General features: G+C 49.7%; 4 protein-coding genes and 1 long non-coding RNA gene across 8 annotated transcripts; 3 read left to right on the plus strand and 2 right to left on the minus strand.

Annotated features, from left to right (window-relative positions):
• Positions 1-2,142: 2,142 nt before the first annotated feature.
• PLEKHJ1 (pleckstrin homology domain containing J1) lies at positions 2,143-14,094 on the minus strand. 2 transcript variants are annotated; one of them, XM_084614187.1, is made up of 6 exons: positions 13,859-14,094; positions 12,627-12,694; positions 10,283-10,349; positions 7,565-7,655; positions 6,944-7,007; positions 2,143-5,849 (listed from the first exon to the last, which is right to left on the minus strand). In XM_084614187.1, exons 1-6 carry the CDS (start codon positions 13,950-13,952, stop codon positions 5,784-5,786), a joined length of 450 nt encoding a protein of 149 aa, XP_084470313.1. In that variant the 5' UTR covers positions 13,953-14,094; the 3' UTR covers positions 2,143-5,783. The 2 variants fall into 2 exon arrangements, with proteins under 2 accessions (XP_084470313.1, XP_084470314.1); XM_084614188.1 differs by lacking the exon at positions 13,859-14,094 and adding an exon at positions 12,931-13,295.
• An 82-nt stretch (positions 14,095-14,176) lies between these two features.
• Positions 14,177-25,391, plus strand: SF3A2 (splicing factor 3a subunit 2). The gene is made up of 9 exons (XM_084614186.1): positions 14,177-14,283; positions 16,664-16,834; positions 18,447-18,518; positions 20,011-20,057; positions 21,448-21,557; positions 22,513-22,562; positions 23,049-23,189; positions 23,786-23,854; positions 24,904-25,391. Exons 2-9 carry the CDS (start codon positions 16,709-16,711, stop codon positions 25,237-25,239), a joined length of 951 nt encoding a protein of 316 aa, XP_084470312.1. The 5' UTR covers positions 14,177-14,283; positions 16,664-16,708; the 3' UTR covers positions 25,240-25,391.
• A 1,791-nt stretch (positions 25,392-27,182) lies between these two features.
• Positions 27,183-38,873, plus strand: AMH (anti-Mullerian hormone). The gene is made up of 5 exons (XM_084614744.1): positions 27,183-28,000; positions 31,472-31,650; positions 34,677-34,800; positions 35,211-35,394; positions 36,408-38,873. The coding sequence occupies exons 1-5, from the start codon at positions 27,373-27,375 to the stop codon at positions 37,324-37,326; spliced, it is 2,034 nt and encodes a 677-aa protein (XP_084470870.1). The 5' UTR covers positions 27,183-27,372; the 3' UTR covers positions 37,327-38,873.
• Positions 38,874-39,010: 137 nt separating this feature from the next.
• JSRP1 (junctional sarcoplasmic reticulum protein 1) lies at positions 39,011-57,093 on the minus strand. 3 transcript variants are annotated; one of them, XM_084614747.1, is made up of 7 exons: positions 56,952-57,093; positions 52,717-52,854; positions 48,896-48,942; positions 44,158-44,308; positions 43,275-43,427; positions 41,622-41,716; positions 39,011-40,631 (listed from the first exon to the last, which is right to left on the minus strand). In XM_084614747.1, the coding sequence occupies exons 2-7, from the start codon at positions 52,832-52,834 to the stop codon at positions 40,065-40,067; spliced, it is 1,131 nt and encodes a 376-aa protein (XP_084470873.1). In that variant the 5' UTR covers positions 52,835-52,854; positions 56,952-57,093; the 3' UTR covers positions 39,011-40,064. The 3 variants fall into 3 exon arrangements, with proteins under 3 accessions (XP_084470873.1, XP_084470872.1, XP_084470871.1); XM_084614746.1 differs by lacking the exon at positions 56,952-57,093 and adding an exon at positions 55,427-55,586; XM_084614745.1 differs by lacking the exon at positions 56,952-57,093 and adding an exon at positions 55,301-55,434.
• On the plus strand, positions 45,050-51,463 carry LOC311513118. The gene is made up of 3 exons (XR_014709658.1): positions 45,050-45,492; positions 47,383-47,484; positions 51,175-51,463. It is a non-coding gene; the product is annotated as an uncharacterized lncRNA (long non-coding RNA).
• Positions 57,094-68,929: the final 11,836 nt, after the last annotated feature.

Here is a 68,929-nt window from a genome sequence, read left to right on the forward strand (position 1 = left end):
AGTCAGTATAAAAGTATCTGATTTTTTTGTGTTAATTCAAATTCCCTTCCCCCGGTCCCCTGAACAATTCCATAGATGACCTTTGTTTTTCACGAATGAGTTGGATTTACCTTTTTATTAAATTTTGTTCCATATTTTATTTATCCTTTTATGCATTATAAATATCTGTTTAGACTGAATATTGCAATACCAGATGCTGTTGTTGTGGAACTTCAGGGCATAAACCCAATACTAAAATGGAAAATATCCCTCCTGTCTATTTAGTGCTTGTGACTGTCTCAAAGTCTCTTTAGTTTTCATGCTTTAATTTCAATATTAAAGATGACCTAACCACTTCCTAAAGGTTTGAAGATGTTAAGCTGAAGTTCTCTCAAGTTTGACCCTGTGATTCTAAGGTACATCTGGTTGCTTCTCTGGTGCAGTGGAATTGTCCTTTGGAAAGGTGATATTTCTGGTGTTAATAAAGAGAAGGCAGAATGGACTAATCCAGCCTGCTTGGCTCCACCCTCCTGCCCCCCAATATAAATTCTTGAAGTGGTCAGTTTTAAATTAAAAACCAATTCTTTAGGTCTCTGTTCTTTTTAAGAAAGCATTTTAGGAGTGGGAGTCTGCCCTTGCTGGGTGGGACTGGACAGAGGAATGCAAATGAAGTTGCTGTTGCTCAGGAATTGATTAGTAAAACTTTTAACTACTAATAAAAATCCATTTTTCAATGGATTTAAAACAAAAAATACCCATTTTCTTGCTTAAACATGTGATATGGGATGTTTCCTAGTGAATAGGAATTAGTTTATACATTTTAGCCTATGAAATTGAATTATTTAAAATTCAAACTTCCCCTAATTTATCTTTATTTGGTTTTTTTTATACTGGTATGTTGCCCTGTCATTCTTCCATAGAACTAGTGTGAATTCTTCTGGTGTGTATATATGTATGTAATATTATATATATATATATTATATATATATTTTCCACCCACCCTTCTAATTTCCACAATGCAAGAATTAGTTTTTTTCCTCCCCTCCCTTCCACTTTAATTTCTTGTCTTTTACCTTGATTTGTAATTGAAACAATGCTTTGAAGTTTTGTCTTTATATTAAAATGTATGTATTTTAATACATTGTACTGTGGTGGTGCTTCAGTACTTTAGCAGACGGGTTTTTTGCTTTCTTTACATTTCAGCTGAGGATCGCATTCTGTATCCTCTACAGCACGAGTGCAGAGATCCCCTTCAATACTCTCCAGTTGCTGGAGCAGTGGACCTGCAAGGCTCCTGTCACTGAGTGTAACTGGGCAATTGACTTGACTCTAGCTGTAACAGTAGAATATTCACTTTGAGCCTCCATTCCCCTATAAAGCACTACATGATCTTCTGAGGAGCTAGCAACTGAAAATCACAGTACAAAAAGCTTTCCTCTGACTCTTGCTAAGTGACTTGGTTGCTCAACTTAGTTTAGCTTTCCTTAAACTCTCCTGCCTGGAGCAGAAGTGATGGTTTAAAAACATTTCCTCAATGGGTATCTTGCAGTGGAGACAAAAGGCCTCACTATTCAAAGCATTCACATGCTCCACTGAATAGGGATGGATTTAAGGCTGGGCTTATGTGAAGAACTTACAGGGTCACAGCAACACACTGAACAGGTGCTCCATGCTTAGACACACATTTTCTGGAGTCCTTCCTTTGCAAGGCTTCCCTACAGTGAGTCAGGCCCCAGTAGAGGAAAGCATGTCAGGAGAGAATTCAGTAGCCTTTGACCTGTAGAGGGGATAATATTGGCTGGCCCATTGGGCTTATTTGGTGCTCCTGCTATGGGATCTCTGCTGTTACACTCCCACTAGGAATCTCCTACTTCACTGCCCTACTCCTGGCAGCTGCTGTTGATTTTCATTTGCCATACCCATTTCAGCCCCATTGCTGCAGCCAACCATTCTGGCTCAGACATGGGTAACAAGGGTGATGCTTTCAGCTATAGTAGTCTTTCTATTGACTCTACGACAGTTACACCTCTGGTCTGCTGTTTGCTTCCTTCCTGTCCAAAGGGTCATATCATTTTGAGGGTAGGTGTTTCCAAAGCCCATAAGTTAAGAGCACAAATCCCACTGAAAGTCAAGGGAGCTTAGGTATGAATGAAAATCCAACCCTTACTGATTGCAACGTTTATTCCCCTTTCAACCTTTCTTTTTGAAGAAAATGCACATGGGATTCTTACACAGCAGCTGCAATTTACGCCCAGGTTAAAACCATGACAGGTGTTTGTTTAAAACATTGATTGTACAGCCGATGAACAGCACCCATATATAATGCTTTTGTTAGAGCAACTAACCACAAAAAGGAACCTGAGCAGATGAGAAACTCTTGCATATAAATGACCAGTAATAACAGATTCCTAAACCTGTTTCCCCTTAATCCTGAACCGTAAAGCTAGTTTTAGTGAGTTACTGGGCACCCATGCTCAGATAACTGTTCACAGCATCTGTCTTCATACATTCAATCAAGTAATGAAAGTGAAATTTACGTACCTCCTAATCTAAGCAAATAGCTGGAGCTGTTCCTTGCTCACCTAATGTACCTCCCCCAACCCGAATAAAATGCCCATTTCTGTACAGTGTGCAATGGTAACTGTAAGCTTAAGGTCTGCCCTTTGAAAGGGTAACAAGAAAAAGCTAGTGTTTTTGTACAAGGAAGGCAGAAGAGGGAATATTTATACAGTAGTTTGAGTGGTCTAAATAACCAGTTCTCCAGTTCTGAAATCTTAGCTGTCATGAGCTATGTTCACATGGCCACCTGCCAGGATTTTAAATATTGTCAATGATTTCTCAAGCAAGGTGACCATAGGGCACGAAGGGACAGTCCAGTAACACAAGTATTGAGAATTGAGTCAGCCAGCATACTAAGCAACGCTGATTCTAAAGGCAAGTGCCCAAAAGCAAGCTGGCTGAACAATCAAACAAGGTTTGAACATGAGAGAGAAATACTGGGTGTAATCTTTTCCCTAATTCAGTTTATTCTGTATGAAACTACTGCATTTCCCAGCTTCCTCCTAGCTAAAAAAAGGCTCCAGCTTCTGTAATGGGATGTACCAATGTTACGGAGTTAATAAAGAGCCTGCTCCTGGCTTAGGCTGAGTTGTCTTAGCTGACTTAAAGGAGATGAGACACTGGGAATACAATTCTTGCTATCTAGCTGCTGACAGGGGGGATGGGAATGTAACCGTCACAACAGAGTTCAAAGCACCCTCTTAAACACCATTTCCTAGGTCAGTTGCTATGGAGCCTTTGCCTCAGCTTTGGTGAAAGTGGGTAAAGACTTTAACTGCAGCAAGAAGACAGCTGCTAGAACTGAGCCTCCTTTAGTAACCTTGGAAACTTTAGCAGCCCCCAGATAGCAAGAGCCATATTTAAACAAACCTTGTCGCTACTCTCAAAGGGGAGTGCTGGGCTCAGTACCAAAACCATGGATCTGTGTTCTGCTCTACCTCTGGGTAACAGCAAAGGCTAAGAAAAGGGCTGCTTGCAAATGCAATATAGAGGCAGCTGAGGTCATGTTCTCTAAAGCACAAGCTCTAGTGTGCTCTTGCCTAATCCTCTCGCTGCTTTCCAGGGCAATGAAGAGGAAGGCATAGCTGGACTCCCGAGGTCTTCCAGAGCCTCCCCCACTCTTACCAGCCAGAGGTTCACCACTGAGCAGCCTCAGAATGAGTCACAAAGTGGAGGAACAACTTCCACCCATCACCCAGCCTGCAGGCTGCTCTCCAGTAGCATTCCGTGTGGACAGGACAAATGATCAGTTCAACTCATGTACTACATCCTCTTTCCCACACTGTACAGGGCTCATCCGCTGAGTCCTAGAGCTGCATGTAGAAGCTACTAGCAACAGCCTCCATCGAACACATGTGGTCCTGGTGCAGAGGTGGGCAGGGCCCCCATCTCCCACCTCTACTGGAGATAGTAAAATGTTGCAGCTGATGTCTTGTACTAAAACAATGAGCCTCAACTAATGTTCTAAACCTGAATTATTTCCTCCTTGGGAGTCTCCTAAGAGCAGTACATGCCTGAAGCACTTTAAGAAAAAATTAGGTCAGGTCTCCCAGCCCTCCAGAAATCACTGGATTGCTTTGGTCTTTTCTGCTCAAGCTCCTGAGGATGAGGGAAGCTGCAGAAACAGATGAGGGGTGTTGTATATGGAATAAAGCCTGAAGTAGCCCTGTACAGCTATTCTTCGTGCTGTGGGACCCTGTCTCCCAGCCCAGCATGGACAAGATGTGGTTCTACACCCCACACAGTTCTACCTCTCACACTGCCTCCAGTAAAGGGGACTACAGCAGCATCCACCCAGCTGTTTTCACTAGCCCCACAGCAGGCGGCCTGCTCTGGGAAGCCAATGACTGCACAGCACCCCCCTCCCCCCAGGCAAGGGAACAATGCCACTAAGAACCACAGCTTGCTCTCAAGGTCAGGGGGAGGAGTTTGGTTTAGACTGCCTCACAGCAGGTGTCTTTCAAACCCTTGATTTGCTCACTCCTGGGTACTGGTGAGAAAGCCACAACCCCACACTGTGTGGGAAGTTGGAAGTGCATTTTAAAGATGCTGTAGGGTGGCTCGTGGTAGCTGGATTCATCTGCATTAGTTCAAAATTAGACCTTAGTAACGGTGTTGAGCTGAGACAGGCCCCAGTAACCCTGTGTGCATGTCACAATGCAATCGCTGCTGCTGTAGGTTTGTGTAAAGAAATGAAGACACTGCCCCCTACAGCTACACTGTCAGCCGGAGCAGCAACAGCTAGGGAGGGGGGCAGGAGCACCAGCAGTCACATAAGTTAACCCTGTTTAGAGTAAGGGCCAGTTCCTCCTCCCTCCATTTGGGGGTAGCAATCCATAACAGAGGAGGGCTTCCCTTACCTGAAACAGCTGCTCCCTGCATCTAGCTTCAGTAGCTGAACAATGTCCAGTACAGATCTAGCAGCTAGAGTGGGCCCAACAGAGTTAAGTGCGGGAGAGGGGTGAGTCTGGCATTTCAAGGCCGAGGACCCCACCGCTATGAGCAAAGGAATGCCATCGGCCAAAAAAAAAAAAAAAAAACCCCACACCCCCTTAACGAAAGACCCTCCTTCTCCCTTTGAGATTAGCCACTTTTGCAAAAGCCAGCAAAGCATCAGCCACCAGCTGGCTCAGGGCACCCAGATGACAAACTCCAGGCGTGCAACAGGCGGCCTGCAGAGCTGGATGGCCAAAGCCCTGAGGCCATTCCCAGCAGAAATGCATGTTTTTGGCCTAGAACAGACACCGGCCCTCTACCCCAGATCACCCCTGCCTTATAATAGCACCATATGCTGGAAGACCCCTGGGCTGCTCCCACCAGGACAAGTCCAGCCAGGTTTCCACATCAGCATCATAGCTGAAATCCCCTGGGACTCTGAATGAGGGCTTTCAGTGGCCCTAGGGGCTAGCATCTAGTGAGTAACGGGCAGCCCATAAGTCCCTCAGCCTAGCAGTTTTATGGTCCATCAAGTTAAAGCTGACACAGCAGTGGCCAGTTAAGACTCTTGCTGCGGGGAGATGGGAGCTCGGAGGGGCTGAAGACAAACAGGAAGGGGAGTGTGCAATGAATCCGTTAAAAAAAAAAAAAAAAAAAAGACATACAAGTTATCTGGCCCATAAGTAAGTCACTTGGTCCCAGGAGCTCCCCCCGACAGGGGGTTGGTGTTTTCACCCCCACCCCCCACCAGGAGGTGGCTGAATGCCAGTTAAGCCCCACTGGGCTGGGTGGGGACGGAGGCTGCCAGGTTACAGCTTGCGTGTTCCCAGCTGGAATCGGGCTTCCTCGGAGATTCCGTACTGCTCCAGGGGGTCCTGCAGCGAGAGCACATGCCCGTAAGTAAGGGGGAGCGAGGCACCCAGCCTGCCTTTCCCGCACAATTCAAGGGAGGTTTGCTCAGGCTGATCTCAGTGCCTCCCCTTATAGGACGGGGCCGCCTCACAGGGCTGCAGTACACTGGGACAAGCTGCAGCATATGAGATTATACAGCCAGAGCCATTCCTTTACTTAAGGCCTGGGCATCCGATTATGGTCAAATTAACTTCTAGACTGAGTGTTGATTCCTAGTCAAAGCAGGAAACACAGGGTGGCGGGATGGGGAGGTGTGGCAAAGATCAGTCCATCAGCCTTTCTGGAGGCTGTAAGACAGTCAGTTATGTGGGTTGGTTTTTAGCCATCCTAGTACAGAAGTGTGTGTGCTGGTGTCACACAGTCACCCTATGGCTTGCTAGTCTCTCCGTTAGAAAGCAGGAGCAGGGCAGAGGTGGGGGAAGCCCATGCCTGCACAGGCAGAAGGGTGCAGGGATGTTACATAGCCCTTGCCTGATTTTGCCAGGTTCAAACATTCATCAGTGTTAAATTAGTAAGAGCTCTGCCAGATGAGAACTGGGCATCAGGACAATTACACGCCTGCTTCACAGCAAGCCCCATAGAAGACATGGCACGACATGCTGTAAGCACTTGGCATTGCATAGGCAGGTACTTCACCTGAGTCCCAAGCCCCTGAAGGACAGAGTCCCAGCCACCCCCACACACCAGTGCCACTGCACCGAGCAGGATCTAACCTGACCTGCACTAGAGGTTCCCCAGCTGGAGGCATGAAGTTAAATGGGCCATTGCTGCCGCAGTCTGTACAGCAACCTTGGGTGCAGGCAGGTTCCTTAAAACCGATTGGAAGCTCTGACACCGATGGTTTCAAGAACTAAGTTATTAAGGGGTTGCTCTTTCCCAGGGGCTGCAACAAGCCCAAGGGGGGAAAAAACAACAACAACCTCACACAGTTCTGGTTGCTCCAATTCTCTCCTGGTATAAACCAGGCAGCAACCCCCCCACCTCTCCCTAGGGACTGACTATTCCTGGCCTTAATGGAAGGAAAGGGGCTAGCGGATGATAAATCAGAGACACTCACCTTCCCTGTCATCTTCTGAATCTCATTCCGATAGAAAATCAAACTTCTTCTCATGAACTCGTAGCTGTAAGACGAGGAGTGTCTAGCTGAATCGAGGGGATCTATTTCGCATGCTGCTCAGAGCCCTGTAGAAGGTCTCTGCTCTAGCACCGGTGAACATTCTTGCAGCAGTGCTCGTGGGGATGGGGCAGACTATGCTAGATGGCCAGTGGGCATTTCCCCCACGGGCCACGGCAAAGGACCGTTGGCTACAGCCACCGTCCCACCCTTGTCAACAGAGCGAATGCGCCTTGTGGCTTCCTATAGTCGTCTCTCCACAGAGCTCAGGCGCCAGTTTTCCTAGTGCAGTGCCAGAGGCCGTGATCAGGGAAGCCACCAAACAGCATGTGAAGGATCAGTCCAGGCCCAGGAACAATTCCCTATTCAGCGACCAAGATAATGACGTACAAGAGATGTCTCTACTGCACTGGGCAGAGAGCTCCTGGTGCTGCTTGCTGCCAAGCGAGCTCCCTCTTCTCCGCCCAAGTCCAGTGGGGCACACCCAGGGCTGAGCTGTGTTCTGCAGAACACGAGAACAGTGCAATGGTGGAGAAGCTCCCCCCGCCCAACCGGCTGCCCTACCTGGCTCTTCGGAGAGCCTCAATCCACTCCTGGCATTGCTCCTCAGTGTCACATTCAAAGGAGTATTTCCTGTCTGGCTCCTCAATGAAACCTGCCGGGGACAAGGAATGGATGGCTGAGAAATGCTCCCTCACCCACCAGCAGGTGTCACTACGAGTTCCTCAACACCAGTGACCCCTTCGCCTGTGTCAGGCCACAACTATCCTTTTATTTATTTAAAAAGGGCAGGAGATCCACTAGCAGAAATTAGTAGGACCAGGCCCCAGCCCCCTTTCTCTCCCCATCATCTCCTCACTCAAGCCCCTTGTATAGCATGGCCTCAGAAGCACTGCCCCACGGGACACACCCAGCCTCCCAGTCACACACTTTGCAGTGGGACTAAAGCTTTAGTCAGTTGCTTTCAAATCCTGACGGGGCAGTTTGAGGCAGAGCTGCTGTGAACCCCGCCCCCAGGAAAGCCAGCGGCTGCAGCACCCAGTAACATGGTTTGTCATGGGCACAGCCCAGTAACCCCCAGTCATTTTATTCTCTTGGAAAAGTTACACAGCAGCCAACTGGGGAAAGGTCACTGCCAGCAACTGTCCATCGAAAGTGGCACAGACCCAGTGAAAGGGACTCATCTCCCTCTTAATGCACATTTACAATGGCTCATGCTGAGAGGGACAGCTCAGTGGTTTGAGCGTTGGCCTGGTAAACCCAGGCTTGTGAGTTCAATCCTTGAGGGGGCCATTTAGGGATCTGGGCCAAAAATTGGGGATTGGTCCTGCTTTGAGCAGGGGGTTGGCCTAGATGACCTCCTGAGGTCCCTTCCAACCCTGAGATTCTATGATCTATTTGTACCTTTCATCCCAAAAGACACCCTACCACAGAGCTATATGAAGGATACACAAAGGAATCAGCTCATGCATCATTGCAATGCAGCCACCTCTGGGATGGAACAGGGCAGCTGTTTAAACCACACCAAATTTCAGGAGAGGCAGCAAAAAGCACCACATCTCAAAGCTTCAGCAGGGAACCTAACAAGGGAGAACATAGCTGAACAAGTTGGAATTAGGCTCAGTGTCCTGGTCAAACACTTCAGTTCTCAAAGAGGGCCACCTCTATGCGAAGCAGTGCAGGCAAACGTCTGAGGGAAGGAACCGCCACCTTGGTCTGCTTTGTTGCTGACCTGCAGTCTGTTGTGCTGCTGTGCAGAGCTTTGGGATAGCTGGAGTCTGTGACAGTCATTCCAGTGGGATGGCAGGGAAGGGCTGGATGGCTCAGTGGGGTGGCAATAGGCTGCAATAATCTGTCACTTTCAGAGCACCTGACAGACTCCGGCCCAGGACAGCAGTGAGAGCTGCTGGCTCATCATTAGTTCATGCGAAGGGAGCTTTGATGGGTCTCATGAGCGTGACCATCACAAAAGCCACCACTAATTGCCCCATTTTGTTGGTAGGCTGAGTAAACTCGCCTGTCGCCCTGGGAGGTGATCTTTCCGGAGCAGGAGACACCTTGTTGGGATGGCATGGGAAGCTAGCAGTGCCCTTGCTGTACCCATTCAAGGGATACAAGACTCCGGTCTCTCGGGCTGCCAAGCCAGCACCTTTTAGCAGAAAGCTCATGTCCCAAGGTTACTGCTCTGCTGAGGGGCCGGGAAGGCCCCAGAGCAGCAGGAATTCAGGCGGCAGGCTGGTGCCCAGGCAGCTCTCTGTAGGCACACTGTTTCAAGAAGGTCCAGCGGAGACCGTGGGAGTTTGCCTCCATTCCAGCAAGCAGGGACTGAAGGCTCCGCACATTGAAGCAGCTGCGCCGACAGCCAGGCCAACAGATATGGGGATGGCCTTGGAGGAAACATCCTGTTATTTTTGCCACATACCATTTGCACAATGATTGCTTGTTGGATGAAAGGCTGCTTACAAAGGACAACAGGCCACGAGCCAGCTGGAGCCACTGCTATCGACACAAGGCCAAACAGCATGGCGGGAGTACCGCGAATAGGACAGCCCTGACAAGTACTTTATCTGAGCCTCTTCATTTTATTTTTACCAGAAAGAAAGAGCCTAGATGCAGCAATGTGTCAATATCCAGTCTTCCCAGATGAGAATTTCTTCCACTGGTGTTTAACAATTCATACGCTTCCACTTCTCCTTTTATCCCACCAAGCTCTACAAACTGCACTCAGGGATCACTTCAGCCAGCAGTGAATGCAGCCACCTCTGGGACAGAGCACAGCAGCTACTTAGCACACAGCATCACTGTATCGCAGCTTAGGAGAGGGAGTGAAGAACTGAAAATTCTTACTGAAAAGCCTATTGATAATACAAGGGGGAGCCAAGAGACAAAATATATCATTTGTCCAGGGCACCAGAGCTAGCGTCCTGACTGACAAAACGTGAGACAGGGTCTTGGTTTTCACACCTCAGCCATGAGACCGCCTCTTCAGAAACGCAGTAATTATACCACAAAGTGGCAATGATGCAGTACAGAGAGGGAAGAGGGGCCTCTATTGAATCCCCAACACCACTTCCTACAACACCCAGGGTTTTCCTTAAGCGTCTCCCCTTTCAAGTACTGCCTCTGTCCCATTTGGGATCTGACATCCCCCCACAATACGGTACATAAGCTGACTCCAGAAATGTTTACACTTGCCCTTTCAACACTTGACTGAGAAGGAAAAAGTTACACACCACATTTTAAGGAGAGTGAAATTCATGAGAATCTTTATCCAAAACTCACTGATTGAAAAGACATTCTCCTCTTCTTTGGTGATTCTACAGTGTTCCAGCAGCAAAGCTCCAATTGGCTAGAAAGAAACCCAAAGAGAAGGTTTAAGACACCCCTCCCCATTGTTCAGCCAGTTCTATAAACATGCAAGACATCGTCTTGAGAAAGGGAACACTGAGAGTGATGTGGGGGATACAGTGACTGATTCGTGAGAGAAAGATATAACTGAAGAGATGCTAGTGCAGAAACTACATTTCCTAAGGTATTTTAGTTCTTTGGTACTAGCTAGATAGTCACAGTTCTTTCACGGTTTCCCATGTCTAGTTTGCTATAGCAGGGCTTTCACAGCAACTCAAGCAAGCAAAAATATTTTTAAAGATAGGAAGACACTGATAAACCACAAAAACTACTGAGGGATAGACTTCAGGGAAGGCATCGTAACCAGAATAGAACTGAGTGAGTTTAACGTGGAGTGTTCTTTAGGCAGCCAATTTCTTTATCTCTGCAGCCAGGCTGCACTGTATAAATATATTTTGTGCTGATTAGTATTTGTACAGTGCTTTGGGCATTTATATTTGCTCAGTATCATTTTGGTGCTTTAACAAACAGCTCAGTGATCTGCCCAAAGAGAGGTGAAGGTAAAAGTTTATTTCTAGTTCTCCAGAATCGAGTCTGCAGAGCAAGTTTGGCTGGAAGCTGCAGCAGGACAAACTGAAATCCAAATTTAGGTTTGGTAAAGAAAAAGCATGAGACTTTGCAGAAGACTAATGGAATGCGTCAGGGCATTCAAACAATTACATTTATTTTAAAACAGTTTATTTTAAACAAATGAATTTCACCTGCAAAATTTGCAACTTATATATTGGTGCATATATATATATATATATAGGGCATGAGCAACCAGAGAGCAAAGCTAAGTATAAACAAAAGTGAAACTGACTATTCTATTCTTTGTCCAGGCTGAATGAAATGCAAGAGACAAACAAACAGAAGAGAGAGCAAAGATTTTTTTTTAAAATCAACTCAGTTTTAATAAAAGGTGTTATTTGTATCATGGCTAAGTATCCCTTCAGCACACATTACTCTAAGCTTACAAACTATTTTTGGACCATTTTGGATCATCTACCCCTAAACACAAAGGGAAATATTTATAGTTTCTAATGGCCAGGACAATTAGCAGAAGCAGCCAAAATCACGTAAGCAGAGGTGGAGGGAAATCTGCTGCTGGCACTGGCCTCTAGTCTCAGGCAGTCAGAGCTCTAACACGATTTCACAATCACCCAAGCATGATTGTGAAGTGTGGCATCTTCTTGGCCAGATCCTGTGATTGTGACTCTCAGAGGAGATAGATAAGAAGGAGAGAATATCCTAAAGTGAGAGTGCAAGGATTCTTAGCCCTGGTCTACGCTGGGGGGGCCGGGAGGAAGGGAGAAAAATCAATCTAAGTTACGCAATGATAAATCGATCCCCGCTGGATCGATCGCTGTCTGCTGATCCAGCGGGTAGTGTAGACATACCCTTAGGGTCACATGTATTTGTGATTGGCACAAACTACAAAAACATCACCCCCAAAACCTTGTCTTCAAGATTGTTAAATGGCATAGAAACAACAATGCCACACTGCACTCATCATGCATCTTATATCCAAGCACTTTATAAAGTGGGTTTTATTACCACCAATGAGGAAACAAATGTAAAGATCGATCAAATGACTTGCTCAAGGACACGCATCAAGTCATTTGCAGGAACAGAACACAGGAGTCTTCAGCTCTCAATTCCTCTGCTCTAACAACCAGACTTATAAAGGTCCAAGTAAGGAATATTAATAAAACACAGCTATTACATTGCTTCAGGATTTTCTTTTTACTTTTACCAGGTCTGGCACATAGGCAATGATGCAGGCATTGTTTACAAAGGAATCCCAGTTCCATTGGTAGGGGATTAGTCTAAATTTAAAATCCACCTCACTAGTTTCACATACATGAATTGCAGTCCTGCACAAAAGCATGGCAATGATTGTGTTTCAGAGATCGTTTTTGGACCATAGCACGAGAAACACAGTGGCCAGGGTTGGGTAGCACAGTGGTTACTTATCAGACCTAGGCCAAGCAGAGGTTTCATAATGTTTGTCAAACACCAACAGCGAACATCACATCATGACTATTTCAATTGTACGTTCTTCAGGGCATGGGCCATCTATTACTCTGTGTTAGTACAGTGCCTAGCAAAATGGGATTTTACTCTTGGTTGGTTCTTAGACACTGGTGTAATAAACACATTAAATAATAAGGCAGGTTCCTGTGACACCAGCTCTAACCAGCACACGCAGCCAGTTTGCCGCAGGTTATTTCCATACCTCTGCTTCATCTGTTCGGAAGTAGAAGAGAAAGTTGACAACAAGCTTCACGAGGCGTTTTTTCAGCACTGCAAAGAAAAGAGAGCATTCAGAAGTGAAGTCTGAGAATTCAGAAGTGGAGGACGGAGAGCTGGAGCTGTTTGGGAAGGGAAGAGACAGGCCCATTCCACCCTCACTGCTACACAGCAATGTGCTGCTAGGCTGCATCTCTGCCTTGCAGATTAAATGAACCCTATGAGGCAGCTCCATTAGAATTTAAATCACCACTGCTTATTGTAAGCGGCTTCTGGCATTTAATTCTCACTTGAACAGCTCTTTGGTGACCACACCTCAAGCAATCTTGAGTCCATCCCGGACTCGCCAGCCTTGGCTAAGACGTCACTGATGAATTATAAAACTATAATCACGCATGCTTCCATAGCAGCTCCCAACTGGTAGGATCCTAATGCATGCCACCAGCTGTACGTGGCAGGCCACAGAAAGGCAGCCGCCTGCAGGGCGGAGGGAGGCAGCCCACCCACGTGCACCCCCTCCCCATGGGGAGCGAGGAGAAGAACTCAGGGGTGGAGATACCAGCACAAACGCCTCTCTTAGGGAAAGCACCCACACGGTCCCCGATATCCCCACAGGGATATGCACAGTGCAGGGGGCTCAACGGAGCGGCCCGGGGAGGAGGAAGGGTAAAGAGATGGCTTCAACTGTGTGTGTGTGTGTGTGGGGGGGGGTGTTTGCTAATAACGGTCTCCTGGGTGGGAGAAGTTGATCCCCACTCCCCACGAAAGAGCCCCCTTCCACCAGACATGGGCACCCCCTGCCTTCCCAACCCCTTCCCCCACCCTTATGGCTCACCCAACACCCCTCAGGCCCTGGCCCACCCCCGGGCTCTTCCCCCTCATGCCCCCCCCCACTTAATTCCCCACACCCCCCCCACCCCCACACACACCCCACACACCCCCCCACCCCCACCCCCCCCACACACCCCCCCACCCCCACACACCCCCCCACACACACCCCCCCCCCCCCACACACACACCCCCCACACACACACACACACCCCCCACACACACACACACCACACACACCCCCCCCACCACCCACACACACCCCCCCCCCACACACACCCCACCCCACACACACACACACACACACACTTTGGTCCTGGCTCTGCCCCACCGGTTATTCCCCCCAGCCCAGCCCCGCCCCGCCCCGCCCCGGCGGCTCCGCTCCCTCACCGCTCCCCTTCTTGGGCACCCGCATCAGGATCTCCGCCGCCTTCTCCGCCGGCTGCCGGGACAGGGACAGCAGCTCCCGCTCGCTGTAGCGCATCGCGAGGTCCCCGCCGCATCCCCCGGCCCCGGGCGCGCGCACCTGCGGGGGCCAAGCGAGCCGCTCCCCGCCCCCCCCCAACGCGGAAGCGCCTGGCCCCGCCCCGAACCCGGAAGCCTTTTGTCTCTCGTGACCCCCGTGGCGAACCGGATGCGCTTCCCCCGCAGCCGGAAGTGCCGTCTTCCCCGTCCGCTCGCGCAGGAGCAGGAGGAGGAGGAGGAGGAGGAGGAGGAGGGGGGGGTCTCTCGGGCGGACCTGAGAGGAGGCGCGAGCGGCGGCGGCGGCGGCGGGGGGCTGCGGCGAGGAAACATCGTAGGCCTCGGGGTGAAACGTGAGCTGCCCTCTGCGTCGCGGGGCGGAGTCTGGGGCCTTGTTGCCGGGGGGAGGTCTAGGGGCGAGTTGAGTTGGCGGGTCGCAGGGGGGGTTCCCGGGCCTGGCCGCGGGGGGAGCGGGGAGGAAGGGGGGCGTTCCTGGGCCTTTCCAGGGAGGGGGGGTCCCGGTCCCGGCCGGGGGGGGAAGCGGGGGGCGAGGAGGAGGGGGGTTTCCCGGTCCTGGCTGGGGGGGGAAGCGGGGAGGAGGGGGGGGGTTCCCGGTCCTGGCTGGGGCGGGGGGCGGGGAGGAGGGGGGGGGTTCCCGGTCCTGGCTGGGGGGGGAAGCGGGGGGCGGGGAGGAGGGGGGGGTTCCCGGTCCTGGCTGGGGGGGGAAGCGGGGGGCGGGGAGGAGGGGGGGGTTCCCGGTCCTGGCTGGGGGGGGGGAAGCGGGGGGCGGGGAGGAGGGGGGGTTCCCGGTCCTGGCTGGGGGGGGGGAAGCGGGGGGCGGGGAGGAGGGGGGGGTTCCCGGTCCTGGCCGGGGGCGGAGGCGGGGAGGAGGGGGGGGTTCCCGGTCCTGGCTGGGGGGGAAGCAGGGGGCGGGGAGGAGGGGGGGGTTCCCGGTCCTGGCCGGGGGGGGGGAAGCGGGGGGCGAGGAGGGGGGGTTCCCGGTCCTGAGCGGGGGGGAGGAAGGGGGGGTTCCCGGGTCTGGCCGGGAGGAGCGCGGGGGATGGAGGGGGTTCCCGGGCCTGGCCGGGGCGTTGTTCTGAGAGGCCGTTGAGTCTCTGCCGTGATGAAGCAGGATGGTGCTGGGACAGGAGAGCCCAGTCCTGTGTTGGGGCTGCGGGGCCTTGAGACCACATGGCAGGCGGACGGGCAGGACATTCATGGGAGGCTTGTTGTCCCCTCGCTGAACTCGAGAGGAATGGGGGCTGTATGGGATTTGGGGCAAAAGTCGGTCATTCCTTCTGAAAAGTAAAGGCCACGTTTTGCTTCTGGTTTTCAGGGGGAATGAGCAGCCCCTGCTCCAAATCCTACATGGCCCAGCAGGAGCTGTGGTCGCTCAGCAACTCTGACAGTCCAGCCTCTGTCTTCAAAATGACAGGTTTCAGAGTAACAGCCGTGTTAGTCTGTATTCGCAAAAAGAAAAGGAGGACTTGTGGCACCTTAGAGACTAACCAATTTATTTGAGCATAAGCTTTCATGAGCTACAGCTCACTTCCGATGAAGTGAGCTGTAGCTCATGAAAGCTTATGCTCAAATAAATTGGTTAGTCTCTAAGGTGCCACAAGTACTCGGTTTCTTTCTGTCTTCAAAATGCTGCTCAAGTCCAGTGGCTGTTCTCTAAAGCTGAGGCCGCACCTCCTGTAGCTTCCTGGCTTGCCTTCAGGAGCAGATCTGAGCCTCAGAGACTGTGTTTTGAAAATCCTAGATAACTCTGTGCTTTTAACATGTATGCTGTGGCCACTTATGCACCTCAAAAATAAGCATGTTCATTGGTGCAATGCTAACAGTCAACGTACTCACAGTAAACTGCTCTTAATGAGAATTATTATGTTCTTGTGCAGGCCCCACTCAGGACCAATCCTTTGACGCCTCCAGTAGCAGTGTACAAACACCTCTGCTGACATGGTGTCTGCCCCAATTTGCTTTTAGTTGATGTGCAGTATTTTTCTGCTTATTGTTTAGTTCTTGTATCGTTTGGTTCTTTTATGTATAAAATACTTGAAGTGGCAATGCAAGATACAGTACTTACTGCAAATAATCAATGATTTGTAGCCATGCTGAATTTCCAGTTGTGTTACGTGTCCAACTTTTACAACATAGATCTGAGCCAGTAGACATGCCCGCTCATTAACTAGTAGCTTTCAAACATTTTTGCCTGATTCGTGAGTCTATTAAATATCTCAGGCAAAAGTGCAGAATCTTGAAACGGAGAAAAATATGTAAAAGTAGCCAGGAAAATGAAATCACCCGTGAAACTGCCCAAGGCTCCCATCGAGCCATTGTATTAGGTGAGCTAGTGCTGTTTGAGGGTGCTGATTCTGATCCTGCATCACTGCCTATGGCGCATAGCAGCCAGCGGGCTTCTTATGAGAGTCGGTCTGTAGACATGGGGTTTATGCTGGAGAAATTAGGTTGGAAAACTTGGTGGGCAGGTTGGGTGGGAGAGAGCCTGCTAGCAGATCTTGGGGAATTTGGTAGCAGGAGAATTGGTTCCTACCTTATTCAAAGGCTGCTCTGGAATCTGGACTGAACATGGCAGGGGATGAAATTCAACCAGAGTCCCATCAACACTTGACTGCTTCCATTGGGCTTTCTGCAATCCAGCTGCCAATGAAGGAACATAGTGTAGCCTTTAAATAACGACTCACTGTGAATTGTACTCTTTATTTTTCCCAGACTCCTTTTCTCACCTAAGTCACTTGAAGTGCAAAAGCCCCAATCATGGATTTTCAACATCGCCCTGGAGGTAAAACTGGGAGTGGAGGCGTAGCCTCATCTTCGGAAAGTAACCGAGACCGCAGAGAGAGGCTTCGGCAGCTGGCTTTGGAAACTATTGACATCAACAAGGTGAACTTTGATCTCATTATGTACATAAAGAGAGGTAGACCTATTGACTCTCACCAAAGAGATGTTACAGGATTGCCATAAACTGAACAGGTGATCAAGAAACTATTTTAAAATAAAAATGGATTTCAACTTTTAAAGAAGTAATATATAAATGGTCACAGGGAATGAGTATTACACTGTGCCAAATTCCAGGACTTGCTATATTCAGGCCAAGGTCAGTACCAAAAAAGAACCCACTATTAGACTGAAGGATCAGTTGTAGTTTCATGTGTATTATCCTTCAGACTACTGGGGCTAAATATGACTCCTGTGTATCAATGGAAAGTTGAGGTGTTGGCCTTTCAGATTATGTGATAGTGGATCTTTAAAATTAGTGCCATGATTTTTTCTAATAATCCTCTTTTCTTTCTCACCCATACCCCAGCCCTCTCCTAGTTCTGATCTGATATGGTTGTTCAGTGGGTGTTACCTCACAAGCTTAGAGTTAGATCCAAAAACTGGGGTTCCCGTTTTCTGAAAAATATAAAACTAAAATCAAGTCAGTCTTGAAAGTGATATGAAATAATGCAAGACTGTAATCAGAATGATGTCATTGACTTTAAAGTCCAGTATGATGCAACTTAAAGATGCTAGATGTGATTTGTTCAGAGCTGTAAAACTCTGCCAGAGCCAACAATCTTTTTCTAAGTGGTGATCTTGGACCAGGAATTAGAGAGAGAGAATTCTGATCTTCTGACCTGTTGTGAAGGACAACTAAAATTTCAGAATTTTCCCCCAAAACCTTAAAAGATGGAGGCCCAGATTACACTCTTATTTTTTCCCTCACTGTATTCCCTGCAAAGACTTTCCGTCCTTGGTCTAGAGTAACCAAAATCAACATTTTAAAGCCATCTATTTTCTCCCACTTTTTCTGCTTCTACCCTTCCCTAAAATCTGGGAGGAGACCCTCTTTGACTGCTGTGTTTAATGAGTAAATAGCAAGAGCGAAAGAAGGTGCCTAACCTAAGAATTCTAGTGACTATCCCACTTACGAGCACTTGGTTATTAAGATTATTATAGTTTGCATTAAATCATTGCAGAGTGCTTATTTAGGCCCTAATTCTGCATGTTGTGATGTGCAGGTAGACTGTCCATGCAGCGCCCCATTGAAATCAGTGGAGCTCTGTTCATGTTCAGAGTCTACCCCCAGGAAGTAGCTTGTGGGGTCAGGGCCTTAGTGGAGAATTATGCATGGGAATGAAATACTTCTGGTGCCCTCCTCATTAGGAGGGATTTTAAAGATAGAACTGAAACACTGTCATTTGATCATATAAACAGTATATCTACTTTGATTGCAGACTTCTCTGGACAGGACCATACTTTCCCATTGCCATTTGTACAGCATGAAACATGCAGTTGATGCTTAACAAATACATTGTTTTTTAATCCTTTTGAAAGGAATGTTAGTCTCATAATTGAAATCAATGAGCCTAAGATTCCTCTCTCCAGTCCAGGAACGATCTTGCTGTATATATACTAATTACCTTTGTCTGAAAATTCAGTGTAGTGCAGATTGCTGATATTTGCATGTGACTTCTCTCATTCAGTTCTTGTTCTCTTATCCTCTCCTTAGGATCCTTATTTTATGAAAAATCACTTGGGTTCTTATGAATGCAAACTCTGCCTAACGCTGCACAACAATGAGGTGAGTTGAGCATCTGCCTGTTGATCTTAGTGGAAAACCACTGTTCTAGAGGTGCATCGGGTTCTGGCAACTTTGATTCAGAGCGTGTGGGGGCAGTGAGAGTAAAGCACATTTAAACTTATGCTGTAAATCGGGTGCTCTGGTTTTGTGCACGTTCTACACATTATTCAATGCAAATTCTTCTGCCATACAAAATATGGGGTTGACATTAAGGGGACCCTAAATATGAACATTATTAGGGAGCAGATCCAAGAATAGCACAGAAACTGGCATCCATCTTCAAAGCAATAAAATGTTAGCTACCTCTCAGGAATTTCCTAAATTGATATCTTTTCATATTATGCTGTCTCAGCGTTACTTGTTAATGTGAGCTCCGCTTCAGAGCAGTTCTGTTTAAAAGGACTTTCCTTTGAACTAATCCAAACTGTTCTTGTGTTGGGTGTGTATTTGAATAAACTTCCAGTGGGTCAAATTCAATCATTCATCAAGCTTGAATGAATGTCTTTAGGTCTTCTGTCTACTCTGCTGTTGAGTATAATAGACACACAGTTCTGCTGTCTTCAGATGTAACCCCTTAGAGATGGTCTGATTTCCAAGGGGATGACTCCTACAAACTGGCTATTTTTTGCTTTGTTTTGGAGGACATTGGATAGAACTTGTCCCTGAATTTCACTTTGTGACAAAAGATTCTTACAGTACCTAAGACCAGTAGAAATGTATCCATGAGTTAAAAATTAAAAAAACCAATGGTAAGGTTTGATTAGGCTGAAAAAACATAGACTGTGTTTGCAATGCGCCACAGCACAAAGCTAGTGCAGGAAAGCTAGAAAGTGGTTGCTGAGAAACTGAAACAAAATAAGTAAATTTGCCATTTCATATTATTTCACTTTTAATAATCTACCTAGTTTAAAAGTACCTTAAAGATGTCTTTTTATTTAAGAAAAAAAAAGAAAATTAACTTGACGGTTTCTTTGTAAGAGCTAGGAGAAGGAGCATAATTATATGAATTGAGGTTGGTTTTCATGGGGAGAGAGTAGTAGATCCAGACTCTTGTCTGAAGAAAGTACCACCCCACAGCCCCACTGTCAAAATCCCTCCACTACTCCCTGTGAGGTCTGTTACCCGACTGCCAGTTCCTGAACTGACCATTGGGTGTGTGGGAGTGGAAAATGGGCGAGACCTCCCAATGTGGGTTGAGAGGTAAGGAAGTGGAGGGTTGGGACATGTAAGAGAGGAAGGGATTGGTGGTTGAGAGTTGGGTTGGTGGAAGGGATGGATGAGGCCCTGAATAAAAAAATAGATTTTCCAGTTCCTCGGTGTAATTATGAGGAGGAATAAATTTTCCCTTTGTGCTGTAAGGGTTAAAATGTCAGTGTTTCTTAGAGCTTCCTTCACAGGACAGGTTAACTCCCAGTAGTATTTCATCTGTGACAGTTGGATACCTCTCAGCTTACTGTCATATTTAATTTTCTTATGTCTTGTTTTGTTGCAGGGAAGCTATTTAGCACACACCCAGGGGAAAAAGCATCAGACCAATTTGTAAGTTCTTAACTGCAGCATTTTCCAGTCTCTGGACATTTTAAAATACATAGTCACTCTTTAATATGTACTGGGTATAAGTTTTAACAAATACTTCATTCCCATTTGCAGTAGAAATCAGAGAGCAAAATTAGTTTTGCTGTATGCAGGAGGTGAAACAGTCCAGTTTGGTTTTTAAGCTTCCCTCTTTCCCTGGGTGCAGCCCAGTAAGTAGTTCTTATTCTCAGTCTCATGTCTTATTCTTATGTATTGAGTGATTAAAGTGGCTGAACACAAGGTGGCTGCTGCTGATGGTGAGGAATATCTGGGAAGCCATTACACAAAAACACATTGTACCTGACATCACTAAAATACAAATATATTGTAAGGAACAGCAGGCATGGAACGTTTGTGATCTATATGGTGTCTAATTCTATGACCTGACAAAGTAAGTTATGGGACTTCTGGAGTACAAAAATAACTTTCTTTAGGGCATTCTGAAAGTGAGCAAAAGCTCATGAGGGTGGGGGATTTGAACATAGAGTGTGAAAGTTTGATAAGCTGTTTGATGGACGTTTTAGAAGCTTACTTCCAAGGAGCTGAGCAATGCAGTGGCTTAGGGTGCTAGCCTAAGAAGAAGGGTGGCCCACTCGTTAAAGCATTAGCCCGGCATGTGGGAGAGCAGGTTTAATCCCCTGCCCTGCCACAGACTTCAGGTGTAACCTTGAGCAAGTGTCTGTGCCTCGGTTCTCCAACTCTGGGAGGAGAAATACAGTAATGTGGCGCCATACAGTCTCCCTTACTGTAGTGTCTAAATCCTTAGATAAATAGCGTTTCATGTTCAGAGCATTTAAATCCATGTGTCAAGACACCACATGCAGCTTAAGGTTATTCAGTGAGCCTCAGTTGACAGCCTTTGCTAAGGGGAAGCTGTGGGTCACAGTTGACCTTGATTGACGGAGTGGAGTACTGGGTCTAGACCATACTATCTCTTTAAAAATAAATAAGTAAATAAAATTTAGTGCAAATAAAGAGCTTGATGCAGAGGGGTTGGGGCTCCCCTCAGTATGTCCTTCTCAAGCCAGCGCTGGTGAGCCCTTAATTTCACAGGCACTAAATTCACCCACAGAATTAAATAACAAAAGTGCCCTTGATTCAGTTGGCAGGAGCCTCCAAGCTGGAGCAGCTTCATGTGCTAGGTGGAATGTGACGCACATGGGAGCTCTTGGTTCAGCATTGTTGCAGTGGTGGGTTCAAATTCAAAGCCTTATGGACTGTAGTTCTCTGCATCAGGGAAGGGGTTGGGAAGAGACGGATGGCAGGGTTTCAAGGCTGGAGAGAGTACTCTGAATTGAAAGGATGACGTTCCTACGTGTAGTTAGATGATGACCGTCTCCTGTCCTGATTTCAGGGCTCGCCGCGCTGCCAAGGAAGCTAAAGAAGCCCCTGCACAACCTGCACCAGAAAAAGTCAAAGTGGAAGTGAAAAAGTTTGTGAAAATTGGACGACCAGGTTATAAAGGTAGCTAGTGACTGGCATGTCTGTTACATCAGGGTACCTGGTGCTCTTTGGTGTTTGCTTGAAGTGCAATGCTGTGGGTATTAATTATAAATAAGCCTTTTAGCAGATCTGGTCACAAATTATAGGCCCTCGTCCCTCTCTCCTTGCATTGTTTTGTTTTCCCATAGAATGACTCTTTACAGCTGGCAGTCAAACAAGGATCTGTTCAGTAATATGTTGGTAGTCACGATCTTTCAGCTGTTACAGTATCAGCGGTGCAGGAGGTGGACAACATCAGATGTAGTCAGGCTCTCCTCGGAGTATAAGTCTCCCCCTTTCTTTCCACAAATGCTGAGGGTCACTAGTGAGATTTGTAGTATCAACTTTGCCCACCCGTTTTTATTAAAATAAATAAGAAAATTGCATGGCACTAAAAATGAGGCTTTGTCATTGTGTTCTTGGCCAAAACTTCCCTTCTCCTTCTTCCATTTTGTGTCCCCCTTGTGTCCCCCCCACCCCATGTTGTTTTGCAGTGTGGTGTGTGCCAGTTCTCTGCCTCTGCCCCAGAAGTGGCTGCACTTCACTGTTGCTATATGTATAGCTGAACACTTTGGGTTAAAAGCTATCAAATAACGTAGAGTATTAAAAACACTAAAAAACTCCAAATGCTCACGCAATTGTATTTCTCTGGAATGGTGCTATTTGCAATACTATCCGTTCCTAAAATAGGATTAGTGTCACTCCAGCCTCAATACTGTATTGCAATTTTCAATTTTTTTTTTTCATTTGTGCACCCCTAAAAATTTTGAATGGAGGTGCGGACCCCTTTTGAAAATCTTAGACGTAGTCTGTGGACCACAGGTTGAAAACCACCGTTCTATGGTAATGGCAACCTTTTGTGGACCTCTTAGACATAGTATGAGGACTCCAGGTTGAAACCACTGCTGTATTGAACTCATTCGTTATTCTCTTACAGTGACCAAACAGAGAGATCCAGAAATGGGACAACAGAGCCTCCTCTTCCAGGTAAGGTACTGTTTATGAGCATCTCTCAGAGGGATTCTAGGTTAAGGAATTACTCCGCTGGAAATTCCCAGGAGGATGCATTAGAAAAGAGAGACTGGCATTGTGGGTCTTGGCTCCATTCCTGCTAGACACGTTCCCACTCAATTAAAACCAGCCATCATCATATTCTTGACACGGGCTGAGGATTGAAGGGGTCCTGGAGATTGAACCACCCTCTTGTTCCTAGGGACGGTCTCTGTAGGACTGCGAATTGGCACATTGGCACCGGTGCTGGGGGAAACTTTCACTGCTAGTACTACTGATGATGCTGTAACTATCATTTGGGTGAATGGAGGAATCCGCGACCAGGGCTGTCAAGCTGGTTTCTTTCACCAGCAGTAAATGTACTAACTTCTCCATATGAAGGATATGTATTGGCCTTTCTTTATAGCTTGGGGTGTTTTGCTGAGGAGGGAGGAATGAGTATGCTACAATATCACCCCACAGATCGATTACCCAGAGATTGCTGAAACCATCATGCCTAGGCATCGGTTCATGTCTGCATATGAGCAAAGGATTGAGCCCCCAGACAGACGTTGGCAATACCTTTTGATGGCAGCAGAGCCCTATGAAACCATTGCTTTCAAGGTACAATTTAGGGACTTATTGGCTAATAGTGATTGGGAAGGTGTCTCATAGACTTTAAGGCCAGAAGAAACCACCATGATCACCTAGTCTGACCTTCTGCATGTTGGTCTCTCTGCCACCCCATGCACACTCTGCATTTGTTGAGCTCACAGTGGGAATAAAGAGCAGTGTAGACCTGTTCCATCGAGTGTATGTGGATGTGGGGGGCTTGGTTGGCAGTGTTGAAAGAGGGGGGGAAGCACAGACTCCTGGACCACCCTTTGGGATCAACAGCGGTGTGCGGCTGAGAGCATGGAAACCAGGGCATCTGAGCGGCCGAGGAATTGGCTGCCTCTAGCACAGAAAGGAGCCCTTTGGGCCTTGCTCCCGAGTCCTTTTTTGCAGGTGTTAAGAGGAGCTGTTTTCTGTCGATACACTTGCCCTTGGCAGATATGAAAGCAACTTAATTCCTCCCCTCTGTCTATTAAGGTCTGATATGAGCACATCTCACAAAAGCCTGGAATAGCTGTTTATCTTGCAGCTCTAGTGCTAAAAAAAAAGGGCCATGGAGCTAATCTGGTGGTGCTAATAATAGTTCTTTACTCCTTTTGTTACAGGTGCCAAGCAGAGAAATTGACAAAGCAGAAGGAAAGTTTTGGACCCACTGGAACAGAGAAACCAAACAGGTAGCTGGTGGCTCATTTTTCTCACTTCTTTGTGAGGGCGTGAAAAGATAATGGGGGTGGGATCGGGAAGGAGCATAGGCCAGTGGTTACTAGTACTGATACTTCATGTTCCTTCAGTGATGAGCCTCAGTGCTGGCCTGCTGAGCCTCTCGCAAGACCAGGTTCTGAGCTCCAATCTCCAGTGTGGGTTGAATGCTTGGTGATGGGTCTGGCTGATTGATTACATTTATCCAGTTTCCTAAGGATACTGGGCACAAAGACATTGTGTGCTCAAGTTCTTCTTTCCTTGATCCTGTGCTCAAAGTTCCGTTTTCTCTCTAACTTGTCTAACGTGTCCTTGGCACGTGACGTGGAACTTCCTTGGCTCATCTGAGTTACTAAAGGGGCAGGTGTTCACCACCCAAAAGCACAGTTTCAATAAGCCCCATTATTGGCATTCTCAGCAGGGAGATGGAGGTTTGAAGGGGTCATCAAGACTGAACTCCTCACCCATAGAAGAGGTCCCTCCAGGTTGAAGTGCATTTTGGGGAAGCTAGTCCAGGAGGCAGAACTTCTCACCGGGAATGCACTGACTTAGCAGCAGCACAGCCCAAGGGACCAATACATAGCAGCACCATGCACCGCCACTAACAGGCGCCAGCGGCCATATGGGTGATGTGCCCATGCAGTGTGTGTGTGTATATATAATTAATATATAAAATACATGAGACTGCTGGGCCCAGTAGAGCAGGGATGGGGTGATCTAAATAGAGATTGGATGTTAAATTGATCACTACTCGCTTAGTGATTACTCAGAACCCAAAGAGGGTGTTTTGGAGTATTTAGAATGAGAAGTGGGACTGTGTTTGGTCCAAGCCCAGGGGTTGTCTGTTGATGGAGAGGCTGAGTGTGATGTGATCTGACACCTAGGGCTGAAAGCATTAAGCATAATGTTTCGATGGTTAACAGTGTTTCTTGGGGTCCTGGGAGAGAACATGGCAGGACAGCCACCTCGTGAGGTTCCCAAGCTGTTTTGTTGATTGAATCTGTCTCTGGTTTTTTTGCCCTAGTTTTTCCTTCAGTTCCATTTCAAAATGGAGAAGCCCCCAGCTCCCCAGAGCATCCCTCCTGGACCCCCAGCTGTGAAGAGGCCTCCACCGCCCCCACTGATGAATGGCTTGCCCCCACGACCACCTCTCCCGGACTCCATGCCACCGCCACCACCACCTCCAGGAGGCATGACCTTGCCACCCATGCCTCCCTCTGGACCCGTACCACCCCCAGCACCACCTCAGCTGCCACCAGCTCCTGGGGTACATCCTCCTGCTCCTCTGCCCCCCATGATGAGACCACCTCTTCCCACAGAGGGGCCAGGAACTATTCCCCCCCCACCTCCTTCCAACTGAAAAGCTCCTCCTGGACTCTTTTCCCAGTGGACTCCTTTTGATTCGTGTTTAATTACAAACCGTTATTTGCTCAGAGGGAAATCTTTGTCCTTTTTTATATGCTAATAGCTTTGCCAGAATCCTGTAGGTTCATTAAAAAGCTTTCTACGTTGTTTTCTGTATCTACGTCTGTTTCTTTGGATTAAGAACGTTGTCTGTATTTTCCCATTAGTAGCGTTAAAGGGCTCAAGAAAATGGGTAGATAAGAAAACATTGTCTGCCTTGCTATCCTTAGTGGTATATATTCGAAGTTATAATCCAATCAATGGAAAAATAAGTAGAATTCCCATGAAATCTCAACTATATAACTGAAGTAACTATGAATTAAACCTACTTGAAGTAACATCAGCTCAGTCTCATGAGCTCCAACACAACGCTTCTCCTGGTGTTGTTTTTGCTTAGCAAGGGGGTCATAGCATTTAGGAAACTGTTCCATGCTCTATTGTCACTTAGGATACCTCCCCCCGCCCTAGGAAAACTTTTGTGGGATTCCATGACTGCTGACTTTCCCCTGCCTGTCTCACCCACTCCAGAATTTAATTTTGTACTGGCCTTCTGATGAGCATGCACAGAGTGCTCCAAATTCAGAGTTGCTCTGCGACAGTTCAGCTCCCATTGACTTGAGTACAGTTGCACTTGTTTTGCTAGGTTTGGATCTGGCCATATGTGTCTCAGCAGACTCTTGATAGAAGTGGATGTTTGCCCTGTGGGCTGTCTCTTGCTGCATCTTATAGACCCAGCGCAGAGGCTGTACAGTGATTCTGTCTGCAAACGTACGTGACTTGTGTCAGCTGTGGGCAAGGTCAGCGTAAAGTAGAATTTTGAAGTGGACAAATGTATTTTTAAAATGAAAATTGGCTAATGGAGCTATTTTAATTTTTTAAAACCTGTGGAACAATAGTGAGAGGGATTTCTCTTAAGATGAGCTGGTAGTCAGCTGGTACTCTGAAGCCTGCATCTTAATAGGCACAGATTCAAGCCACAAAGGCTATCAGGTTGAAATATCATGCCCTGAGATGGGCTGGAGGCTCTGTCACTTGTGAGTCTCACAGTAGAGGAGACCTCTGAGCAAACAAGCCCTTTGGTCTATTCCCAGACCGTGGTCTCCAGCACTGCTGCAGATTGAGAGTCCTTGAGCTGTGTCTAGCTCATGAGTATGGCACACAGGCCCTGTGAACCAACAGAAAGGTCTGGTTGTGTGTTGAACTTGGAGTTGAAGACCCAGTTACCTTTTAAACACCTGTGGGCATCAGATTTCCATGGAATAGATGTGGGGACCAGCCTTAGCCGTTTGGTACTGTTGGTATCAGAGAAGGTAAAAAAGGAGAAGTTCCAGTAGCTGTTATAGCCGAGTGGGGACAGGCTATTGTCGGATTGTTCCCTATGTTCTCTAATCCAGTCCAGTTCTTGCCTCAAGGTCTGAGGCTTCCATTTACTTCCCTTGGGCAACCCCTTCCTGATGCTCCTGCAGAATGAAATATTTTACGACCAGAGCACTGAGTTTTTTGGGAGGAGTTGGAACAGAATGCGAGTCTTTATGAGGTGACCTCTCTAAACTGTCTGCAGAATGGAAGAGCTGGTGCTCCCAATAATCAAGGGAAGCTTCTCCGTAGAGTCAGCTGGTCAGTCTAAACCTACCTTCTCTCAATTTCTTCCCATTACCCCTACTTATACCATTCCTTCCAGTCTAACCAATTCTGACCCCCTGGATGTTTCAAGTCCTAAGAGAAATGTCTACCAATCCCAGTGAAGATTCAAGCCAGACTGGCTTTTTTTTCTCCCCACCCTTCTTTAAAAACATCTTAAGTCAAGGACAAGCATCCCTACAAATAAGGTAAACAGCTTTAATTTTATAACATTTCCAAGCGCTAGATGTAACGCCAAAAATAAAACAGAAAAACTCCTTTGAATCGGCCCTCCCTCCTTTATAGCACATTGGCCTCTGAATTTTTCTCAAGGGAGGTGTGTTCTGCATTGTCAACCCAAGGTCACTTTGTTTGAACGGGAGATGCAGTCCTCCCCTTACATAAGTGTTTCGAGGGATGCACTCGAGTAACTCTAGCCTCGGAGTTTAGCGCTGCTCAGAGCTGGAACATGAGGCCCGTGCTTGGAGCGGCTTTGCTGTGCCTGCTGCTGCTCCTCCCCTCGGCTGCTCTGCCTAGAGAAGGAGGTGTTGGGGGAGGACTTTCACCTGTGGAAGACCTGGAAATAACCTTTTCAAAGGAGTTGGGACTTGGAGAGGAGCAGAGAGAAAAGGAAGACGAGCACGTATATGAAGGAGCAGAACCCAACTTAATGGCATTAACGTCCAAGGCCACAGCTGCTACTCATCTTCTGAAGAGTGACAAGCCAGGAGATGATGCCAAAGGAGCAAAATGCCGTCAGCTCATCCCTGAGGAGGCAGTTTTCCCAGTTCTAGGGTCAGATTCCAGCCTGCCCCCTTGGCCCATGGGTGGGCTGGAAGGGCCAGTGTGCATGGTGAAAATGGGCAGGAGGCACGGCTTGGGACAGAGTCACTTGGAAGTCGTGGGGGTCCTTACCAGCTACGAAAGTGATTTCCTCAAGGTGGTGAGACGTTCAAGCTGGGATCAAGGCCAGTTGGAGACCTTTGGGATCTGTCCTGCTGAGGAGACCCATTCTGCTCTCCTGTCTCTGAAACACATCAGTGCTCACTTGGCTGACCCAGGGGAGAACAGGTTCCTTGTGCTGCATCTTGAAGAAGGTATGTGCTAAGAGAACCCTGAACTGACCGACGGGTTGAGAGAGATGCTCAGATACCATGTTGATAAGTGTGGTATTACCCTGCAAATATTGCTTTGCACATGAAAGAGGGAGGTTGGTAGAGGATGAAGTGGAGGAGGGAAAGAGAGTTCCTCTCTGAGTAGAAATGACCTAATCAGTATACAGAGTAGCAGCCGTGTTAGTCTGTATTCGCAAAAAGAAAAGGAGTACTTGTGGCAACTTTGAGACTATGCTAAAATAAATTTGTTAGTCTCTAAGGTGCCACAAGTACTCCTTTTTTTTGCTAATTAGTATAATAAACTTCCCATTTGTCTTTAGCCACCATCTGAATTGTGGTGATCACCACGAGTGTGTCCCCATCCCTAACAACCTCCTATCCTCTGCTGTGACTTCCAGTGTTGCTGGGTTAATGGACTCCACCACTGTGCTTGTTCCTGGCCTTCAAGGGCTGTCTCACTGGTTCCTCCAATATTTACGGTAAAATCCAAAGGATCAGTTTAGACCATGTTCTCTTATTGGAGAAAAGAGGGGGAGAGAGGATATGTTCCTAAAGGTGGCAACAATGTTCTTGCCTGCTCTTAGCAGTGACCCAGTTCATAGAAGCTCTTCATACCCCAGCGGTGGACCGGGCATAAAATCTTAGAGAGAGCCGATTGCTGAGAACAATTCACTCTTGTTCTTTCCTCAGTAGTGTCGATCTCCTGTGTAATGTCTCCAATCCCGTTCTTGAAGCATATCTCAGTCCTTGCTGCCAGGGTGAGTTTGCCTGTGTAAAAACCCTGCAGTTCCTCCTTTGCAGTACATGGCACGAGGACTCTTAAGCAGGCAAATGTGAATGGATCTGTCCAGGTGTAGCCACCCTGCACACTTACCCTGGGGTGGGTGTGAGGAGAGGGCAACTTTGAGAGTCTCCTAAATCAGTCTTTGGCCCTGTTTGCCCTAGCAGCCAAGTCTGTGTCTGAGGGATCTCTTGCCAGCAGCGTTCTAGCATGGGCAGGGATTTGACCTGGCTGAGAACTGTGCTAGTTAAAAAGGGTGAACTTTCTTCCCACTCCCCTACATCCACCTGCCAGCCTACAGCATATTTAAATATATAACTCTTAGTGCTGGCTTGAGATGGTCAGATTAGATGATCTTAATGGGCCCTTCTGGTTTTGAAATCAGTTTAGTCATATGCAGCCACAATGTCAGTGTTCCCTCGCTTTGCTTCTCCAGGTCAGGGGTGGGATCATGTCCATGGAGGAAAAGGTAATTCAGTCTCCAAGGCACATCCATTTTTTTTGGCCTGTCTGCTCTGGAGCTGGGTTTTGTTCCATGGATGCCTGCCTGACATCCCTGAGCACCCAGCAGCTGTTGAAAACTCTGCTGACTTGGGCTGGGTTTGAACCAGCAACACAGAGCTGGATAGTGCTGGCCCTGGTCGGCAGTGCCCTGAGCTATCCAGTTCATCCTGAAGCATGACTTTGCATTACTGTTCTCGGACAGAAAGAAATCTTGGGCATACTTGGTGAGAGAAACCACGCGATAACTGCTCCCAGGACAGTTGTATTTCATGAGCATGGCTCTGAATAATCTGTTAGTTCTGGCTGGGGGAAGCTTCCCAGGGCCTGCAAAACAGCAGACCTCTTTTGCTGTTAACCATTTTTTGTACCTTTTTAGTGAAAACGAATTTGCCCCCCAAGTTAGCAAAATGGTGTCCCCTAAGCATTCAGCCATATTTTGCTGTAGTATCACTTGCATTTGCTAGTTAGCACTAGTCATGTAACTTAAGTAATGCAAAGTTGTTAAGGACGTTCTTGCAAAACCAGGTTTATGGAGGCTGCGTGGTTTGTTGGATTGAACAGAGGCCTGGGAGTCAGGACCTGTTCAATTTCATCTTGTCTCTGATGCCTTTTCTAATGCTCTGATCTCTCCAGGATCACCACACCCAGCACCACTGTAGTCAAGCTCCTGGCCGGACTCAACGGCACGAGTCACTTAGCCCAAGCTGGTACCCAGCAACTGAGGTGCCCCAAATCAGTGGCAGTTTCTAAACGTTTTTGGTCTTAAACTCCCTCTGAAGCATCTGGCACCGGCACTGCAGGGAGACAGGATACTGAGGTAGATGGACCATTGGTCTGACTCAGTCTGGCTGTTCAGATGTGGGCATCACTCCTCCCACTCCAGCCACCTGGTCCCTGCTTCTGAAGAGGCTGTAGCTTCTGATCCAGGATGTGCATTTTGCCAGGGCGGGTTATCGTTAGGATGAGCAATTCACCTTGCTCTGTGGCTTGGAGATCTTTGAATGACTTCCCCATTACTGCTTCTCCTGCTGCCTCCTTTCTAGGGACTTCCTAAATAAATCCGTGGTGAGCCCCACAGGAATCAATGGTAGGATCTTGGGCTCCTCTTAGAACAGCTTGTTACAGGACTAGCTTCTGCCAGAGAATGCATTTCTGATGTCCTCCAAGTGCCTTATCCCATCTCCTCGAAAGACCTCCTGCTGTGACTGATTTCAGGAGGCCACACACACACACTTATCCTGGATGCTGCTGTGGGTATGGAGAGCCATCAGCAGGAGGAGTGAGAGCCTGGAGAAACTAGACAGGTCAGAGTTTGAAAAGGGGGAAGGTTTCAGTCTTGTAATGAACTGGGTGCAGTGTGTGGGAGAGTCTTCTAAGGGGCAGGGTCTGGGCTTTCGAAGCAGGAAGATCTGGATTCTGTCCTCAGTGCTACTGAGAAGTGCAGGCTGGACATAGTGTCCAGCACAGTGACAGCCAGGATGTGCTCATTGGAGGGCATCCCACTGAGCCCAGAGACACACGGAAATTGCCCCTTGCTGCAATGTGTAGGTACAGCCAGGATTTGTTAAAGTGGCACCTGGCTTGATCTTGGCTTGGAACAAGGGCGGGGCAAAAATGTCCTGAAATTCCATGCTGTGGGCAGGGCAGCAGGAACAAATACCTTCTAATGCCTCCAGTGGACAAAGGGCTGGGGTAGATCCCTGTGGCAGCCCTGAAACGAAAGGAGCCTAGGAACTGGTAGTTCAGACAGGGATCTATTCTGCTCATTATCCTGGCTCCAGCGGTGGCCAGGGCCAGCACCAGCTGCTTCATAGGAAGCTGCAATAATCCCAGCAGTGGGTGGTGATAGAAAAACCTGCCTATAGGGAAACTTCTTCTTAATCCCTGGCAGTTACCGATTGTCTTATGCCCCACGACAGGAAGGTTTATAACTCTAATGGTTTTGTTTTCTAGCTAGTGCCAGTGTGGATTCCTCAGCCATTATCACAGTCTGCCTAATCCCTTTTTTTGTTTTTTTTCTGGGTGTTTTTGTGTGTGTTTGTCCCTTGAAATGCTTGGCCTCTGACATCTTATGTCCAGGAGTTCCACAGGTTACCTGCATGTTAAAGGTGTATTTCCATTTACCCAGTGAGAGAGTCATGCTGTTTGTGTTGGCTTTTCTCTGGCAGTGAAGTGGGATGCTGAGACAAAGCTCAGGTTTAAGCTGGCTTTTCAAGAGGACGTGGGGCGGTCACTTGGAGAGCTCCAGTCTGCCTTGCTGGTGTTTTATTCTGGAAGCAGGGAAAGGAAGGGCAGCAAAGCAAGAGAGAAGTTCCTGGCAGCAGGAGAAGGGCTGCACCAGAAGCAGGTAAGCAGCTGCCCATGGCTGGCTTTCTTTATCTGTGCCCAACTGCTATGCGCAGAGCAGTGGCAGGGCTTGCTCCCCCCCCCCACCAATATGCCTCGTCCTAGATCAGTAACAGGGCTCAGTCTCCACGACCCAGTCAATCCGTGGCCCTCTCTGCTGCTCGCAAGTAGCATCTGCCATGATGGGGTTTTTTGCAGCATAGATCCCCACACTAGAAGCTGGATTGGGACCTGGCACAGGCAACCAACCAAGTAAGCATGTTGCTTTAGGTTGCATAGGTCACCTTGAACCATAACTTTTATTTTATTTTGTGCCATGATTCTGGTGCCCACCCCTCCACCATCCCCTCCATGGATTCTCTTGGAGTCCCTGATGTAGTAGGTAGAGACTTGATGTGCCTCGGTGTTCCTGTAGGTGGCGCTCTTATCCCGTCCGCTAAACCGAGTGCTGTGGGAAAGAGAAGGGAACAGGGATCTCTGTGTGCAGCCAGAACTTCCCATGCTCCCTGGTGAGGAAGGCAGAGAGCTCTCAGCTTCCAGGGCGGGGGCGTTGCTTGCTATCAATTCATCACCCACTCACTGGCCAGCACTGCCATGCTCCAGCATCAGCGAACCAGGCTGTGTCCAGCAAGGAGAGGCAGGGGTTACTCCTGGCTGCGGCACCCCATGTAACCAGGCAGCCGGGGCAGATGCACCACCGCTGCTGCTCTGCCTCCACATGAATCCGCTGATAAAATGCCTCCAGTGGCCTGAGCTGCGAGTGGCTCTGCTCTGAAGGGCGACTGTAGAAACGGCCCCGTAGGGCTCTGTATTGGCTGTTGGGGATTCCAGCTCGAATGTGCTCACTTCTCATGGGGCATGCGGTGTCCTTGAACTTGTAACCACAGCTCTGGCTGGGTCATCAGCAAGGAATAACACTGGCGCCTCTATATCTAATTGCATGAGCTAAAGGACCAGTTTTGTTGGCTGAAGCAAACTCATAACTGTCTGTATGTGTTATCCCCACTGAAGGGGGACACAAAGCCACATGGGTTGCTGGCATTACACCTGCGGACTCTAGCTGGGCTCGAGTACCAGAGCACCAGGCTCTGGTGCTAAAAGCAGTCCTGTAGACGTTCAGGCTCTGAAGCCTGGCAGGGGCGGTGAGGGGGCTTCAGAGCCCGAGCTCTGGCCTGAGTCGCAATGTCTACAGAGCTGTCTTTAGTGCTGGACTCGGAGTGTGAGCCCCGCATGCTGGAGGCTGTAGAACTGGACTCAGACTCGGGGCCGCGGGCTGCCATTTGCCGTGTAGGTGTATCCTGCGAATGACTCTTTCCCCGTCTCACCTGGCCCGTCACCTGTGGTAAGAGTCTGCGGGCCAGATTCTGCCCTTGGTGACAACGGGGTTGAACAGGAGAAATGAAAGGCTAACCTTGGCCATCCAAGGGGAATCTAGTACAGTTCCCTGGAGGATGCACATGAAGGACTAGACTCCAGTGCCCTCTCCTGGAGCTGGGCTGGCCTGGCAGCGCTAATGGGAACAGACTCTGGTGTCTTCTACAGCTGGGCCGATTGGGCTCTGATATACACACGGGGCAGAGCTATTGAATAAGGATGAGGCGTTTTAATGGTCACTTTTCAGAGCAGAAGTGCCCACGAAGGGCCGGATTGCCAAGAGCTCAGCCGCCATATGGGCACTAGAAAAATCTGGCCGCTTATTTAAGTGCTTTCCATCAAGCAGTTCTGCAGCAGAAGGGTGTGATGGGGTGCAGTGCCCCCTACAGGCACACCTTTGCCATCTCACTTTTTTGCAGGAACCATCCCAGTGAATATTAAACCCCCTAACCTTGGTGCCTTCTCTCTCAGCATGGCCACTCCCTGAACATCTGAGAGCCAGGATTTGTTTTTATCGCTGACGCAAACCAGGCTGTCACAGCTGATCCCACTACAGGAGATTGAGCCTTGTGCATCTGCTGGATTTCAGCTCCCAGCGGGAGTGCGCAGCCAGCTGGGTAGAGCTGCTCTGCACATGTGATCTGAGCCTGTTTGAGGCTGAACCACTGAAAGGAAAAAAATACAGAGACAGCTAATGGCGTTCTGCTGATGTCCAGCCAAATCTTGTAGGGTTTTGCCCTGTGTTGGGGAAGGAGTGAATACAGGAGCCCTGTCGGAGGCAGTGGCAAAGCTCCTGTTGCCTTCAGGGGGGCAGTAAGGGACCTGTGCTGGAGCAGGCCCGTGAGAGCGCTCCCTCGGGACACACTGGAGAGCTGGTCAGGCTCCTCTTGCGTAGAGCTGCCCACGGCTGGAACAGGCAGCTGCTCGCCTTCAGGGGTCTGCCACCCAGTTGGCTGCACAGGGAGAATCCCACGCAGCTTAGAAGCTCCCTCGTTTGTTTAAATCTGAACTTATGACCAAGCCCCAGGCTAGGTGGGCTCCACGTCAGCGTTGCCAGAATGGCGGTCTGGGGGCAGCCCCCTGAAGGAGCAGGGGGAAAGATTCTGTGGCTGCTGCGGCCACTGCTACAAACTGAGTCTTTTCCTTTCCAGCATCTTCCAGTGCTGAAGAGATGGAGCCCCACCCCCTCCGCCCCCATTCCCTTTTCTGATCTGTTCCCCAGGGGCATGGCCCTGCCTGCCCCCTCTGATCCCTGCAGCCCTGGGAGCAGCTCAGCAGATGCGCTGATAAGCCCGAAACAGCCAGGAACAGATTGTAACGCTGTCGTCAGCATGTAGATCCCAGAAGGAAATGGACAGAGCTGCCTTTGTAGCCAGCAAGGCCTCTGGTTTGCAGGCAGGGGGAGATCCAGACCAGACGCTGTCATTCCCCTCCAGCTCTCGAACACTCAGTTACCGCCAATTTATATTCCTTTCACGCTCGGCTGCCTGGGCCTCTGCAAGCCCGTCCCCTGGGTACCGTCTGGGCCTGCTGAGCTCTTGTCCCAGGTATGGGGTGAGCCAGGCAGGGATGGGTTCGTGTGCAAAGGGTCGCCCCCATCGATCACCCCTTCCGCTCTCCTCCGCCTCACCCGGGGCTCCGCTCTCTCTGCAGGCTCTCTGCCTCTCCAGGGATACCCGGTACCTGCTGCTCGGGGCCTCGGTGATGTCTGCCATCCGTTCACACAGGCAGCTCAGCTTCGACGTTTCCTTGGCAATCCGGCGTCCTGGTGACAGAGGTACTTGAGGGGTGCCCCTAGGCAGCTGAGTTCTCTGATGGCAAAGCTTCCTAAGAGGGCTGGGGGGCCCGAAGCCCATTGGGGTCTCAAGCGTCAGTGGGGGGGGGAGGCATGATGGCAGAGAGAGCTCCCACTGACTGCCCGCTGTATGCAAACTGAGGGGTTATCCGCGTAGGCAGCACAGCCTAGGGGTTAATGCGGGGGAGTGGCAGCCCAGACTCCTGGGTTCTATCCGGGGCTCTGGGTGACCTTTGGAAAGCCCCATCATTTTCACCCCCAGGTGTACTGTGTGGACAACTCTGGGCTCCACCCCAGGGGCTGGGTGGGTGTCTGGGGAGGGCACCAAGCCCCTTAGTGGGAAGGCGCGTGCTGCTGATTCCCTCTTCTCCTTCCTCTCTGCTCCCTGCCAGGCTCCCTCCTGCCCCCACTGGAGGCCCAGCAACTGCTCTTCGGTGCAGACGAGAAGTGTTTCACCAGGATGACCCCAGCCTTGCTCTTGCTGGTGAAGCCGCGATGCGAGGAAGACGCCCCATCCCCCTCTTCCTTCCTCTCCGTGGGCGGTGTGCTGGAGACGGTCCCTTATCCGCAGCCCAGGTGTGCAGGCTTTTGGGATGGAAACGGGGGCAGGAGACTGGGGGTCTCCCCAGCTGAGTGATGGGTGGGAGGGGAGCGTCTGCCACTCAGCTGGGGAGACCCCCAGTCACCTGCCGTCAGCTCCGAGCAGCTCCGCCTGCCCGAACACCCTGGCTTTGCCCATGGGTTAGAACTAGGTCAGAGTGTCTGACGTCGGAGCTGTGCCGGTGCTGGGCATGGGGGGGACCCGATGGACCTGGGGCACAAGAGGCGGAGTCCCAGGAGACAGGTTCTTTCTAGGCTGTTCTCCACGTCCAGGGCTCTGCAATGGGTTGGCTTCTTTGGGGGCAGCCCAGTCACATGCCGAGGGCATTTCTGAAGATTTGGGGGGGGCAGGGGCTGATGTCTTGGGGAAAGGGCTGCCCCCAGCTCTGAGGGAAGCATGTTCCCCTTTGAGGGCCATGTGAAACGAGTTGGGTGGTTCTCAGTCTTGTTCTTGGGAGACCTGCCCTCCAGCCTGTCGCTGTTCCAGCACAGAATCCCAAGGGACAGTGAGCCCCGCGGGACGGTGGGAGGGGGGCATGGGTGGGAGGCTCATGCAGCTGCACCTGCTCTGTGGCTAGTGCTCTGTGCCGGTGGCTACCAGCTGGGCACCATTTGCCAGCACTGAGCTCCCTGTGGGGCACGAAGAAAGTCACTCAGGCTCCAGCCCCACAGCATTCCTGGGTTGGGAGACCTCTCCAGTGCAGAGCCCGGCAGGGGGCGTGGACGTGCTTGGAGACTGGGTCAGGCAGAATGGGCTCTGCAGTGCCTGTGTTAGGGGCTGAGCCCTGACAATGGCATACAGCAGGAGTGGGGCAGGGAGTGCCAGGCCCTGCGGTCGGTGCCTTGCCCAGTGGGGGAGGGGAAGCCCCTGTGCCCATTATGGGGAGGACGGGGGGCTGGGCCCTATGGGGGAGAGGGAACCCCCAGGCCTGTGGCTGGGCCCATCGCATAAAGGACCCTTTGTGATCCGGTCTGTGCCTCCCTGGCAGCTCGCCCACTGGCAGCAAGGCCGAGGAGCCGGCCTCTAATGCAGCTGCTGGCCAGGCCGATGCTTCATCGCCAGCGCCCGGCAACCACGACCAGTTCCTGGGCAGCCTGACCAGCTTTGTCAGCAGGGTCCTGAGCCCCTCAGGGGAGCCGCCTGCTGCCTCCGGCCTCCACCACTGGCTGGACTTCAAGACGATGGAGACGCTTCCTCACCAGCTGCTCAACCTGTCGGAGCAGGCAGCCCTGGAGCGGCTGGTGCAGTCGGACGAGCCCCTGGTGCTCCTGTTCCCCCAGAACAGCCAGGCCCTGCTGGAGCAGCAGTTCGGGCACTGGCAGTTGGAGGGCAGACTGCTGCAGCTGCTGCTGGAGAAGTTCCAGGCTGTCATCCAGGAGCTGAGGGAGATCCCAGCCTTTCAAGCCAACACTGACCTCTTCCAGCATCTCCTGGCCTTCTGCTATTACCCCCTGGGGTCGGGCAGCAGCGACCCCAGGGAGCTGCCCCGTGGCCACCGGAAGCTGCACACACTGCTGCTGCTCAAAGCCCTGCAGACCGTTCGCGCCCACTGGCAGGAGAAGAGGAAGGTGTCCCGGCAGAACCGCAGCGCTGGGCCCCAGGCCTGCTGCCGGCTGCAGGAGCTGACGGTCGACCTCCACTACGAGAAGTTCATCATCGTCCCCAAGAGATACATTGCCAACAACTGCGAGGGCCCCTGCCGGTTCCCGCTCTCCACCCGCATCCCCGACTACTCCTCCCACACGGTGCTGCTGATGGGCATGCAGGAACGGGGCGCGCCCCTCCGACGCAGCCCCTGCTGCGTGCCGGTCAAATACTCCGACAAGGAGATCATCAGAATCACCACGGAGGGCATTCAGGTCACGATGTTCCCCAACATGGTGGCAGAGGAGTGTGGCTGTCGGTAGAGACGCCCGGCCTGTCCCGTCTCTCCCTGGCCTCCTTTGGCCTTCGGAGCTTGGAGGGAGGCGACTGAGCTGAGGCTGGGGCCTGGGCTGTTGGTTTCACAGCTGCCTTTCCCCAGCAATACTGGATTGTTGTTTCCCTCTGGCCCTGGTAGGTTTATGGGCCCATCACGCTCCAGGAAGCTGAGGGCAGCCCCAGGCGTGTCTGCCCCCCTGGGCCCACAATGGCAGCAGAGCACAGGGGCGGCGCAAGTGACGTGTTCCTGGAGCTCAGAGGGCAGCAATAGGCCAAATCTGACCGCCCCCCATCCCCCCTCCAGCTTTGTTAGAGGTGGAATGTGGAGCGGCCATGGTGGGCAGCAGCACCCCGGCCCCTCCCTGCCTGATGCTTGTATGTGCAGTTATTTATCAATATCTTATGGTTTCATTTCCCACATTTAGTGCTGAGGGCAGGGGACGTCCTGGGGGAAAATCTGTAACTGGGGGAGGGGGAGTCTGTCTGCATACAGGAGATTGATGCAAACATGCCTGTGCCACTGATGGAGGCCATGGGCTAGGTCGAGTGCTGGGCTTTGTACACAGGCCACTTCATCATGGAAGCAGAGATTCAAATCCTGTGCTGAGAGGCAGGGCTGGCATAGCGGGGGCCCAGGGAAGGCTGGGAGATCGGCCTGGTGGAGCACGGGGTGCCGCAGAGCAGGTGTGTGGTGCATTGGGAAGGCAGGGCTGGGATCAGGCGGGGGTGCGGCAGGCCAGCCATGAGGGGCATGGCATTGCTATGGGTGAAGCTTGCCTAGTCTCTCAATTCAACTCCAAATCCGCCCCAACATTTGTGCGGCTGAAGACAGGAAGACGGGGTGGGGAAGGGTAGGGGGTTGCAGTCTGCCCCAGGGGTCTAGCAGGGTGCTGTAGGGGCAGCTAACTCAGCCCCACATGGAGGGAGTGTGCTGTGGCTCTTGAGAGCAGTGGTTCTCAGCCCGCAGGCCGCTTGCAGCCCAATCGGCACACAGCTGCAGCCCATGCGACATCCTCAGGGCCGTACAGGGAGCGTATATATTTTGTGGATACAGCCCCTATAACACACACACAGCTGCACATGCAGCCCCCAAGGGTAAATAGGTTGAGGACCGGTGCTTTGGAGCAATGCTTTGAGGAGGTGGCTCCTTGACAGCGGAGCGAGAGAAGGAAAGATCTGCTGCTCACCAGGGCTTTGGGGACCCTCCCTCACTTATCGCAGCTGGCTAATCCCAACGCTGGTAGGCGCACACCCCCTCCCCAGACCAGCCAGGGCTTTGCTTGGGTGCAGCTCACAGTCAGCCCCCTGGTGCAGAATCCCCGAGTGACCTGGGGGCTTCTGCAGCTCCATGGAAGCTGATGGGGAGCTCAGGTTACAGGCCTTTGCCACGCACCTAGTACTCTGCTGATTCGCCTAAACTTATAAAAATCTTGACCCAGATTTGTTTTTGAAACCATTCAGTTTAATACATTATTAAAAAGGACATTTTTGCTAACTCAATAGAGGTCAGAATAAACTATTTACCTCAGCTGTTTGGGGCTGCAGTGCTTCTTGTGTTCTTACTAAAGCATTGAAAAGTAGCACACTTCGCTTGTGTTTCTGTACATTCAAACTGCCCCTGAACGGGGCCGCACGGGAAAATAGGGGGTTGTGCCTTTGTTGCTCCTGCCTTAGAAAGAACTAGAAGGTTTCCCCCACCCCAGCACCCACCTGCTTGGCTTTGCCATTAGCCCTTCAGCTTTCCTTAGAAGTCTGTAGGGATGACTGGAAAACGAGTAGGATTGTAGCATCGTGGTCACCATGGAGGTCTGAAACCTGAATCGTTGAAAGGGAATGGGATTTCGATTCAGGCTGTTAGAACCTTTGTCTTTTGGTTTGGTTTTGTTAACACCCATTTAATTCAGATGTCTGACAAACAGTTGGGAGAAAAGCTCTCCAGGTTAAAAACTGACACCTGTGGACCCTGAGAGAGCTCTTCGAACACGCAAAACCTCCAGAGAGTTCTCCAGCAATACCTGGACAGTCTGATTATTTCTAAGGTCACAAAACAAGCAGAAAACTATTTCTGGTGGGGAACCTCTCATGAAGCAAGAAAGGACAAACATCCCCCCCCCTTTTTGGCTCTCCTTTAAGCATCAAACTCAGGGCAGCCCAAAGTTGTGCCAGAGGCCCATGACAGCACTGGCTGCTCTCCCACTCCAGCAGCGATACCCAGCGCTGAGGCAGGGCTCCACATGGAGATCTCAAAACTTCTCACCTGCACTCACAGCAACCCCTGGGCATGATAGCAAAGTATCATCATCCCCATTTTACAGCTGGGGAAAGACAAGGCACAAAGAAGTGACACAACTTGCCCAGCACCACCCAGCAAGTCAGGGGCAGAGCTGGGACCAGAACTCATATCTCCCACCGCCCACTCCATGGTTCTAATGACAAAACCCCCCTGCCTCTCTGTAGCCACAGGCAGGGACAAAGCTATCAATGGCAGGTGTGTTTAATTCCTGGGGAACTCGGCAAACAAGCAATGTTTATGGAGGGGAAAACAATCGCCAGCAAATCTCTCATGTGAGCGTGGCTCTCGGGGATGAAAGGACAGGCTGGTGCTGGGCTGATTAAGCACTGCCTTCAGGCTGGAGCCTTGGAGGGCAGGGAATTTGGGTGCCCCCAGATTCAGTGTTGTTCAACCGCCTTGCTCAGGAATATTCAGACGCGAGAGGGCAGGTTCTCAGTCGTGCCTCTTGCCTTCCTTGAACTTGTGCTGCTCCCATGGCTTCCGGCCCTTGTGCTCGCCTCGCTGCTGCTTAGAGTCCCGCTTCCAGCTTTCATCATGCCTGTGCTCCTTGCGACCTGGCCCTTGGGCTGGGGAGTCGGGCTTGGGGTGGTGGCCCTTCCCCTCGTCCCGCCTGGGCTGCTCCTTCCCCTCCCTCCGCTTGCCCTCCTTCCCCTCCCCCCGGGCTCTCTTGCTGCTGCGCTGCTGTACCTCTTCCTCCTCCTCCTCTTCTTCTTCCTCCTCAGAGCCTGCTAGGGGCACCCTGTGCATTTTGCTGGCCTGGCCCTCTGCCGGCCTGTCCTTGGGCTGCATCTCCTTCTTGCCGCCTCTCTCCAGCTGAGTTACCATGCTCTCTCTGGGCTTCTCTTCCTCCTTCTCGAGCGCGCTCGGCTTCTTCTGCCCTCTTCTTGGCTCCGCCCTGGCTGGGGAGTCTTGCTGCGTTCCTTCCACCTCTGCTTCTGGATCTTCTGCTTCTTCCGGCTCCAACCAGCTCAACCAGTTCTTGAAAAACCACAGCTCTCCCTGCAGGGGAAAGCAGCACAAGGCAACGTGCCCACTCTTACCCTTGGGTCCTAGGCCAGCCCGGGGCGCCAGGACCCTTGTCTGTCTGTCCGGCCATTGCCATGGTAGCTGGAGCTAACGCCAGCTTTCAAGAAGACAAAAGCAGTTCCACGCAGGACCCTGCCCTCGTTCCCTCCTGTTTACACAGAGCCTTGGCCCCGCTCTGGCGTGGCCAGCAGTGACGAGCGACCTACCAGGCTCGTCTGTGGCCCCAGGGCTCTTGGAGCAGCAGCCAGCCAGACAAGGTCAGCGCTCCTGAGTGACTGCAGGGCAGACCTCCTACCTGTTACAGAGAGGGGCTGGGAAGGTCAGTCCCTGCTAGTGCAGACGGGACCTTCTCAGGGGGCATCTGGTGCCAGGGCTCTACCACCTCAGCACTTCCTGAAGCTCGGCCTGATTCCGGGACATGGCGAGTGTCCCTGAAAGTGCCCTCAGTTTCCATCTACTCCAGGGGTGCAAGGGCCTGCGTCTTGCAGGATTGGGCCCAACGAGCCTAGACTGGCCTGGCTCCTCTCTAAATGGGTCCCAAGGCTCTAGGTGGCTGTGGCCTGCCCCTGCAGCCCTTCTGATGGGCGTCACCCCCTGATTTCAATGGGACTGACTGCTTGTGTGAGTAAGGGCTGCAGGACGGGCCCTGTCCAAGGTGGAAACCGTCCTTCGGGGCTCGGAGGGCTCTGTGCTTCAATGACGTACTGGCTGATTTTCTCTGGTTTGCTTGGGGGGAGGGAGGGGAGGAGAGGAATGCACACAGACACCTCCCCCCCCAGCTCCCTCCCTGACAGGGTGCCCCAAATGGGTTTCGCTGCCATGACCTCTAGCCCAGCACGCGAATGCTATCACTAGTGGAGGGCAGAGTTAAAACCTTCCCCTCTTCCCGCCGCAGAGCCCAATGGCTGCTTTTCGGAGATGGTGCCTCCAAGGCCCCTCCTGCACTGCGGCTCCTCGCCTTACCCTCTCGCCAGCACCATCCTCAGGCAGGCTGCGCTCAGGCTGGGCCCACAGTCTGGGCTGTGTTTCGGGAACCTCGTCGTCTATGTCGATGACGTCTGGGAAGGGGGAGACAGTGGGCAAGTTCAGCCCTTTGGAGATGCACAGAGGGAAAGACTGTGCAGTGTTCCTGTGTGCTGGTACACAGCTGCTGCTTTCCACCCCAGAGCTGGTTACACTTCAATGGGGAATGCATTAGAAATAGGCCCAAACCAAAAGCCTGACCTAGAACTGCCTGAACAAGGAGGACAGGCTGGTTCAGATCTGAACAGGTGGTGTGGATCCATTTTGTTTCTAGATCTATAATATCCAGGGCTCACAAAGTGCAGTACCAAGGCTTGCCTTCACTCCGCCTTGTGGAGGCTTGTCAATACGGGATACTCCAGGAAATTAATCCAAATTAATTTTTAAAGTGGATTTGTTAAACTACATTAACTTGCTGTGTGGATGCTCTTATTCAGAAAAAAATGGCTTTTATCAGAGTTTGCTTAATTTGCTTCCAAAATGAATTAAATCTGAATAAGATAATCACACAAGGATTTAATGTGGTTTAACTAATCCACTTTAAATTTACACCTTTGCTTAATTTGGATTAATTTTCCTTAGTGTCTCCATGTAGGCAAGCCCTGGGCGATAGGCAGGTAACTATCATTATCCTCACAGATGGGGAAACTAAGGCCCAGAGCGAGGACAGGCACCATTTTCAGAGTGCCCACTACTTGTGGGTGCCTTTTTGATTTTTTTGGATGCCCTGCCTGAGCCCTCTTTTACCACCCGGTCTCAGTATGGCTGGTGGTGCCTAGTCTGAAAACACTACCCTACGGATCTAGGTGTTACAGGTTACTCAGTTGGACTAGATGACCTTCTGGGGTCCCTTCCAACCCTGATATTCTATGATTCAGTTCTGCTGCCCTAGCTAGTAAGTGCTGGAGGAGCTTCTGTAACTGGTTGGTTCCTGTGTGCACAGAGATCTGGTGATGGGTTTGGGCTCCCAAACAGATTTCTTTACACAATTCCAGTTCACAGTTAAATCCTCAGCTTCCAGGCTTAGAGAATTCTGCTGGAGGAGTCTGAGTCCCAACAAATGACAGAAAATGGCCACAATCTGCCCTGCAGCTCGCGGCCCTGTCCATCTGTCCTGGGCTAGCACGAGGACCCAGTACGGACACCGCCCAACAAGTTTATCTGGCAGCAGGAGTTCGCTTCTTGCTTTCCAATCTGCTCAAAATCCCTGGGCCCTGGGCTTGGAGTGCGGAGACCCAGCTCTGCCGCAGACCTGCTATGCCAGCTTGGGCAAGTCCCTTCGCTCTCTGTGCCTCTGCTTCCCCTCCCACTGGTCTTCCCTGGGGTGACTGTAAGCTCTTTGAGGCAGAGATGGCACTTGCTGTGTAATTTGCACAATGGGGTCTAGCTGGCACTGCTAATATTAACGCGCTACATGGTCAGCAGCAGAGCTAGCTCCCCCCCACCCGTCCCAGTCCTGTGTTTCGGTCCCGCGCCCCCTGGGTGTGCAAAGGGGGGTCAGTCTCCAAGCCCAGCACCCCCCAGGACAGGCTGCTCCCCGGGACGACCCTCGATGCTGCGCAGCTCCCAGCCTCGCTTTCTGACGTCTCTCACCTTGGAAGACCTGGAAGCCCATGCTTAGCAGAGCGACAAAGGAGGCGACCAGAATGCACTTGTTGAGGGTAAGCCCCTCCCAGGGGCTCTCCTCCTTCATGGGGCTGATGGTGCAGGGCTCGGCCTTCCTTTTCGTGGGAAGGGTCTTGGGAACTTGCGAGACACAAAGAAAGTGATGTGACAGTAGGGGAGCAGGCCTGACCTGGGGAAATGGGCTAAGCATGCTAAGAGGGGGAACAGGGATCCCTTAACGTCACCTAGTCTGGCCACAAAGGAGACATAATGGTACGATCCCAAGGGACTCCTGTCTGTCCCGTTGTATCCCAGCTAGCGGGGAGTGTCCCCATCGCAGGGCTGGGAGCCTAAGGAGGAGAGGAAATAAGTGGGGATCCTCACACCCAGCTCCACCTGGGGTTCACTGGCTCCCCCTGCGGGGAGGGAATCAAGCTACTCCGGTTTGTGCAATTTTGTGTGGCTCTACCGGCAAGGTTCAAAATGGGCCTATTATAAACTGTCCAGCATGGGGTCGGCTGGATAACTAAAGTCCGGACTCCTGGATTCTGTTTCAGGCTCAGTGACTCAATAGGGGCAAGCCACTTAGGTCAACATTTTCAAAAGCAGGGCCCTAAAGTTTGGCAGCTCAATAAGCGGCCTGGTTTTCAGAGGTGGTGGATACCTGCAGCTCCCCGTGGAATTGGACTAGGATGATGGAGAAGAGAATTCATTTCTATCACCATGCTTTAGGGTTCAGCGCTCCCGGGCTGATGGGAGAAATGGAGACCGAAGGGTTTGTGCCTCACGCACTGACACAAGAATTGCTAAGCTGCTTTAAAGAGAGGATTTGTACATCCACTATGTTCCCACACACTACACACGAGGGTACCTTGTGGCGAAGCAGAGCTGGCTGTCTCCTCCACCATTTCTACCCTCGTCACTGTCTTCTCCGTGACTGGGGCGTCAATCATGCTTTCCACAAACTCGTCTAGATCCTTCTCGACGACGTGCAGCGTGTTCCTCTCCTCCTTCTCTATCCCCTGAAAGATGAAGGAAAGTGAATGTGTCACATGGCCAGCACAAACAGGGCAGCCAGGGGAAGAGAAGCAAAACCGCTCAAGCGATCTGTCTGCAACTGATATGGAGAAAAAACAAGCAGTGTGGTTGTAACCCACTGGTGCACGGGTGTTCTAGGGCCCCTTCTGTCCCCAGTCGAGAGCGCAGGTGGCTGATAGGGCCCTAGCTAGGAAGCTGCTTTGCTCCACAGCTTGTGCTTGTATTCGCTGGAGGTCCCTGGTTCAGTGCCTGGCACCTTGGCCGTCACATGATTGGAAGACGTGAATATGGGAAACAAGAAATACATTCCACAATGTATACTTGACTTATGGAACTCACCGCTGATGGACATTATGGAGGCAATTACATTAGGATGTTTCAGCCAGGATGTGACAGGTGGCTAGAAATAAGATGAACATATACAGCTATGCTAAGCTAAAAATGGCAAGGGTACTGTGATCACACCAGCTCCTGAAAGTTAAATAAGGCTGGGCTGGGCTGGGCTGGGCTGGGCCAGGTCCTGGGGCAGGAGGCCTCTAAGAGGAGGCCTGCTCCTGTAGGAAATGACTTGGTAGGTAGCACTCTTCTTTCTGATACTTTATCGAGCCAATGCCTCAGCAAAGTGCTGGGGCGGGGGGGCTGTGCTGCTGTCTTTCAGATGAGATGTAAAACCAAGGCCCCGACCCATTCTGGTCATCACAACAGTGGAGGCTTTTACCCTGGTGTCTTAGCTACATTCCAAACCAGAGACAGTTTGGATCCCCTCAGCAACAAGCGACAATGATCTGAAATGATGTTTGCAAGATATGATTCATCCACCAGATGTCTCTAGATGCTGCCTGCACAGACTTCTCGACAAGACGTGGTGCCTGGCAAAGAGGAGACACGTAGCTGGGACTCAATCTGTGTGAAACCCTGGCCGTTTGTCTGTCTGCACTTCGCCATTTTCTTTAGCAAACACCTCCTGTTTAAGGCGGACTGATTCCATATACCAGCACGGTATTCTCAGCACGGTATTCTTCTCCCCTTCTTGACCAACTATCGAGGACTAAGGACTGTTAAACAGCTACCACCCTCCACCCCAGAGGTGGATGAACTGGACAGACTGCCTCCTGGCCTTGACCAATCTGTGGGACTCGCAAGAGACGGCAACGCAGTTCCCGGCAAGGCTGGTTGGGCGGCTCACAGCTCTCGTGTTTACAGTGCGTCCCCCCCGCCCCACCACTAGGGAAGAGTCGTTGGCAGGCAGAGAGGACGGGAGAGTGGGTCTAATGAAGGGAACAAGGACAGAGGGGGGCTGCAGTTTGTAATGTGATGGGGGGGGGGGGGGGAAGAGATGCACCACTGCCCTCTGCTGGAGAGAGCCAGACTCACTCACACGTAGTCAATTATGAGGCCCATTAGCAAGTGCTGCCTAGAGAGGATAAAACTTTAATACTAGTGCCAGCTGCTGGAGGTTCTCCCTGCGGTCAAGTGACAAGGCCTATATTTGGGAGCGGTTCGATTCCATATGCTGCACGTGGGCAGTTTAGCTAATGACTGCGCTGGGCCACGTTTGTACCCCTGGATCCATTCTCATGAGGCCCTATTCAGGGCCTGCCAAACTCTGCGGGCCATGGCACACTGAGGAGTCAATGGTGGTGGTACAGTGGCTGCCAACAAGTGCTCTTTGAGTGTCAAAGCCTAGAAGCCAGAGAAGAGATGGCAGCACAAAGGGAAAAACCTCAGGGGTAGGGGAAATATTCATTACCCCACTCTCGGTCTAATCTCACAGGCTCGACATGTTGCTTGAGGATCCACTGTGAAGCTGAACCTGACAGGGTCCGAGTATCAGCCACAGTGTGAGAGATCTACTAGAATCCCCTTCTGTATTCGCTCTGCATCTAAACACTCCTGCATTATACAATACCCCCCAGGGCACTGTCCCACTCCGCCCCAGAGAGCCTCCTCTGGAAACTGGCTGGGGCTGTGGGGGGAAGCGGTGCCGTGCTGAGCTCGGGATACAATCACACTCTTGTTGGGTTCATTTTATTTATGTGATTGAATCCCTGGCACGTGAATGGGAGCCAAACCTTTGGTAAAAGGCATTTTGCTGAGCACAAGCGCTTTGCAGAACTGCTTAGCTGCAGCCGCTAATCCGCTTTGACGTGTCTGCCCAGAGGACAACGGATCCTTTGGAGAGAGGGAGCTTAGAAATGGAGATAAATTAGGCATCGAGGCCTGGTTCTGGTTCTAGTCCCTTCCTGCTAGGGTACAGAGAGACCAGGGCTCCCCCATGAATCAAACTGCAGAGGTGCAGTACGACTGACTCATCAATAAATGTGTCAGAGGCACCGGTTCACAGCAGATGGGGGAGAGCTGCCAGTCAACTCGGATCAGTGACAGCAACAGCTGACTGATGATACCTTTGGCTCTGACTGCGCATGGGTGGGCTGTGATTCCCCACAAAGCCCCGAGGAGGCCATGTTTCCAGCTAAATGTTGCCGACAGAAAGGACTCTTGCTTTTGTTCCCAGTGGGGAACATTGGAATTTCCTCACCTGCATAAAGCCAATAGCCCAACCAGTCCTGTAGTTTGGATCTGACTGTGGCCAATGTAATGTGCTTCAGGGGAAGGTGGGAAACCCTCACGGAATCATCGAACTGTGAGAAAGCAGCTGCTGCAGGGAGTCAGTCCTGACCCCCTCTGAGGATTAGTTTACACCTTGAAGCAGGAGGACTGATTTCTTTTATAGTTTTATCTTAGCTAGTGTCACTAGACCCAACTGACCCCGCCCCACTATCCCTGCAGCAAATTGCTGGCATGGAGAGAGGGGTTAAAAGAAGGAGACCTAGCCCAATGCAGGGCTGGCCCAGAAGGAGTGCAGAGAAGCCTGCTTACAGCCCAGAGACTGGGGTAGGTCGCTGGGTGGATAAGGGATGAACTGACCCTTAGGAGAACGGCTGGAGTACTGGTTATTGGAAGACAAAGCCCTGAATAGAAGGGTGGGGTCCCACTGAAGGTTTGCTGCATTTCCCTGTTTTGAGTTGTGGTTTTTCCTGATTTCCTTGGACCTTAGTACCCTGGAAAGGACTGAAGGGTGCCTTGGCTGGAGGGTTAATGCCCAGCTACACTGGACCCCATGAGAGACTGTGACCTACCAGCGGATACCTGAGGCTGGGTGAGTTGTGCCCTGATGGGCCATAAGGGGGCTGTGTACTGGTCCATCTGATCACCGTGATGTTCTAAAGAAGGTTTTCTCTCAGAAAATTGGCTTCCTTTTCATTTCAGTGAGTTCTCTCCTGCTATTCTGTTATGGGATGAGGTAGGCAGGAGGTCTGATAAATGCTCCTAGTCTTATTTCTTCCATTATCACGTTCTCAGTGGTATTTTCAGCAACTCCCCACAAGCCCAATGTATTGGCACCCCAGAAATTCCTCTATCACCCCCCAGTGCATCTGCATCAGCTTCCCAAACTCTCCTTTGCATCAGCACCCCTGAGCACCTGCACCCCACATCCCAGCTCTTCAATAATCTTTAAGAGCCTATTCTCCTTTGCACATTCTGCTGCTTGTTGGATGCTTAGTAACGGTGCTCTTCCTGCCCAGTATCTTCTCTCCTGCTGCCTCACACAACGCCAAGTTGAGCATAACCCCTTAGCCCTAGTAGTTTATGGGAGGCAGTTTTCCACACCTGTGACTGGTCTCTTCCTCCCTGTTCCCCTGAGTCAAGCTATGTCTTATGCCTACAAGTAACAAGCAATGGTTTCCTTGCTGCTTTCCTCTTCTACTGTAAGGCCTTCTGAGGCACTGTTGCCTAGATCCTCAGAGGTATTTAGGTTCCCAACTCCCACTGAAATCAATGGGAGTTAGGGGCCTAAATACCAGGGAGGATCTGAGCCTGTACGTCCTTACTCCTGTAGAAGTCCTGGAGCTGATGAAGCAGAAGTTTTGAGAGCACATGCCACGAGCTCTTCCCCCAGGGAATGGAGGGATTAGGACAATGAGCCATGGAGCCTTTCATGTCTAGGTCCAGCCCAGCTTGGTAAGAACTGCAGATGGCTTCCATCTGATGGCTGTGTGGTGGCCGGTGTTAAATGATTGATAGGAAGTGGGCCTAGTCCCAACAGAAAGCTTCCCCACTCCGGCAATCTGAGGCCCAGGACTGAATGGGCCATGGGACTCCCCTCCGACGTACAGGGGCAGCCCCTCCTGGCCAGAGTTAAGGCACATTGTCACGACAATACAGTGGGTGCTTGCCCTGCACCTGCACCTTTCCTGTGGGCAAACGGAGGCCTTCACTCTCCAAGGCTGTCAATCCAGCACCTCTCACCAGGGCTAATTTAATCTATCAAAATCATAAGAATCCAAGGCCCTGCTGCTGATTTAACTGGATGTACCAAATATGCAGGCAAAACTTGGGAAAGGGCCCACCCTGCCCCCCAAGATCCGAAGACCAGGCCTCTGCTGCCTTTTTTGTAGGCCGTTAAGGGCTGTTGCAAACGTCTAGTGTCACATCGCCTGGGCCTTCAGCATCGAGACCGTAAGGCTGGAGATAGTTATAAACAGGGTTACTGGACAGATGCTACTTACATGTGAGCTGCTGTTTACCTCCTCTTCGCTTTGTGGCACCTCAGCATCTGTGAAAAACAAGTGCAAGCAAGATAAAACATACATTATGTTATAAACACAAAGTATGGACAGCACGAGGGGCTCATAGCATGTGATCATCTTGCCACCTAGTGGCTGGCCTGCAGAGAAGATAAAAGCCTTACTACTACCACATCAATAAATTCTCCTTTCACTCAAGGAGCTGTGCATCTGGACCCAAAGGTCCTAGCCTCTATATAGACCACAGAATCGTAGGACTGGAAGGGATCTCGAGAGGTCATATAGTCCAGTCCCCTGCACTCATGGCAGGACTAAGTATTATCTAGACCATCCCTGACAGCTGTTTGTCTAACCTCTTAAAAATCTCCAATGATGGAGATTCCACAACCTCCCTAGGCAATTTGTTCCAGTGCTTCACCACCCTGACCGTTAGGAAGTTTTTCCTCGTGTCCGACCTAAACCACCCTTGCTGCAATTTAAGCCCATTGCCCCTTGTCCTATCCTCGGAGGTTAAGAAGAACAATTCTTCTCCCTCTTCCTTGTAACAACCTTTTATGTACTTGAAAACTGTCACCATGCTGCCCGTGGCCCATGAATTCGTGCCGGATCCCAGGGCTGAAGTAGTGCTATGTTGTGCAGTGAAGAGGATGCAATTACCGGGGAAGATGTCTGGGTGCTTTTCTCAAATAAGTAATCGCTCAGCAAGGCAGGTTTTCACACATATAATTAGACGTAGTAGGCAGGAGTTAAAAGCCAGTTCTCAATTTGCCACACTGAAAATTCACTTTCACAGCAGCAGCCCAATTGGCCTTCAAAAGAAAAATCTGGGTGCAGGAATGGAGCCTCTAGCTGGCAAGCGCCAGGCTACTGGAAGTGATGGGACAAACTCCCTGGACCTCCCAGGCAAAAAAAAAGCTGAGGGAGAAACAGTGATGTTCCCCTCAAAACACATTTAGCTGCTGGCCAGGCCTCCTGGCTTCCTTCTCTGCTCCAGGGATGCACCGAAAACAGGGTCAACGTCAGGCAGTGCTAGAAACTGCAGGCACAGGTGCAACCGTGCAGGGGAGGTATAGCTCACTAAGGTCTTCTGTCCCTTTTCTGTCCCTTTGTATTTCAAACTGACTGGCAATGGCTGAGGGCCTCCCTCTCTAATCCAGGGGCAGGCAAACTTTTTGGCCTGAGGGCCACATCGGGTTTCCAGAATTGTATAGAGGGCCGGTTAGGGGAGGCTGTGCTTCCCCAAACAGCCAGGCGTGGTCCAGCCCCCACCCCCTATCTGACCCCACCCTACTTCTTGCCCCTGATATGCCCCCCCGGGACTCCTGCCCCATCCAACCCCCCCCCCCCAGTCCCTGTCCCTTGACGGCCTCCCCAGGACCCCTGTCCCATCCACCCCTCCCTGTCCCCTGACTGCCCCTGGAACCCCTGTCCCTGACTGCCACCCACTGCCCCTCTCCTTCCTGACTGCCCCCCTGGGACCCCTGCCCCCATTCAACCCCCCTGTTCCCTGTCCTCTGACCGCCCCGCCCCCTATCCACACCCCCGCCCCCGACCACCACCCCGCACTCCTCTGCCCTCTAGCCAACCCCCCCTGCTCCATGCCCCCTTGCCGCGCTGCCTGGAGCGCTGGTGGCTGGCGGCACGACAGCTGCAGCGCCCAGGGCACCAGGACAGGCAGCCACGCCGCCCGGCTGGAGCCAGCTACCGCGCAGCCCAGAGCACCGGGTCAGGCCGCGGTGAGCTGAGGCTGCGGGGGGAGGGGGCAAGCCTCCTGGGCCAGGAGCTCAGGGGTCGGGCAGCAGGGTCCCATGGGCTGGACATGGCCCATGGGCCGGACATGGCCCATGGGCCGTAGTTTGCCCACCTCTGTTCTAACCTGATAGAGTCTGAGTGACTAATGACCTGAGATGCACAAGAATCCCCTGAAAAATGCACAAGAATCCCCTGAAAAATCCCCCAGGACTGCAGTGTCTCAGCTGTATGATCTGCAAGGCTAGAAAAGGACACTGGCTGCAGGCTGGATGCTGGTTATTGTCATTCCTGAAACAGTGATCTAAAATACAGTTAGCCTGAGGAACCCAGCCTTACTTCAGAGCTGAGATCTCAGAAAACCCCTGCACTACAGAAGATGACAATAACCCCCTGGGAAGCTGAGAATTTTTGTTTTCCAGTGGAATATAATGTTTATATCTAGTCAGAGCAGACTGAGAGACACTGACCCCTGGGTTACCATCTTACTCCCCCCCAACCTACTTCCACAGCTACATTTACAGCCCACTAACTGGAGCCCTGCAGCAGCCCCATCGGAAGGGATCCCAGCTTTCCAATGGCATGTAGTACCAGGGGCCTGAGCGTTAGCAGAGTGAGCACCCAAAACTGCAATTGGTGGCAGATACAAAGCACCTCTGAAAATCGGGTCCTTACGACTGGATCTTGAGACTCTGGCTGTTACGCTTCATTTGTGATGTGATGTTAAAAGGAAAAGCAGATTGGTACTTGGATTTCTCCGGTGGCTTGATACAGTAAATACGATGATGCAGTCATTGCATGATGGGGTTTCTCCTTATTTAGCTCTTAACTGTCATTTTCTATTTCCATTGGTTTGGCATGTATCAATGTTCAACATAAACTCATTAAAATAATGCCTCAATTTAATGAGGCTCTGTCTATCTTGGGGCAAACTACAGTATTTACGGGTCCCATCCGGCCTCATTGACGTCAATAGCAAAATTTCCTTAGTTTCAGTGGGGGGCAGGATTGGGTGTGAATTGCATATGATGTGTGTAAATGTTCATCAAAGCTCTGGAATTTTTTAACCTTCGGACTACCAAAGGACTTTCAGGACCAGTAAGATTCCCCACCTCCACGCCCTAGCACTAATCATGGACCAATGAATAGTAAGAAAATACAGATTCCTGAAATGTAATTTAAAAGGTGATGTCAAGAGAAGAACAATTGAATTTGTCCCTTTTTTCTTTCTGATGTGTAAAGAAGGCCTAATTTATTTATTAATAATTACAAAATTCTACTTGTGTTTTGCATTAGAAATACCAGGAATGTTAAATCTGGTCTTCCAGAAAACAGGGAGTCTTTGATATCCCAAAGAAGACCCAGAGTTATAGACTGGAACCACTTTCTGATTAAAGATGCAAAAATGAGGAATCTTTAACAAAAGAGCTTTTCTCCCAACTGTTTGTCAGGGTTTGAGTGACAGGCATTCCCAGAACCATACAATCCAAAATATTTTATGCAGTCTGAATATAAAAGACTTCCCCTCTCAATCCAGTGTTGCTCTCTTGCTATATATGTTTTAACTCTACTAGTTCCCCAGACATCCATACGGTGTTCTAGGAAAAAGAGTGCAACGGCCCTGAATTCCTAGTATAAGCAAACATGCAGAAAAGAGAACGTTTAAAATCTTCTGTTGGGCCTTTTTTAAGTAAAATGCAATGCTATATAAAGAAGCAAAACTGTGCATAAAAATCTCGTATCTTCTCCTTTAGAGGTCACCTTTAAAGAATGAGGCAAATAGTCCAAGGCCTACATTCCTGACATGGATCTTACCACATCTCGAAAAGCCCGCACTAAGCTCTCTGCAAGTTCTAAGGTCACTTAATAATTTTCAATAAGCCATTCTCAATGCAAAGATCAGGATCTTAAGCATATAATCCCCTCACAAGACACCTCAAAGAACATTTCCAATGGTGTCAGCACAGACCAAAGGCCTTTTAACTCCTTGGATGCAAGAATAGCCTGTGCATCCATTGCTGGGGAAGACCAGCGTCACCGTGGGGGTGAGGTACCTTTTCTCACGTCCTCCCTCGACAGCCTTGGAATGCTCTCTGCCAGCCCTGGCAGCTCCTCTATGGCCTCAGGACACTCCAGGTCTCTCTCCAATACCTCACAGGTGCCTGTTGCCATGTCGCTTCCAGGGAGTCTTGCTAAATAGAGGGGTAAAAGAAATGCATTGCATTCAGCACACAACGCAGCTGGCAAGGGGGAGCACTGGCATCCAAGACCATGGAATTCAGGTGGAGTGCCCGAATGACACACATATACATGTAAAAAGAAAAGGAAGACTTGTGGCACCTTAGAGACTAACCAATTTATTTGAGCATAAGCTTTTGTGAGCTACAGCTCACTTCATCGGATGCATTCAGTGGAAAATACAGTGGGGAGATTTATATACACAGAGAACATGAAACAATGGGTGTTACCATACACACTGTAAGAAGAGTGATCAGGTAAGGTGAGCTATTACCAGCAGGAGAGCGTTCTTACAACAATACCCACCTGCTGAAGTGAAGAAATAGATTGACAGAGCCAGAAGAGTACCCAGAAGTCACCTACTACAAGACAGGCCCAACAAAGAAAATAACAGAACGCCACTAGACATCACCTTTAGCCCCCAACTAAAACCTCTCCAGCGCATCATCAAGGATCTACAACCTATCCTGAAGGACGACACATCACTCTCACAGGGAGACAGGCCAGTCCTTGCTTACAGAAAGCCCCCCAACCTGAAGCAAATACTCACCAGCAACCACACACCACACAACAGAACCACTAACCCAGGAACCTATCCTTGCAACAAAGCCCGTTGCCAACTGTGTCCACATATCCATTTAGGGGACACCATCACAGGGCCTAATCACATCAGCCACACTATCAGAGGCTCGTTCACCTGCACATCTACCAATGTGGTATACGACATCATGTGCCAGCAATGCCCCTCTGCCATGTACATTGGTCAAACTGGACAGTCTCTACGTAAAAGAATAAATGGACACAAATCAGACGTCAAGAATTGTAACATTCAAAAACCAGTTGGAGAACACTTCAATCTCTTTGGTCACTCGATTACAAACCCAAAAGTGGCAATTCTTCAACAAAAAAACTTCAAAAACAGACTCCAAGGAGAGACTGCTGAATTGGAATTAATTTGCAAACTGGATACAATTAACTTAGGCTTGAATAAAGACTGGGAGTGGATGGGTCATTACACAAAGTAAAACTATTTCCCCATGTTTATCTCGCCCCGCCCCACTGTTCGTCAGACGTTCTTGTCAACTGCTAGAAATGGCCCACCTTGATTATCGCTACAAAAGGGTTTTTTTCCCCTCCCCCCGCTCTCCTGCTGGTAATAGCTCACCTTACCTGATCACTCTCCTTACAGCGTGTATGGTAACACCCATTGTTTCATGTTCTCTGGGGAGATTTATATACACACTGTATTTTCCACTCAATGCATCCCATGAAGTGAGCTGTAGCTCACGAAAGCTTTTGCTCAAATAAATTGGTTAGTCTCTAAGGTGCCACGAGTCCTCCTTTTCTTTTTTTGCGGATACAGACTAACACGGCTGCTACTCTGAAACATATACATGTGTGACTACATCGCTGCAAGCAATCACTAGCCTTGCTGTACAAACAGTACCAGCCGCAGCACTTCCAGAGAGCCTTTCAGTGGAGGATCTCAAAGACTTGTCACACATTCTCACTACCCTGCTGCGGGCTAGGCCTACTCTAAAGAGGAATAATGTGAGGTACAGAGAGGTTAAGTCACTCAGCCACAGAAGGAGTCAGGGCCAGCACTGGGATTACATCTCAGGAGTTTCCTGGCTCCCAGTCTGCTGCTCAGCCCATTACACCCGAAACCTTACAACATAGATATGTTTAAAGGATCAAGGTTCCATGGATCACAGCAGGAAAACACCACAGGTCCTTAAGATCCTGTGAACAGTGCACCCCACTTGAAATGCCCATGTTCTACTGGAATTTGGATACATAAAACTGAGATCCAGCCCGTGTGTCATCATTAAAGACCCTATGGCAATTTTCTAAAAATAGCGGTGTAAACCATGGTGTTCTGAGCCACTTCCAATTTGGGTACTGCCACTGTCTCTAACTTCCCCCTCAAATTCCACGTCTGCTTTGCGACCTGCTCTTAACTGTTGGGCGGCGTTGCTGCGTCCTGCTAAACCGCCGCAGAGCTCCACCTTGGAGACAGCTGCATTGCAGGGACAGGTGAAGCAATTCCCATGTCGAAAGCCCTTTGAGGCGAAAGGTGCTGTGGAAATGTCGGCCTGCTATCGTTAACAGAATGCCAGTGTTCTAATGCGCTAAACCCAAAGCAATTAACACTTTCAGTGCTGCTGCTCCCCAATGCAATCTTCTGTGCTCCCCATTTTCAACTGATTAAGGCTAGCGGGCAGTCAGGATGCATCAGGTACGTGCATTAACTGTTAGGAGGTTCAGAGTTGGACTCTTCCTAAAGCAGGGCTTGCACAGTGAGTTCTGAAATTCTGGGCTCACTCCCCTTTCTGGGCTCAGCTCCTTGTCCCTGGGTAGAGTCTCCGAATAGCAAACCTATCCCCAGGGCTCCAGTACCTGTCCTAGGCACCGCACCAGCCATTGGTTGCGAAGATTGTAGCCACAGGGGGACGCCTGAAGACGTGAAGGGCCCCAGTTGCCCTCTGTGTCCCTCTATTCTAACAATGAAGTCCTTGTCCTCACCCTGTGCCCAAGCTGGGCTGATGCTGCAGGAGCAAGAAGCTTTGTGCAAACAGGAGAGTGAGGCTGCTGTCTGCCAGGAAGGGAAATTTTCAGTCTCAACAGTTCAGCGCTGAGTCATCGATTTCTCTCCCGTCCTGGGCTGCGGCTGCTCGGCTCCATCTGCAGGAAACCTCCTTTCCCAGGCAGCGTTAAGGGAGGTGACGACAGAACTTGAGCCCGGCTGGAATTTCTCCGTCTCCTCCGCCAGTTCACTGGCTGCTCCTGCCTCCCAAGTGCTGAACTGGACTAGGGCTGTGACACAGCTACAAACCAGAGGTCTATCAGCTGCCAATACCAAATGTGGTTCATGGAGACCCTGAAGTCCCACTCATGGCTGTTACCTGTGCCATTTATACCGTACCACATCTGACAGAACTTTTGGGCTGGGAGGTGGCGCGTGCTTACACACAGACACCATTGTTTCAGGATTCCGACAGCTGAATGAGGGACATTTTGGAACCCCATTCACACCCATCATGTGTCCCTGCCTTCACAAAGCAAGGAAGCCTAAGCTGACAGCTTGGGTCTCATAGACTCATAGATATTAAGGTCCAAAGGGACCATTATGATCATCTAGTCTGACCTCCTGCACAACGCAGGCCACAGAATCTCACCCACCCGCTCCTGCAATAAACCTCTCCCCTATGTCTGAGCTCTTGAAGTCCTCAAATCGTGGTTTAAAGACTTCAAGGTGCAGAGAATCTTCCAGCAAGTGACCCGTGCCCCATGCTGCAGAGGAAGGAGAAAACCCCTCAGGGCCTCTTCCAATCTGCCCTGGAGGAAAATTCCTTCCCGACCCCAAATATGGCGATCAGCTGAACCCTGAGCATGTGTTCAACAGAGTAGAGGGTCCAAATGGTCATAGAACAGGTTACACCAGCCAGCAGAACAGAATTTGGTTTCATGGGTCAGATCTCTGAGATCTCAAAGCATTTTACAAAGTAGCAGTTAAGATACTAACACCGTGACAACTGCGTAGGCCAAATGTAGCAATTACAGCTCACACACATAGTCTCTGCTATTCAAACTCCTTCCTCCACTTTGCCCTCTGAATCCTTTTAAAGACTCACCTAAGAATGTCTTATGGAGTGTTTCCCCCGCACACAACCATACACTTGGTCTGTTGGTTGTACATGCCTTAGTGCAGGACTCCATAAAGAACCTAACATGTCTGTAGACACCATGGAGGTAACATATAAATAATCCTACAGTTCTACCTTCATGTCAGCAACGACTTTTCAGAGACGAGCTCAGGTCCAAGATCTGAAGTGTGACTCCACGACTAACTCACACCAAGGAAGCTTCCAAAAATAGCCCCCTTCCCCGCTCCATCAGCTCCTTCAAGATAGCGGAATTACAGGCTCTTTCCGTACACAGATCTATCCCCGGCTAGCCAGCAACTAACTTCGGACTCCAGGCAAGCATTCCATGGCCATGGGTTTTCCTGTATTCGCTGAAAAGAGTTAAAACCCCACAAAAGGCATACCTAGGGCTTGAATGCAGCCGTCTTGCCTTCAGCCTCTTGTCTGGCTCAGTCTCTACAGAGTAATATACAGCAACAGGTGCTGATTTCTGCCAGAGCAAAATATCAACCAATCACAGGAAGCTAATGCCACCATAGCTTTAATATTCAGCCCGGGGAGACAGAAGAGGGTCTGACTTCACTCTGAAAGAGAGAGAGAATAACATGAGGCTCATTTGCTTCCTTTCATGACAGATCCATCTGCTTCCTTGGCTGCTCTCAGGAACAAGGGAACCATGGAGATGTTACACATAGCAGGGATATAGGATGGGAAGGATGAAGGGATAGCCTATGAAAAGCAATAGGGTTGGGAATACCCCGACAGGAATATGGTGCTAGGAAGCCGGGACTGCAAATCTGTCAAATGTTCATTCCCCAAACTGGAGCTTGTTGAGAGCACAATAGTGCAAAGTGCTTCATTAATGAATGTTTGTGAAGTGCTACGGCAGAGTGCTGAATAGCAGCAAATGCAGTTACCTTGAGTTGAGGAACTCCTCATTTCCAACAGCATATGCAAGAGGAGAATCCGGCGGAGTGGATTCAGACACTGAAGTTACAGAAGGGTAAAAAACGGACATTATTTCCTAGTGTCAAGAGCAGGTTCTTTATTTGCAGATGACTCAAATGGCTGAACTTCCAACGTGGGACCTGCTCCTATAACCTTTATTCTCATGAGTCCGACTGAAGACGATGGGGCCACACATGGAAGGGGGATAAAGTTGGGCACCTTGCTGTGTAGAGGTCTGCTCACAGCTGTGTTGCTGCCCTGTTAACCCGGCCTTGCAAGGAACTGGCTCCAGCCAACCAGCAACAGACAGGAACTCACCCTAGCCCCTCTCCTTCCATCGCACTCAGTCTGATAGCTGCCCCTGCCACTGTATTGTGGGGGTGCTTGAAAACTTAACTGGGAATATTTAAATACTAACATGATTAACCTCCTCCCTCCCCCCTTAAAAAAACAAGGAAACAAAATACCCCACAAAAGGCGCTAATGCAAAAATTCTGTTGCACAGTTAAATAATAGTTTTTTAAAACAGGGAAATGCAAAAAGCCAGTTTCCTCCCGTAATGCAACCCACATCATGGGTATTCTGTGGGCCAATACCTGGGGCAGATCTTGGCCCCTGCACAGTGGTGCCAAAAGAGCTGGAAAGCCAGAAGTTCTGGACCCTGAGGCTACCTCCTGGATGTGGGACTCCTTAGGTAGGCTGCAGCTGCTATAGCGGGGTCCCTCTTGGCTCCTGCTGTGCGTGAGCATAGGGGGTGGGAGGCTGTCCTCAGGGTCTTTACTCCCGGAGGCTACTGTACCCTATGCGGGGCACTGGCCCAACAGCCTGTTGGTCCCACAGCAGAGTGTGTAAAAGGTCATTTAATACCACTTTTACCCCCGCTCCTGAGCTGGGCTGGATGCAGCCCAGGATCTGGGTCTATATTTCTAAAAGCAGAGGTCCCAGGTCCGTAAACCCGTCCTACTACACGAATAGTATCACTGGACTCATGGGGACTACCTGCATGTACAAAGACTAGGGCAAACCTTTAACTGTGCGTGTAGCAGGTAACATTACGCAATTAGCACAAAAACAGGAGAACCTTGTATTGCCAATCCCAAGCATGCACAAATCATGAAATTGGCTTACACAGCATGAGATTTAAAAAAAATGACGTTTGGGTTGTCTTCCTGGGCTTCTAGTTCAGCTTTTCAAGCTTTTCTCTCCAAACAAGACGACTAGAAACTTAAATTTTGGGCTTTTTAAAATGCGAATAGAGATTCCTGCGTAATTACCAGACTCCAGCCATGGGGGCTTTCAGAAAAAAAACAGAGATAAATTGTTTGTTAAAATATAAATGTTTTCAATAGAGCTGAAAACAACTGAAATATCAGAACAGGGCAGTTTCTTTAATTGAGGTTCTTCTCTCCCCCTCCCGGCCCCCCCCCCCCCCGCAAAAGAGCGCTCTGCTGTAAAAGCTTTAATTTCAGTTGCTGTCCCTGCTCTCCAGCCTACGTGATGGGAAATCACTTTTCTGCGGGACTCCAAACACAATAGTTAAACACCTGATTGCCCAACAAAAACTGTATGAGTGAGCGATCCCGAGGCCTGCGCCTAGTCCAGGGCACTGCAAACACTTTGAAATGGTTCTGTCTGTTGCATATTGCTAGTTGTTTTTAGGCTATCAAAGCTTTATTTTAAAAGAGTAATGATAAATTAGTTTAAAGATGACCTTTAAAAAGTGCCCGTCATTGCTGCTTTTATGATGTATTGACTGGCCTGACCTTGTTTCAAGACTTACGAACCCATTATCTAGCCTTCTCAGGACCAAAGGGTATTAGCTGAAAGTGACAGGGAGGCAGCATGTGAAATGAAAGGAAGTTACTGGATCACCGACATACCTGATTGAGGAAAACAGATCAACACGGAGCCAGATTTGCAAGAGAGCTCAGCTCCATTTAGGCATCAAAATAAGTGGCCAGATTTTCACATGAGATCTGCATGCTGAGCTCTTTTAAAACCTGGCCCCGTCTGTGGATGCTATGCATCCGAAAGCACAGCCTAACTAGTGGTTACTATATGTATTCAGCAAACCAGAAAGGGACTGTATGCTTTTCAGGGTAGGGACTCTGTCTTCCCTCTTTGCGGGGACAGTGCCAAGCATGCAATGGGCCCAACTGTAATATAAATATTATTTACTGCTGTTACTGAAGACTGAACCCAAAGCTTTCAGTGGGAGTGGATGTACCTTTAAATAACGACCCTCTGTCTGTACTAACTTGACTGGCTTTTGTTCTTTCTTCATATTTCTTGCTGTGATTTTCCTGCCAGATAAGGTCATTGTAAGTAATTAAAAAGGCATATTTGGTTTATTGGGTTAGGCGATGTAATGAAAACAAAATTCTAAATGGCCTAACTCAAAGCAGAAGGGATTTTGATTCAATCATGTTTCATTGGTGCTCATGATATCATAATCCAACTTCTTCTAGAGTCTTCCAGGAAAAACATGGTAGTCAAAACCTGAATTTTTAGTTAACAAAAACCAAAAACAAGCAGTACTTCCCCCACTCTCCTTTTCATAGCCATCACAGAGCAGCAAACTAGGACAAATCCATTCCCCCCCTTTACAGGGAAATCTTTCAACGAATATACAGGTACCTACAATGAACAGGGAGTGGGGCTGGTTTGCCTCCACAGGCAAATGCCTTCACATCTTTAGCTCTGACAAGTTATAAACACTCCAGTCTCCACTGGACAGTTTAACCAAGGCAGATGCAGGAAGGAGTTTCCCAGAGGCAAATTCTTTTCTAATCCCTTGAAATCTCACTGGATCCCAGTTTCTCACCTGACCTGAATCAGATAAAGTGTTTCTGGGACCAAACGAGCTCAGAGAATCTCTGTAACATTCTCTAATTCGCTGAGATGACGTGAAGCAGAAAGTCCCTGCTGGAATGATGCTGGAGGGTAATTGATCAGCGTTGGCCTGGTGTTGTGTGCTGAATGCTCACTGAGGGCTTGCAGTGCTAAATATTGAGTTGCTGAATTTTATTTGTAAATGGGAATTTCATTTACTTTATGTACCCAAGCTGTGATCATGATTTATGACTGGTCTATGTATGGAAATATCATCAGCTTTACTTCAGGTTTCAGAGTAGCAGCCCACGAAAGCTTATGCTCAAATAAATTTGTTAGTATCTAAGGTGCCACAAGTCCTCCTTTTCTTTTTGCTTTACTTCAAATATTCCCATCGCTCATGCGCCGTTCGGGGGGTTTACACGGCTGAACTCCGATATGAGGTGAAATGATAATCAAGGCTGCAGCATGACCAAACCAAATTCTGCAGCAGCAAAATCCTTACATTCCATAGCAATGTTACTTTATCCAGCTACCAGCATATTTCTCTCTGCCTCCCTTTCCACCCTTCCGCACATACTCCTGTTGCTCACAGTTGAAAAATACTCACAAACAAAATTAGTTGTTGATGATTTTCAACAATGATTAGTGTTGAAGATGGATTTTCACTATGCCCTCTAGGCAGCTCAGCTCCATTCTCTGGCTCTCTGCTCCTATGACAGCCAGTGACTCAGTCCAAAACCACCTCCTCCTTCCCCTGTGTGCTAGGGAAGGAAGGAGTCAGTAGCCCCAGTTTCAGTGGCTCATTTTCCCAGCTCTCAGTTGCTCTGCAGTCCAGGTTTACTAGCTTGCCAATCTATGCCTCTGGCTCCCCTGACTCCATCTCTGGCTATCCATGCCTTGGCTGCCTGGTTCCATGGACCAGTGCACAGAGAATGCCCTGCAATCCACTCCACCACTCCCCCTCCCCCTTTCTCTTGTGGGGAACGCTGGAGATCAAGAGGAAGCTGCAGGCAGGTTCCAGCAGGGCAGGGAAACTGAAAACAAACACCAGGCTGCAGCAAATTCTGCAGCAAAAACGCTGAACTGAATGGCATTTTTCTGAAATGCCATCTTCTGTGGCTGCAGAATTATGGAGTCCGCAAGGCCCTGATGGAGAGAAATGGGACAAGTCACACCACTCAGAGCTATTGTGTCAGGCAGATTGATGTAAGTGACACCGCAATGGTTACATTTGGTTTGTTTTCCAAGTTATCTCCCGAACAATAGGGTCCACAAACCGTTTTTTTTTTTTTTTAGATTCAGGACTACAATTCTGTAGCAAGTGCCACAGATACAAACTCCCCAATTACAAAGGGCACTGATTATAATTTGACTTCTAGAGCTATCATGATGCTAAAGAGATGATGCAAGATATACGACCCTGGACTTTGATCTTATCAGACCTCAGAAGCTACACAGAGAGACAAGGTGTTTAACAGAAGTTGGTCCAGTAAAACGTATTACCTCATCCACCTTGCCTCTCTAATATCCTGGGACCAACGTGGCTACACCAAGCTAAGCAGAGGCAGGCTGAGTCAGCGCTTGTGTGGGAGATTGCCAAGAATATCTAAGTGCTCGAGAAAATGCTTGTCACAAAGTCACAGGCCTCATGCTCTGGAACTGTTCAATGTGAAGCCAGACAGGACTCTGGGTAAAGTGACTCCTCTCAGGGTACGCTGTCCAGGACAAAAACCCTCCTTGGCTATGGCCTTCCTGGGTCTGACCTCAGAGCACTCAACACCCCTGTTCTTACCGTACACTTCCCGCAGCAGGTCCACCTTGACTGGCCCCCTGGGGAAGCCAGATGGTCCCTGCACCCCAACTTTGCACTCAGCAGTGACTCCCAGCCAGTGTTGTAAAACATAAGGGTTTATTAGTCAACAGGAACACAGCATAGAACAGAGTTTGCTAGCACAGAAATCAGGAACTTGCAGCAAAGTCCATCTGGAGTGGACCCTGGGCTCGGTGCTCCAGACTCCCCGCTCCGAGTTCCAAACAGGAGACTGACCCCTCCCAGCCACCCGACCTCCAACACCCCCGTTGCCCTTCCTCTGGTCTTCGTCTTGCTTCATGGGCCATGTGTCACTTGGTTGCATCCCCCTCCTGATTCTCAAGTTATGAGGGGCATCGGCCATCACTTACATGCAGGCAGCTGGAGCCACCTCACCTGCTCCCGAGGGTCTCAGCAAAAGTCACACACCCTTATTCCCACCACCTAGGCATTGGTGCAATACACAGGGAACTGAGGTACACACAGTATTCATGCAAAACAGTAAGACTCACACAGGCTCATGTACAACATAACAAGGAGAAAACCCTCACTTCATCACAATGCTGACTCCCATTTTCACGAAGTGTGGAAGGAAAATGGTCTCACCTAGATAAAAGTACACACCACCTGCAGGCCAACGACAAGCTTTTCTTCACTATGAAGGCTCGACAGCCAGACTTAAGATGGCTGCAGCAAGCTCATAATGTAAATTGTTTAGGAGGACTATTCATTCAGTGCAAACCAAACAGCTGGGAATGAACTCTCTCTCTAATGTACTTCTCTGGCCCTCATTACCACAGTATCTGGGCACCTCCCACTCTCTATTGTATTTATCCTCACAGAATGCACAGTGCTGTTATCCCCATTGTACAGATAGGGAACTGAGGCACAGAGGCTTAGGCCGGGATGCACAAAAGGAGTTTAGTGCTTAAGTCCCAGTTTCGGGACCCCTGCAATGCACAAAACTCCCACTCAACCCTGTAGGTGCCCACACTCGCTTGACATCTACATTTTTGCAGTAAAAGTTCCCTCACAGCCTATGTTTCTGCCTCTGAGCATGCGTACCGCTGCCTGTCTCCAGCCATCTGCTGCCTACCTCCCACGTAAGCTCCAGAGTGATTTACAAACTGGGGGAAGACCGGTGTTCAGCTGCCTACTTCGGGTGCTGGGCCCTATCTGGTAAGATCCCCCTGAGCACACCTACCGGATTGGGCCCCTTGGGTGAGTTCACACAAAACCGCAGATGAGGACGACCTCCCTCATTTTTAGCCCAGTGGTTAGAGCACTCACGTGGGACAGCCAGGTTCAAGTTCCCCTCCACGTATGTGCGGGAGAAGGGATTGAACTGGGATCCACCACCTCTCAGGTGAGTGCCTGAACCATGGGACTGTGGGATATTGAGGTGGGGCTCCCTCAGACTCTCCTGTTGAAGTTGTTGCACTGTGGATAAATACTAGAAGAGTCTTTGGAACCAGGGAACCAGATTTTAGGCCCCCCAAATCCTGGGTGAGCGCTCTGCCCACTAGGCTATTGAGTCAGTCTCATGTGTGCAGGCTCTCTCTCGCCCAAATGACCAAGTATTTATCCATAGTGCAACAGTGTTGTCAGGAGAGCCTGAGGGAGCCCCATCTCACAATATCCCATAACCCCGTGGTTCGGGCACTCACTTGAGAGATCGCAGATCCCTGCTCAACTCCCTTTCCACCTCCCCCAGAAGCAGGGGGGACTTGAGCTGGGGGTCTCCCACATCCCAGGGGAGTACCCTAACCACTGGGCTAAAAGTTACTAGGGAATGCCTCCTCCTCTTCTCTGCCTCCCCCCTAAAATTGCAGAGGTGCCTGACTTCAGGAAACAGTGAACAGCTGAGAATGGCTAGCAGGGGTAGGAACCTCTGCGGGAGGCAGGGGGGAAGGCTCAGCACATATCCCTCGGGTTGGCATCTCCCATTGCCTAGCATAGGCAGCTTCCTTCCTAGCGGGCTGACTTTTGTGAATTGCAATCTACGTGCCTTTCTCTCCCCATTCATTGTACAGGAGCCTAACTCATGCTTTGTGAATTGCAGTAATTGTCTAGGGGCCATGACACTGGGTGTCACAACGCCTAACTCCTGTGCATCCAGGCCTCAGTGACTTGTCCTAGACAAGGTGGGAAATCTGGGGTGGAGCTGGAACTGATGCCAGGACCTCGGCTAGTGCTCTAACCACTGGGTCGTCATTCCTCTCTAATTTAGCAGTGTCTTAGCATGCCTTTGCAACTAAAAGAGTTTTCTCTTGGGTAATAATAACAATAATTAATAATCCCTAGCTCTTATCTAGTGCTTTTCATCCATAGATCTCAAAGCACTTTACAAAGGAGCTCTGTATCCTTATCCCCACTTTACAGGTAGGGAATCTGAGAAACAGGGAGGGACTTGCTCATGACTTGCAGTGTGAGTCCTTTCTCCTACTTACACAATTATAGGAAGGCCTGAAGGAGGACAGGTATTGCAACATGACTCAGCCTCTTTCGGGTCCCTGGTGGCAGAAGGTCCCCTCAGGGACTGTAGTGTCCCAGGTGATTATGGTTGCCATAGCAACTCAGAGAGAGCCATGGTTTTTGGGGGTTTCATCGTAACAGCCCTGTGAGTCTGTATCCGCAAAAAGCAAAGGAGGACTTGTGGCACCTTAGAGACTAACCAATTTATTTGAGCATAAGCTTTCGTGAGCTACAGCTCACTTTGTACCACTGGGAACTTTAAAGACCAGGGCCTGGAGTTTGAAATGGATCTGGAACTGGATGGTGGTCCGTGAGGCTCCAGGAGCACGGGTGATATGTGCTGTCATCAAACTGTTCCATTCAGGAGGTAGGCTTGCCTGTGATAGATCAAGAGCAGTTTCTAGTTTCTAGTTCTAGTTTCTGCCTTTCCCTTTCCTGTTCCTACACAGGATACTTGGCAGGGGGCAAGCCTGGAAGGGACCCAAGCAAGAAACAGCATAGCTAGGCCCTCATCTAAGGCGAAACAATGACTCCTCCTTGCTCGTCAAGACAGAAGGAGGCATTTCTGGAGACTATTTGGGTCTCCAGTACAATGATGAACCCAGCAGGACCCCAAGACTATGTTAACCACTGGAGTGCAGATACCCCGACAGAGGACAAGATCACAGTGTGACAGCTCCCTCCTGCATGTCAGCTCCATACTTCCTGTATTTAGCTTGAGCCAGCTGCCTTTCGTCCAGCTGGGACAAAGCAGCAGCTGTGCTGGACACACAGAGCTATGTGTCATCAGCACACTGATGGTGTCAGAGTCTGTGTTATCTGATCGTTCCCAGCAACGGTTAACAGGACTCAGGACTGCAGGACACCCCAAACAAGGGTCTGCCACAGAAGAACAGGGGACACTAGTCTAATGCAGTTCTCTAAAAGCTCTTTGGTGTACCAGCAGCTCTTTGTGATCGAAGGCATCAAGTGCAATTTCTAGATCAAGCAGAATTTACATGGATGTTTCACCCATGTCTGTGGCCGTAAAAGGAAAGGCCCATCAGCGTCACTGTCTCTGTGCTCCGCCATGTCCGAAGGGGTTTAGCGTACTGGTGCCGGTCAGGTGGAGCTGACTACATGTGTTCTCTCTGCACATTAGAACAGAAGGATTATCAAAATTTCAGACTCTGACCAATTATTGGCTTGAACAAGCCCTAATAATCTTCCATTCTGTCCTCAAGCCAACTTCAATCACCTGTCCTGCTGCAGTGGTAAAAATTCAGGTGTTCAGATGCCATGAATCAAGTCTGTCACATAGAACGGACGCCTGTTTTCAACTCTTGGTTTCTTGCACCCCAGGCTGTCTGGGGCTGACACTGCTTGTAGAACTCCTGGGTTCAATTAGGAACCCCTTATTCCCAGGGCCACAGTGCACTTGGCATTGCTACATGACAGGCCTGAGTTTGATTTGTACCACGGGCCAGCAGGGGCCTGAAATGCTTTTTCTTTCAACAGCAACCCCTCTGGCGAATTCTGTGGTTGGAATTTGAGAAGTCTCAAGAAAAGAGCGGGTTGGTTGTAATTGGGGGATCTACAGGGCTCAATCTAGAGCTGACTGGATCTTTTTTTTTTTTTTGGATCAACCCCTGAAACAAGGAAAAAACCCACAGCAACAAAAATGAGTGGGGGGGGGGGGCAGAGAGAACAGTTTTTAACTGAAAATGAGTTTTTTCCAGTTTTGCACTAAAACAAAATAACAAATTTTGAATGAAATGAAACACTGCATCCAACCTAATATTTTTTCTTCCAGTTATTGGTTAGTACTGGGTTGGTTCTGGGTGCTTTTCACTTTTTAAAAGACTTCTGTTACGTTTCTAAATAAAACATTTTGAAATGAAAAGTCAAAATGTGTCATTTCAAAATGGCCACCATGAAATATTTCCACTTCCAAAAAAAAAAAAAAAATCCCAATTTTTTTCCAGCCCAAACTACACATGGAATTTGATCCAAATGAGCAGCTTTAGTGCTCTAAAAATGCATTTTTGGAGACTGTACTGTTCCCTAATTGGCCCTGTTCTAGTTCCATCAAATGTAATCTCCGTATGTCTTTCTGAGGTGGTATCTAGGCTCACCCATCATATTCTCTGTCTCATCCCTAGTCTGAGGCCATGCATTCTGGCTACTCTCCTTTCATACGAGACAACTGCAGACAGCACCCGTACTCCAGAACTCGCGGAGCAAAGGGCCCAAGAACAACCTGATGTTCCTCCTTGAACCTTGCAAGCCCAATACGTGCGGGAAAGGGGCTGTGCCCCCTGTCTGGTATTTTTCACAGGTATTTCTGACTATTTAGTATCATGTTCTAAATCTGGGTGGCACTGGGGACTGCACTAGAGAGTCCCTCACCTTTAGGTTACTGCTTCAAAGCCAGTTGAGGTCACCAGTGATAAAGCTGTTATTACCTGACTGAACTGAGTTTGCTGGGTCTCTATTTGCCACTGGACTTTGCAAAGCCAACAAAGGAGACAATTAGTGCCAATCTCAGCATAGAATGCAAGGACAGAATACACCATAGAACATGAACTCTCCTCCTGCTGTTAGAGGCCATTCATCCAGCTGAGGGGGAGACACATTGCTAGGGGAGGCCTGATGGGGGTGCGTTGTGGGGGAAGCTTGTTCTAGCAGTGAGCATGCTGTAACTTATGGAGTGGATGGCTCTCCCTCAGGGATCTGAATCAATACCTTTCACCAGCCCTGCAGTCATATGAATGTAAAAAAGCTTTTTTAAAAAGCACTCGTAATCTGCTGTGCCTCCCAAAACCCTTACAAAATGTGACTCCATCTCTGTAGGTAGAATGCTTTCGCAAGCTCTCTCTGTGATCAGTCTTAAGGAATCAAGGCTTTGAAATGGCCTTGTATATTACACGATCTCTCACTCTCTTTGTATGTGTATATATAGGACACACACATACAGAGCAACTCCACATTAAAGCAGATCAGATCACACTCTAATCCACGTGTGACCTAAATACCCAGACTTACAAATCTCAGAAGGTTTTCACTCTCTTTATTTGGCAGGGGCAGCAGCAATTGGGTCAGCTGAAACAGGAGATGCTGGATCCCATTAAATGCTACTTTTAGTCTTGGCTGCTTTCAATAATTGTTCCATGATACATTTTCTCACAGCCAAGTGCTGTTCAGGGATAATCATTATTCTCTTTGAAGATTTACAGCCGTTAGTACCTCTGAGGAAAATATACGTGAGCGACTGTTTGAACGTGACATTTCAAAAACACTGTCCTTGGGATTGCCATGCAGGAAAGTGAAAACAGGCCCCACTGTTTGGCTCTTAAAGGGCCACTGCTGAGAATTAGTAGGTTTAAGAGTCAATCTAACCTGAAATATTAGACTCCATTTGACAGATGGGGAAACTGAGGCAAAGGGCAATTCAGGGACAAGGTTGACTTTTATTCCTTGCAATGTGTAAGGAGTAGCATGTAGCTGCACAACCTAGGAGCAGAGTAGGGAAGGAAGCATGCCTCAGTCACAATTCCCTCTCTGTTTTCCCCCCTGTTCCCCAGGGTAGTAATCTGCTATTGACACTGACGACTTCTACTTCCCCTCCCCCCACAAGCCGGCTAAGTCAGGTTGACATATTTGTGTGGCAGATCCAAGGATCCACAAACTCCTTGCCCGTCTCCACCCACACCTCAACCACCTGTGGGGGGAATGGAGAGGGGGAGAGGATATACCAAGCATGCAGCCCTCTGCACCTGCAGCCATGATGCAAGGGGGGAAAGGTAGGGGCTAAGGGGGAGTCTTACCCCTCCTCACACCCTATATAGCCAGGTCATGATCTGGCCCTAAGTGACACATTGAGAGTCAATGACAGAAGCTGGAGCAGAGCCCAGAAATTTCAATTTGTAGTCCTGTTCACAAACCTAATTTCTGCCATTGCTTCCTGCGAGCCCCGAGGCAGACAAATTGGTACATGTCCATTCTCTCCTATCACAATCCCTATTCATTTACAATCCTCGGAATCAAGCTGCAATGAAACACGTTTCCTTGATGCTGATGGTTCCTCGGGTTTGCTCAGAGCAGGGCATGTGCAAAAAACCTAAAAACGGTCTACGGCCGCCTCCTACAAGTGTGAGCAGCGAAGTCTGAACAGTAAAAGGGGTCTCATCCAATACAAAGATTCCTATTTTGTAGCAGGGAAAAGCGTGTAACTGTGCTACTGTGGCTCTCCCTGTAACTCAGCCTTTTGCAGAGATCCTATCTCACAGCAGAGCTAGCGCTGGCTATTTGCAGCTCTGCTTTTCTTTATTTGGC

This window comes from Lepidochelys olivacea (genome assembly GCF_965140295.1).
Source record: "Lepidochelys olivacea isolate rLepOli2 genome assembly, chromosome: 25".
Lineage (NCBI taxonomy): Eukaryota > Metazoa > Chordata > Testudines > Cheloniidae > Lepidochelys > Lepidochelys olivacea.

Coding starts and splice junctions, on each gene's coding strand:
- AMH (XM_084614744.1), top strand. CDS start 27,373: ATGAGGCCCGTGCTTGGAGCGGCTTTGCTGTGCCTGCTGCTGCTCCTC. Junction 31,651..34,676: donor AAGGGCTGCACCAGAAGCAG/GTAAGCAGCTGC, acceptor CTCTCTCTGCAG/GCTCTCTGCCTCTCCAGGGA. Junction 35,395..36,407: donor GTCCCTTATCCGCAGCCCAG/GTGTGCAGGCTT, acceptor CCTCCCTGGCAG/CTCGCCCACTGGCAGCAAGG.
- SF3A2 (XM_084614186.1), top strand. CDS start 16,709: ATGGATTTTCAACATCGCCCTGGAGGTAAAACTGGGAGTGGAGGCGTA. Junction 22,563..23,048: donor AACAGAGCCTCCTCTTCCAG/GTAAGGTACTGT, acceptor ATCACCCCACAG/ATCGATTACCCAGAGATTGC. Junction 23,855..24,903: donor GGAACAGAGAAACCAAACAG/GTAGCTGGTGGC, acceptor TTTTTGCCCTAG/TTTTTCCTTCAGTTCCATTT.
- JSRP1 (XM_084614745.1), bottom strand. CDS start 55,325: ATGGCTGGTGCGGTGCCTAGGACAG. Junction 48,943..52,716: donor GAGGGAGGACGTGAGAAAAG/GTACCTCACCCC, acceptor TGTTTTTCACAG/ATGCTGAGGTGCCACAAAGC. Junction 40,632..41,621: donor AGGATGGTGCTGGCGAGAGG/GTAAGGCGAGGA, acceptor TTTCCCCTGCAG/GGAGAGCTGTGGTTTTTCAA.
- PLEKHJ1 (XM_084614187.1), bottom strand. CDS start 13,952: ATGCGCTACAGCGAGCGGGAGCTGCTGTCCCTGTCCCGGCAGCCGGCG. Junction 10,350..12,626: donor TCCGAACAGATGAAGCAGAG/GTATGGAAATAA, acceptor GTTTCTTTCTAG/CCAATTGGAGCTTTGCTGCT. Junction 7,008..7,564: donor GAGGCTCTCCGAAGAGCCAG/GTAGGGCAGCCG, acceptor CTCGTCTTACAG/CTACGAGTTCATGAGAAGAA.